This window comes from Triticum aestivum, chromosome 5A, assembly GCF_018294505.1.
Source record: "Triticum aestivum cultivar Chinese Spring chromosome 5A, IWGSC CS RefSeq v2.1, whole genome shotgun sequence".
NCBI lineage: Eukaryota > Viridiplantae > Streptophyta > Magnoliopsida > Poales > Poaceae > Triticum > Triticum aestivum.
The window spans coordinates 679,977,209-680,049,111 of NC_057806.1; the positions used below are offsets into that span (position 1 = coordinate 679,977,209).

Genomic DNA, 71,903 nt, shown 5'->3' on the forward strand with positions numbered 1-71,903 from the left:
GTCCTCTAATTGTTCTTGCAAGTTTTACGTGGCTGAATTAGGGTTCTAGCAAGAACGTTTTCTTACCTACGTGAAATCCACAACGTGATTTGTCAACTTCTATTTACCCTTCATAAGGACCCTTTTCATCGAATCCGCTCCAACTAAAGTGGGAGAGACAGACACCCGCCAGCCACCTTATGCAACTAGTGCATGTTAGTCGGTGGAACCGGTCTCACGTAAGCGTACGTGTAAGGTTGGTCCGGGCCGCTTCATCCCACAATACCGCTGAAGCAAGATAAGACTAGTAGCGGCAAGAAAGTTGAAAAATCTACGCCCACAACAAATTGTGTTCTACTCGCGCAAAGAACTACGCATAGACCTAGCTCATGATGCCACTGTTGGGGAACGTTGCAGAAAACAAAAAATTTCCTATGGTTTCACCAAGATCCATCTATGAGTTCATCTAGCAACGAGTGATCGGATGCATCTACATACCTTTGTAGATCGCGAGCGGAAGCGTTCAAGGAACGGGGATGATGTAGTCGAACACGACGTAATCCAAATCACCGGAGATCCTAGCACCGAACGGACGGCACCTCCGCGTTCAACACACGTACGGTCAGCATAACGTCTCCTTCTTCTTGATCCAGCAAGGGGAGAGGAGAGGTTGAGGAAGATGGCTCCAGCAGCAGCACGACGGCGTGGTGGTGATGGAGCTGCAGTACTCCGGCAGGGCTTCGCTAAGCACTATGGAGGAGGAGGCGGTGTTGGAGAGGGAGAAGGAGGCAACCAAAGGCGTGGATCAAAAATCCCTCCTTCCCCCACTATATATAGGAGGGCCAGGGGGGCGCCGGCCTAGGAGATCCAATCTCCTAGGGGGCGGCGGCCAAGGGAGGTTTCCCTCCCCCCCAAGGCACCTAGGAGGTGCCTTCCCCTCCTAGGACTCTTCCTCCTTGAAACCCTAGGCGCATGGGCCTCTTGGGGCTGGTGCCCTTGGCCCATGTAGGCCAAGGCGCACCCCCTACAGCCCATGTGGCCCCCCGGGACAGGTGGCCCCACCCGGTGGACCCCGGGACCCTTCCGGTGGTCCCGGTACAATACCGATGACCCCGAAACTTGTCTGATGCCTGAAACAGGACTTCCCACATATAAATCTTTACCTCCGGACCATTCCGGAACTCCTCGTGACGTCCGGGATCTCATCCGGGACTCCGAACAACATTCGGGTTACTGCATATACATATCCCTACAACCCTAGCGTCACCGAACCTTAAGTGTGTAGACCCTACGGGTTCGGGAGACATGTAGACATGACCGAGATCGCTCTCCGGTCAATAACCAAAAGCGGGATCTGGATACCCATGTTGGCTCCCACATGCTCCTCGATGATCTCATCGGATGAACCACGATGTCGAGGATTCAAGCAACCCCGTATGCAATTCCCTTTGTCAATCGATATGTTACTTGCCCGAGATTCGATCGTCGGTATCCCAATACCTCGTTCAATCTCGTTACCGGCAAGTCACTTTACTCGTACCGTAATGCATGATCCTGTGACCAGACACTTGGTCACTTTGAGCTCATTATGATGATGCATTACCGAGTGGGCCCAGTGATACCTCTCCGTCATACGGAGTGACAAATCCCAGTCTTGATCCGTGTCAACCCAACAGACACTTTCAGAGTGTCAACCCAACAGACACTTTCAGAGATACCCGTAGTCTACCTTTATAGTCACCCAGTTACGTTGTGACGTTTGGTACACCCAAAGCACTCCTACGGTATCCGGGAGTTACACGATCTCATGGTCTAAGGAAAGGATACTTGACATTGGAAAACTCTAGCAAACGAACTAAACGATCTTGTGCTATGTTTAGGATTGGGTCTTGTCCATCACATCATTCTCCTAATGATGTGATCTCGTTATCAATGACATCCAATGTCCATAGTCAGGAAACCATGACTATCTGTTGATCAACGAGCTAGTCAACTAGAGGCTCACTAGGGACATGTTGGTGTCTATTATTCACACATGTATTACGATTTCCGGATAACACAATTATAGCATGAATAAAGACAATTATCAAGAACAAGGAAATATAATAATAATGCTTTTATTATTGCCTCTAGGGCATATTTCCAACACTTCATAGTGACCGGCAGATATAAATCCCAAGTGACTCAAAGAATAGAGCTATGCTCCCCGGCAACGGGGCCAGAAAATAGTCTTGATAACCCACAAGTATAGGGGATCGCAACAGTTTTCGAGGGTAGAGTATTCAACCCAAATTTATTGATTCGACACAAGGGGAGCCAAAGAATATTCTTAAGTATTAGCAGTTGAGTTGTCAATTCAACCACACCTGGAAACTTAATATCTGCAGCAAAGTGTTTAGTAGCAAAGTAATATAATAGTAGTGGTAACGGTAGCAAAAGTAATATTTTTGGTATTTTGTAGCGATGATAACAATAGCAACGGAAAATTAATAAGCAAAGAACAATATATGGAAAGCTCGTAGGCATTGTATCGGTGATGGAGAATTATGCCGGATGTGGTTCATCATGTAACAGTCATAACATAGGGTGACACAGAACTAGCTCCAATTCATCAATGTAATGTAGGCATGTATTCCGAATATAGTCATACGTGCTTATGAAAAAGAACTTGCATGACATCTTTTGTCCTACCCTCCCGTGGCAGCGGGGTCCTAATGGAAACAAGGGATATTAAGGCCTCCTTTTAATAGAGTACCGGACCAAAGCATTAACACATAGTGAATACATGAACTCCTCAAACTACGGTCATCACCGGTAGTGGTCCCAATTATTGTCACTTCGGGGTTGCCGGATCATAACACATAGTATGTGACTATAGACTTGCAAGATAGGATCAAGAACTCACATATATTCATGAAAACATAATAGGTTCAGATCTGAAATCATGGCACTCGGGCCCTAGTGACAAGCATTAACCATAGCAAAGTCATAGCAACATCAATCTCAGAACATAGTGGATACTAGGGATCAAACCCTGACAAAACTAACTCGATTACATGATAAATCTCATCCAACCCATCACCGTCCAGCAAACCTACAATGGAATTACTCACGCACGACGGTGAGCATCATGAAATTGGTGATGGAGGATGGTTGCTGATGACGACGACGACGGATTCCCCTCTCCGGAGCCCCGAACGTACTCCAGATCAGCCCTCCCGAGAGAGTTTAGGGCTTGGAGGTGGCTCCGTATCGTAAAACGCGATGAATCCTTCTTCTTTATTTTTTTCTCCCCGAACACGAATATATGGAGTTGGAGTTGAGGTCGGTGGAGCTCCAGGGGCCCACGAGGCAGGGGGCGCACCCAGGGGGCAGGCGCGCCCCCACCCTCGTGGCTAGGGTGTGGGCCCCCTGGCATTGATTCTTTGCCAGTATTTTTTTATTATTCCCAAAAATAATCTCCGTGGAGTTTCAGGTCATTCCGAGAACTTTTGTGTCTGCACATAAATAACACCATGGCAATTCTGCTAAAAACAACGTTAGTCCAGATTAGTTCCATTCAAATCCTGCACGTTAGAGTCCAAAACAAGGGCAAAAGTGTTTGGAAAAGTAGATACGACGGAGATGTATCACAGGGCTAGCTCCCAAGACACATCAAGAAACACCAAGCCGTGTGCTGGCAACCCCGTCCCCTCTAGTTTATCCTCCGTCATAGTTTTCGTGGTGCTTAGACGAAGCCCTACGGAGATTGTTCTTCACCAACACCGTCACCACGCCATCATGCTGCCGGAACTCGTCTACTACTTCGCCCATCTTGCTGGATCAAGAAGGTGAGGACGTCACCGAGCTGAACGTGTGCTAAACGCGGAGGTGCCGTACGTTCGGTACTTGATCGGGACGGATCGTGAAGGTGTACGACTACATCAACCGCGTTGATAAACGCTTCCGCTTTGCAATCTTCAAGGGTATGAAGATGCTCTCCCCCTCTCGTTGCTATGCATCTCCTAGAGAGATCTTGCGTGATCGTAGGTAAAAAAATTGAAATACTACGTTCCCCAACATTTTCGTTGCTGGTTAGGATGAGCACCGAGTTGTTCACACGCATTGCAGAGAAACTAGCGAGCCATGACCGGGTTTTTCAGCAAAGAAGGAATGCCGCCGGAGAGCTCGGGCATAGCACCTTTTAGAAGGTGACAGCCGCTTTGCGTATGCTAGCATACGGTATCCCGGCTGATCTAGTTGATGATCACTTGGCTATGGATGAGAGACAAGCCATCATGTGTGTCAAGCGCTTCGCAGTCAGAATTGTCCAAGTGTTTGGCCAGGAGTATTTGAGATCTCCCAATGCTGAAGGCGCTGCAAGGCTAGTGGAGATGAACAAAGCTCGCTGCTTCCCAGGTATGCTTGGCTCAATAGATTGCATGCACTGGAGTTGGAAGAATTGTCCAAAGGCATGGCATGGGCAATTTCACGGCCAAAAAAAGGGTTCCACTATAATCCTTGAAGCGGTGGCTGATCAAGAGACTTGGATTTGGCATGCTTTCTTTGGAATGCCTGGATCTTTGAATGACATCAACGTTGCCACCCGGTTATCACTGATGAATAAGATTGCAAATGGTGATTTGCCACCGGTGCAGTTTGTAGCAAATGGTCGTACATACAACTATGGCTATTATCTTACGGATGGCATCTACCCAAAGTGGCAAACATTTTTGAAGCCGTTGAAAAATCGGAAGGTAAGAAAAATCTTGATTTCCACAATGCTCAGGCGGCGGCTAGAAAAGATGTGGAGAGAGCTTTTGGGATTTTGCAAGCCCAATTTGCTATTGTGAGAGGACCGCCTAGATTTTGGAATCAAAAGATGCTTTGATACATCATGCACGCTTGTGTGATCATGCATAACATGATCATCGAGAATGAGCGTGGCCAAGATGTGGACTACTCAGTATGAGCTCTTGGGACACCCCGTGCGAGGGCGACGGAGGGCTGAAAGGGTGTCCCGTTTTGTTGCCTCCTATCATACCAATCGACGTCCCGCGTCGCATGATGATCTTCAGAAGGATGTCATTGAGGAGTGGTGGGAATAGAATGGGCGACAAAGAACATCATGATTTGTGCGTTTGATGTTGTATTGTTGAACTTTTTGTTGTATTATTAAACTATTAGTTGTATTGAATGATAAACTATTTGTTTGAGTTGTAGTAATGAAATTGAACTATTTATTGTTGATTTATTTTATTTGTGTTTTTTTTTGCTTGTGTTTGAAATGTATATGTTGTTTGTGTGAGAGTCGCGCGCTCTGCATTTTCACGTGGATGCTGGAGCCGGCGCTATCCGCCACGCCAAACCAGGCGATGGGCGCGCGGCAAAGTAATTTTAGCGCGCAGCGTGTTGGGCGATTGTTGAAGATGCTCTGATGCAGGAAACATTTCGGCATGCAACCACAAAGATCGGTGCCTCTCAGAATGAACAAGAACGAGGTGTATGCTCCCGTAATCTTCATTATATCAATCTCGCACCTGATCTGAAGCTGCTACATCTACGTTTGTTTTGTCCGAAGCTAGGGCGCCGTTACGACCGTGCGCATAAAGGCGCACATTTTGTAAAGATATATCTGGTCTTTTATAGTTCAGTCAAACAGATTTCGGCAGAAACATAACCTCGTAAGAATCGGCAAGATAAAACGATATTGTGTTTTATGATTCTTCTGGTTCCGGCGCTCCTGATAATAAAAATGGTTCATAAACCTGTTATTGATGAAATGAATGAATGAATCATGAGTGAAAGCTCTTGTCGTGTAAAAATCTATCTTCGATATCCTTGGTATGCAAAACAGATGCAGCCTTTGAACTAACGTTATTGTCCTTGGAACTTTATTTCTCATTACTCGTAAACGATATGTCGATTATCTGAGGAATAAAGTGCATTTGCTGTTGAAAAAACTGTTGTCCTTGAATCTAAGGTTGGGCTGGCTCAGCTTGGGATGGGCGTGGTTTGTGCCTTCTAAGCCACGATATTATCGGGCCTGCGGCCTGCCCGTGATGAAGGAAACATTTCATCATGCAACCCCAAAGATCGGCGCCTCGCACGTTACAACATTCGTACACCTGACCTGAAGCTGCATCTACGTTTCATTTTTGCCCAAGGTGGCGCGCCGTTACGACCGCGCGACCCGCCGCTGCGATCGAGCTGCATGGATGCTCGATCGGGCCTGCGCGCCCGGTCTACCATACCAAATCTAGTTGATAATCTTGGCAGCTCGCTTGCATTTTGCTGTGTCCTGTCGTCCTAGCTCCCCTGCGCAAACAGAGGAAACTTAGATGCATGAAGGCAAGTTCTACGGCAGTACTCATATCGCAGGGAGCTATGGGTTACCTAGCTGGGTGGCTAAATTCGAGCAAACTCGCCGTCCCGGCAGACACCCACGTCGACGGCCATGGTCCGATCCAGCTTCGTCCCGTTCTTGGGCGACGACACCACCCTGCAGCAGTTCCTCCTCGGAGACTGCACGCACGCACACGAGCTCGATCGGAAAACTATGCCACGAGGGAATGGAATGGAATGAGGGGAATGCGTAGTACATAGACGTACCCGTTTCCAGAGGTCGGGGTCGGGCTTCTTGACGATGACGACGCGGTCGAGCAGGCCGGCGGGGTCGGGGATGCGCCACCGGCATGTGACGTTGGGCGCGGGGGTGTGCCGCTCGTACTCGGTCACGGTCGTCTCGAGCGTGGCGTTGGTGCGGCGCCGGACCCGCCGCATGTAGTACACCTGCGGGCGCTGGCAGTGGTTGCGCGCCACGGGCCGCGTGTTGAAGGAGTAGGCCGTGTAGTCGGCGCGCTTGTACCAGTTGAGGAAGGTGCGCATCGGCGTCTCCATCTCCCGCGGCGACACCACCCCGCGCACCACCACCACCGCGAACCCCCACGACACCGACACCGTCCACTGCTTCTCCCGGTCGTAGCACACGGACTGCTGCGCCACGGCGGCCGGGTCCAGCCGCGCGGGCCCGTCGAAGAGCCGCCGCAGCGCCGCCGTGCGGGACCGCGCCGCGGGGAACACGGGCTGCAGGAAGTCGAAGTGGTGCAGCGTCACGAGCGGCACCACCGGGTGGGAGCCCAGCAGGCCGAGCACGTCCCCCCAGATGTCGCACTGGTGGAAGCCCAGGTGGCGGGTGAGCGGCACGCCCAGCTCCGACATGCAGGCGTGGATGCGGTCATCGCTGCCGTAGAGCGCCGGGTAGCGGTGCATGCAGCCGTCCTGCATGCGCGCCAGCTGCGCGGCGAGCGCGCGGCTGATGGCGAAGCCGCCGCCGCCGAAGGCCATGCCGTAGGAGAAGATGAGGTTCTGGATGTGGCTCTCGGAGGGGTTCCCGATGTAGTATGGCTGCGTGTGGTCGTAGCGGGACAGCACGTCCACCAGGTTGTCCGGGAAGAAGACGGTGTCGTCGTCGCCCATGACGAACCACCGCACGCCGGGGAGCCCCAGCCGGTAGCTCTCGGAGACGATGCGGGAGATGCGCAGCGCGGAGCGGCTGCCGGCGCCGTGCGTGTAGGGGAACTCGGACGTGTCCGCGCTTATCTTGAGGGCGGGGAGGCCCGTGGAGGAGTTCCGGGAGTAGTACTCCGGCACCGGCTTGTCCAGCCACACGAAGCCGCGCATCTTCCCCGGCCGCCACCACACCCGGATGTACTCCCGCCGGCTCTTCCACATGGACGACGACGCGCCGATGCCGAACAGGATGTGCCGCAGCCCCGTCGGCGCGGCGTCCGCGGACGGGCTCGGCTTCCGCACGCGCCGCGCCAACGGCGCCGGCGAACGCTGCATCATATTATTCGACGACGAAAACGAAGAAGCGTTGCGGCCGGCAGCCGCGTCCGCCGCGAGACGAGCGACGGCATTGCTGGCGTCCTCGGCCGGCGGGCAGGAGCCGGAGAAGAGCGGGGAGAGGGCGAGGGCGACGACGTAGACGGCGAGGACGGGGAGGAGCACGTAGAGGAGGAGGCCGTAGAGGAAGAAGGAGGCCTTGGACTTGGGCATGACCTTGCCGCCGGCGCCGGAGGGCATGACCACGATGGTGTACGTCCTTGCAGTGCTCGACCGATGGCACCGATCGGCTCCTAGCTCCTCCTTTCGTCCCGGAGCGAACAATGTCTGTCAGCGCGTCGACGAGTGGCTGGCTGGGAGTGCGCGCAGCGAGCGATCACCGGTGGTGTCGCGGTTTAATATAGCTCAGCATTTCGCGCGCGTTCGTTTGTTTGCCGCCTTGGTTGGTTTGGTTTCAGTCTATGTGTTGGTGGGCAAATGGGAGAGTGGGGATGGCAGGTGGGTGCGCGGCGATCAGGCCGTGGCTGGGATGGAAATGGATCCCGGGCGCGGGGGGCGCCTTGATCCCTTCTCTTGTGCATGTATGGCAACGGCATGGTCAATCACCACTCACCACATCGCATTTGTAGGAGGAGCGGCCATGTGTGTCATTCGGTTTTAGCTGGCCTCGTCTCCTGTCTGTGGAGTACTTCATCTTCGATATAGTACTGTACAGTTTTTTGTTTTTGAGAAAATTATAATTTGTTTTTGAGAAAATTATAATGTGTTAAGAACAAACATGTGGTTAGATGATCAGGAGGGTGGTTGTACCCTGGGCCCATTAGGGATCACGTCAGGTTTGGCACATGTGTGTCTCATAAAAGGCCGGATATTTTTTCGGTGGGAGGCGTTATTTCCATTGATAGGGAGGTTTGTGACGACTTTATCAATTTCAAGACCAGATGACTCAGCCTCTTGTAGATGCTCACAGGAGTTGGATAATCGTGCATATGTTCATAGGGATAAATGTAGGTGCGTGCATATACGATTTGTTTCTCATAAAAAAAATATTGTGTCGCTAAGGTTGTGCTTGTACGCAAATTCTTCCTGTAAATCTTTGCGCCCCCGTAGGACAAATGGGAAGAAAGTCAATCTCCTTTCGCCAAGTGCAACCAGCCTTCCGGTGCCTTCCTCCGGCGGTGAAAACCTCTTGGTCGTCGGTAATGAGGGAGGTCGCCGGATCTTGCGTGTGCGGACCCGTGTAGATGTAGGCTTAGGCCCTAGTACCTCAAGTTTTTGGTCGCTTGATGTTTGGCTCTGGCACCGGCGGCGACAATGCTGAATAAGATTGCTCCAGTTATTTCCTTGTTGTGCGTTGTACTCTATGGTCGGTGATCTTGGTGATGTTTGTTTGCGAGCACGGGTGTGGCCATGTTGGTATCCCCGTAGTGGACTTCCCGTTGCAACGAAGTTCACTCTCGCATCGTCATGGAGCATAGGAGGTTGCTCTTGAGCAGGTGTCGACAGTGGACTACGTTTGCGGCAGTTGGAAGATGGTGGATTCATGGTTGAAAGCCGGCGGATCAGCTTTGCTCCTCCGACGTCGCCGCACATGGGTGCCAATTTGGAGTTTGATGACATATTTGGGGTGTTGCCCTGACCAGATTCGTTCAATAGTCTCAATTTGGGCGAGCTACTTTCGAGATCCAAAAAGCTGTATATCAGTGGCGAGCTTCGGTGAAGAGGTGCCCTGTCCCTTTTTTCTTCGGTGGTCGTTGCAGTGGTGCCAGTGCGGATGACGGACGTTGGCATCAAGCTCAAGGGATCATTTTGTCTTGATTGCAGTTTTTCAACTTGGTTGAGTATCTTTTGGGCTAAACCAAGGGTTCTGTTCTTTTTTTAGCTTTCTCAAGTCGATGTCTATGAGGCTGAGGGAGTCCTGGATTAGGGGGTGTTCGGATAGCCGAACTATACCTTCCGCCGGACTCCTGGGCTATGAAGATACAAGATTGAAGACTCCGTCCCGTGTCCGGAAGGGATTTTCCTTGGCGTGGAAGGCAAGCTTGGCGATACGGATGCTCAGATCTCCTACCATTGTAACCGACTCTATGTAACCCTAACCCTATTCGGTGTCTATATAAACCGGAGGGTTCTAGTCTGTAGGACAACATACACATCAACAATCATACCGTAGGCTAGCTTCTAGGGTTTAGCCTCTCTGATCTCGTGGTAGATCAACTCTTGTACTACCCATACCATCAATATTAATCAAGCAGGACGTAGGGTTTTACCTCCATCGAGAGGGCCCGAACCTGGGTAAAACTTCGTGTCCCCTGCCTCCTGTTACCATCCGGCCTAGACGCACAGTTCGGGACCCCCTACCCGAGATCCGCCGGTTTTGACACCGACATTGGTGCTTTCATTGAGAGTTCCTCTGTGTCGTCGCCGTCAGGCCCGATGGCTCCTACGATCATCAATGGCGATGCAGTCCAGGGTGAGACCTTCCTCCCCGGACAGATCTTCGTCTTTGGCGGCTTTGCACTGCGGGCCGATTCACTTGGCCATCTAGAGCAGATCGAAAGCTACGCCCCTGGCCGTCGGGTCAGATTCGGAAGTTTAAACTACACGGCAGACATCCGCGGGGACTTGATCTTCGACGGATTCGAACCACTGCCGAGCGCGCCGCACTGTCACGACGAGCATGATCTAGCTCTGCCGCCGAACAGAGCCCTGGAGGCCGCACCCGCATCGGCTCCGACCCCTAGTTCGGAGCCTGCCACGTTGATCGAGGATGGGCGGTTGGACGCCACCTCGGGGGCTGCGATCCCAACGGCGGTTGAGCCGAACACCAGCCCCGTACTCTGTAAGACTCGTGACTCTATGGAGCTGGATTCTTCTCCGGACTCCGAATTCTCCGCGCCCCTGCCGAGCGAATCTGATTGGGCGCCGATGATGGAGTTCACGGCCGCGGACGTCTTTCAGCACTCGCCTTTCCGCGATATCCTAAAGTCACTGAAGTCTCTCTCTTTATCAGGAGAACCCTGGTCGGACTACGGTCAGCAAGGTTGGGATTCGGACGATGAAGAAATTCAAAGCCCACCCACCACCCACTTGGTAGCCACTGTCGACGATTTAACCGACATGCTCGACTTCAACTCCGACGACATTGACGGTATGGACACCGATGAAGGAGATGATGAAGAATCAGCGCCTATCGAGCCCTAGAACGCCACCTCGTCATATGACGTATACATGGTGGACGCACCCAAAGATGACGGCGAGGAGCGGAAGGATGCACCGAAGGATTGTTCCCTCGAAAAGCAGTCAAAGCGGCGACGCAAGCGCCGCCCCAAATCCCGCCTCGACAGAAATAGCGATCACACTGATCCAGCGCTGGAGCAGGGCGAACCGCTGCCAGACAACGGCAATCCGGATAATCAAACCGAACAAACAAATCCTATCAATGATAATGGTCCGGACGACATAACGCCGGACAGGCACTCGGAGCAGCAGAATGCCCGTAAAAGGCTCGTTGCCACCGCAAGGAGCCTCAAAAAGCAGAAGCGGAGGCTCAAGGCCGCGCAAAACACGCTCCAATTCAGATGGAGCAAAATACTCAACACTGTAGCAAGGTACGGCGACAATCGCCCCTCCAAGAGCTACCCAAAGCGGAAGCTGCTACCCGAATTCGATGAGGAGGCCTCAGACCCCCCACAACCAAATATCAAAGCAGCCACCTGGTCGGATAGACGACCCCTCTACCACCACAGAACGGCATTCAACGCCGCTCACAATACAACACGCGACCCATGCGAGGGCTCGCACCCAAAGGACGGTGCAACAAGATCCATCTATGGACCACGCAAGCGCGCCCCAGCATACAATGCAACACAACAAACATCCGAACAACGCGGCACACCCAGCTACAGGGGTGCCGCACACCCCCTATGTTTCACCGATGAGGTGCTGGACCATGAATTTCCAGAGGGATTCAAGCCCGTAAACATAGAGGCATACGACGGAACAACAGACCCTGGGGTCTGGATTGAGGACTATATCCTTCATATACATATGGCTCGAGGGGATGATCTCCATGCCATCAAGTACTTACCTCTCAAACTCAAAGGGCCAGCTCGTCACTGGCTCAAAGGCCTCCCCAAAAGCTCCATCGGAAGTTGGGAAGAGCTCGAAGACGCCTTTCGGGCAAACTTTCAAGGGACTTATGTCCGACCTCCGGATGCGGACGACCTGAGCCACATAACTCAACAGCCCGGAGAGTCAGCCCGAAATCTTTGGAATAGGTTTCTTACTAAAAAGAACCAGATTGTCGACTGTCCGGACGCCGAAGCCTTAGCGGCTTTCAAGCACAGCGTCCGCGACGAATGGCTCGCCAGACACCTCGGCCAAAACAAGCCGAGAACGATGGCCGCATTAACAAACCTCATGACCCGCTTTTGCGCGGGTGAGGACAGCTGGCTAGCCAGATGCAGCACCAGCGACCCCAGTACATCTGAAGTTAGAGATGGAAACGGGAAATCACGGCGCAACAGCAATAACAAACGCCAGAATAACAAAGACAGCACGAAGGGCACGGCAGTAAATGCCGGATTCAAAGTCCCTCGACCAAACCAAAAGCCTCCCTCCAAAGGCACCAGGGATGAACTGTCCAGCCTCAACAAAATTCTGGACCAAGTATGTCAGATCCATAGTACCAATAGCAAACCTGCTAATCACACCCACAGAGAATGTTGGGTCTTCAAGCAGTCCGGCAAGCTTAACGCCATACACAAGGGGGAAGATACACCAAGTGAAGACGAGGACGAGCCTCCCAAGCAAGACAAGGGGGAACAAAAGAAATTTCCACCCGAAGTCAAAACAGTAAACGTGTTACACGTGATCAAGAGAAAAAACAATGCGGCACTCCCTGAAAAATATACCCAAGTGCCCGTCACCGCGAAGTCCCGCCACTGGTCGTCTCAACCGATCACCTTCGACCATCATGATTACGCATCAAGTATCCGGCACGCAGGATGGGCTGCACTGGTATTAGACCCAGTAATTGGCGGATACCACTTCACACGAGTCTTGATGGATGGCGGCAGTAGCCTAAACCTAATATATCAGGATACAATCCGCGGGATGGGGTTAGACCCAACACAAATTCGCCACAGCAATACTACCTTTAAAGGAGTAACGCCAGGCCCAGGGGCTCGTTGTACGGGCTCCCTCCTACTACAAGTTATATTCGGCTCCCCCGATAACTTCCGTCGCGAGCATTTAATTTTCCACATCGCTCCGTTTAAAAGTGGCTATCAAGCACTACTCGGACGCGAAGCTTTCGCTCGCTTTAATGCAATACCACACTACGCCTCCCTAACACTCAAGATGCCCGGTCCACGTGGCATCATTTCAGTGCACGGAAGTATCAAGCGATCTCTGCGAGCCGAAGAGAGTGAGGCTGCCTTGGCAGCCGCACACTAAAGGCGCCCGGACCAGCAAAAGCATCCAATAGGTCGTCAAGACCTCAGACACAAATAACCGAGTCCGGCGCCGCTACTCATATCAAATAAACGGTCACACCCCTATCTTTCAAAAGTACAAGGGGCTCAACGCACGCAGACGAGTGGCGATATCTTCTTATCTTGAATTATACATGGTTTCTTTAGAAAACTATCCTTTTGCACGACAACCTTTTTACCTTAATTCCTCTCTTTTACAGATGATCATCGTGCTACACCCGTCCAGGATACGGCACAACGGAGACACAGGCGCAGACGTGCAGCAGGGACCCGACCCAAGGATTCTTTTTAGATTAAGACCCTGCGTAAACCTTTTTTACTGTCTCTTGTTGATACATATCCACCGTTGAGAAGGATGCTGACGTCTTGGCATGTGGCCACGCCAGAACAATGCACGTACCTGGACACAAGGGGCTTCTTACAAAGGCCATTCTTCAGGCCCGGTTTATATCACAAAGACCGAATACCTTAGGGAGTGTTCGGCGTCGCGAGTTTGGCCCTATATGCATCAGCTCCGAATCATTGTCTTTGGTCAAATGTTGGGTTTGCCCGGCTCCTGTGTTTTGGTGCCTTACGTTCCGCTTTACCGGCTAAGGTAGCACCAGGAGAACTACTGCGATTGTGCCCTGGTTCATCCGGACGAGCACCTCAGTAGAGAAAGCCGAAAACTGACTGTCATGATCTAGCGTGAGACTGGTCAACCACTCGATGACCCATGGGAATGTTAGAATTCCTCCGCCTTAACGAAGGGCCGCTTTCCGGCCAGGCATATACGCACCCCGGGATCGGGAGAGTGCGGAGCCACCAGGGGCTATCTAGTAGCCCCACTGTCAAACTCCTATGGCTAAGTGAAAGTGTTAAAGCATTATAGTCCGGTTGCCTCGCTCGCTCCGCTATCACCTCCTTAATAGGACCAAGACGTTGGGTTAAGTGTGAACGCGTGTTTCTGCGAACACCTCCGCATTATATGCGTGGGGGTTGAAGCCGACGACTGCAATCTTTCAGGTTATACACATGTATACGTAAACGGCCGCCCAGGAGGCATCACATTACTTTCAGGCAAAAGTATAAAAGTAGCCTCATAAAAATTTAAAAAGCATTTCGCTTACAATGAGATTACATGTCATTCAAACATAATATTTTTTGAGCACTGGGTCTCTATCAAACGAGCACCCTCAAGAACTTCCTCAAAGTAGTGCTCAACAGCCCTTCGACCTATGGCCGAATCCTGCGCTGCAACAGTGGTAGCATCCATCTCTGCCCAGTATGCTTTAGCACGGGCAAAGGCCATCCGTGCGCCTTCTATGCACGCCGACCTCTTCATCGCATTTATGCGCGGCACCACATCGAGGACCTGCTGTACCAAGCTGAAATAGCTGCTCGGTTTTGACCTTCCGGGCCATAGTTGATCCACAACAGACCTCATGGAGAGTCCGGACAACCTATTTAGTTCGGCCCATTCGACTAATTGGTACGTCAATGAAAGTGGACGCTCGGGAGAAAGGAATTGCTTCCAAAACAGCTGGTCTACTTCACGGTCCGGCTGACTCTGGAAGTACTTGGCCGCATCGGCAGCGCTCGCCGCCAAATCCATATACGCATCCTCCGAACTCCACAGCCGATCCAGAGGGGCATACCGTGGATCTCCGTACTTCCTCTGCAGCATAAAGGACTTCCCGGCTACAATATCCCCGGCTTCCCGCAGTTCCCCCTTCTTTGCCCTCATAGCAGAGCGGAGGTCTTTTCCCGTTAGAGCAGCCTTCTCAAGGTCTGATGCCTTCGCCTGGTTTTCCTTTTCAAGAGCCCGGCAACGGTCTACGGCGGCTTTTAATTCTACGACCATATTGGCCATCTTCTTCCGGCTCTCGCCATGTGCGGCCTTCTCGGCCCGCAACTCCTCGGCCGCCTTCAAAGCAGCCGCATTACCCAATCTTGCTTGTTCCTTGGCTCGGGCAAGTTCCGCCCGCAAGGCTTCAACAGTGGCAGCTCCATCTGCAGTCATAACATGTTAAAAATACTGGCATCATACTCTTCCTATGTGGCGTTTACCAGACAAGGATACTTACCCTGCGCCTCGTCAAGCCTTCTGGTAACAAGCTCGATGTCGGCATCTGCTGCATCCAACTGTTCCAAACGGGCAAACTGGCTAGTCCGGCTGGCCACCGAAGCTTCCATCTCCTGCACATAAAGGCAGTATGGTTATTACCTGGGTGTATGATCCTCCGTTCGTCATCGTTTCCAACGACAACCAGAGTCTCAGGGGCTACTATCTACACAGGGCACACCTAACATGTGCAGGACTATTACACATTCCTTTTTACGTACCTCAAAGCCTGTCAGTAGACTCATAAAAGCTTCATGCAATCCGCTTTCGGTGGACGATATCCTCTCCATCACCATATTCATCAGCACACGGTGATCATCTGAGATGGCCGCTCGCCCCACCAACTCCCTCAGAATGTCCGATCGCACGCTAGACGGCGCCGGACTCTTCTGTCTACCCTCTTCGGGAGCCGGACACTGGGAGCCTAGGGGATCAATTGGATCACCTTCTGGCCCCTCCGCACTCGGAGAGGCCCTCTGCGACGACACTTCAGGGTCGCCCGCTTCTGGAGCGGAGGAGTCCGGAGGAGGCGTCTCGCTCTCCATCATCTCTGGAAGAAGATCCCCTAAAGACGAGCTCATTTGAGAGGGGCTAAGGCCCGAACTGCACAAATATATGCGGTGGTTATTTTCTCAGAAGAAAAAGATGGCATATCTGTACTATTAAAGTTTTCGGGTCACTTACGACTCCCGGGAGAATTGATCCCCCCGCGGACTTTGTGCGGCAGCACCGCCCCCCAAGGGAGGGCCCCCGGTGGAAGATTTCTTCTCCCGTTTGGAAGCTTCGGCTTCCGAATTCCCGGGCCCAGTCCTTTTCCTCTTCCGGTCGTCTTCCTTCGCGGAGACGCTCGCTCCCTCGGTTAAAATAGGCAGCGTTGGGGGCCCGCGTCCGCCCGCATTACCCTCCACAGTATCTTCCTTCAAGGGATCCGGGCAAGGTGCGGTCTGGAGCATCTTTTCCAATACCGGATTCTCCAAACCCTCAGGGAGGGGGGCCGAACACCGAATCAACTTCGCCTTTGTTAGCCAGTCCTGGTCGAAAAAGCAAACTCTCAGAAATAACTTCGTAACAAAGGAAAGATAATATGTTCGGCCGGAAGATTCTTTACCTGTTCGGCGGCGCGGTTACTGCTCAGGCCCACGTCCTCGGTGATTTCCGGACACTCTACTTGAGGTCCGAAGAATGACTTATACATATCCTCGTGCGTCAGGCCGAGAAAATTTTGAATGGCACGCGGACCCTCGGGATTGAACTCCCACAAGCGAAGGGGCCGACGTTTGCAAGGCTGGACTTGACGAACCAGCATAACTTGTATTACCGCGACCAAACTGAGATCTCCATTGAAGAGATCTCGAATGCGGCTTTGCAGTAAAGGCACGTCCTTGGCTGGACCCCAGCTCAGTCCTCTGCTGATCCATGACATCAGTCGTGGTGGAGGGCCCGAGCGAAAAACAGGGGCGGCCGCCCACTTGGCACTTCTAGGAGTCGTGATGTAGAACCACTCCTGTTGCCACAATGCAGATACCTCTGGGATGGAACCTTCGGGCCATGGAGCTCCCGTCATCTTGCGTATTGAGGCGCCTCCACACTCTGCATGTTGCCCTTCGATCACTATCGGCTTTACTTCAAAGGTCTTGAGCCATAAGCCAAAGTGGGGGGTAACCCGGAGGAAGGCCTCACATACGACAACAAAAGTCGTGATATGCAGGAAGGAGTCCGGAGCTAGATCGTGGAAATCTAGCCCATAATAAAACATCAAGCCCCTGACGAAAGGATCCAGTGCAAAACCTAGACCCCGGAGGAAGTGGGGGACGAACACAACGCTCTCGTTGGGTTTGGGAGAGGGGACGGCCTGCCCCCGGGGAGGCAGCCGATGCGATATTTCGGCGGTCAGATACCTGGACTCCCTCAACTTTTTGATGTCTTCTTCCGTGACGGAGGAGGGCATCCATTGGCCTTGAAGGCTGGATCCGGACATGACTGAAGGTTCGGAGCACCTGACCTGAGCTTTGGGCGTTTGAGCTTGAGGCCGGGGAAGGATTCGATTGAGCACGGGAGGGAAAAGTAAAAGCTTTGCCCCTTTATAAAGAGGGTGGATATCAAGCATCCTCCCCGTGTCCGTTTGGACTTGCCTATGATCTAGGAGTCCTAGAAGTGGTTGGGTTACCCACACCCGTATTGATGAGAATCCCGGAATAAAGGGACACGATCTCTGCTTCGACAAGACGTGCCGACAAAACTGCCTCGCATAACACGCTGAGGTGGGATAATGAAATGATTTGGATAAAGGCTCGGCCGTGGCGTGTCGCACCATGGAATACGTCAGCAGATTAGATTTGTGTTAATATTATTATTCTTTCTAGGGCAATATGTGGAAACTTATTTTGCAGAGCCGGACACTATCTTTGTGTTCAAAATCTTCTATGAAGTACTTGGAGGAGGAACCCGCCTTGCAATGCCGAAGACAATCTGCGCGCCGGACTCGTCGTCATTGAAGCCTGGTTCAGGGGCTACTGAGGGAGTCCTGGATTAGGGGGTGTTCGGATAGCCGAACTATACCTTCCGCCGGACTCCTGGGCTATGAAGATACAAGCTTGAAGACTCTGTCCCGTGTCCGGAAGGGATTTTCCTTGGCGTGGAAGGCAAGCTTGGCGATACGGATGCTCAGATCTCCTACCATTGTAACCGACTCTATGTAACCCTAACCATATCCGGTGTCTATATAAACCGGAGGGTTCTAGTCTGTAGGACAACATGCACATCAACAATCATACCATTAGGCTAGCTTCTAGGGTTTAGCCTCTCTAATCTCGTGGTAGATCAACTCTTGTACTACTCATACCATCAATATTAATCAAGCAGGACGTAGGGTTTTACCTCCATCGAGAGGGCCCGAACCTGGGTAAAATTTCGTGTCCCCTGCCTCCTGTTACCATCCGGCCTAGACGCACAGTTCGGGACCCCCTACCCGAGATCCGCCGGTTTTGACACCGAGAGAGGCTCTTACCCTACTTTTTATTATATTATTAAACCCCATATCACATTTATAAAACTACATGTACATCTCTGCATAGATTTGGGCGATTACAAGAGCTGCTATACCTCACATATTTATTTATTATTCTCTTTCTACTTTTCGTTTTATTACATATTTGTATTAATATATTTATATAGAAGTACCCCAATTTTTTTAAATTACTTCTATATAATTTGGTTAAATTATTTTGCTTATGTAATTATGAAAGTCCTTGCACATTCTGGGGAATAATTGTGCGATTAAAAAGTGTACACACATTCTGAAAAACATTCATAAAATTTTATGAAATGTTCAAATATTTATAAAAAACTGCTCTTGTGCTAGCCTTTTTATGTCTTTCACAAAATGATCACGTATTAGAAATGTATGCATTTTCACAAATATTATGCACATTTGGAAACATATTCATGTCATTTTCAAATATATCTACGCATTTTCTTTTCATATTTTAGAAGATAGAACTATTTTATATATTTTTAATGCTTAGGTCTTAGAAAAATTTAATTTAAAAATAATCTTTGAGCACACTATTGTAAAAATGCTCATGGGCTTTTATAACCAGAGAAGTCAAAATATGAAAATAAACAAGGAAGAATATAATAAAAATGAAAAGGGAAATGGAAAAGGAAAAAACAAAAAAGGGAAGAACAAGAAAAATAAATTTTGGAAAACCGAACAAATAGGAAATGAAAAACAAGGAAAAGGAAAAAACTGAAAAAGGAAAATAGTGTTATAGGCTCCACACGTTGCGCTTCGCTAATATCACTGGCTGTGGGCAAATCTAACTTTTTTTTTTAGGGTTGTGGGCAAATGTATCTCAAATCACAAATTAAGTGATGCCCAAGAAGGTGACCTTTGCCGGAGCTTTCCAAGAGAAGGCAACCCCTTACTAACTTACTCCCTCCTATTTCTAGCTTATTGCGACAAGATATCTACCATCACTAGCCGAGCATTATTATGTCCGGCTCATGAGGGTGATATTTTTTTGCTTTAGTTACCCATCTGTTTCGTTCCATTTGTCGTGTTTTCCTTTTTTTTCTCTGTTTTTTATTTTATTTTTATTTTTTATGTTTTCTATCAATTTCTAAGTTACTGATTTTTTTCAATTTTAATGCATATTCATTCTTTAAATTTTGTCATTTTTTAATATTTTATTTTTAATGCATTTGAATTTTAAACGTCACAGCAGTAAAATAAAGAAACATAATTGGTTTAAATTCGTGTATATTCTTTTAAACAGTGGATACTTTTTTTTGGGCAAAGTGGATACTTTATTGAAGTAAGGAAAATTTTCGAAAATTTGTCAAACATTTTTGTAAAATTAATGTAGAATTTTTCGAATTCACTTATATGTTTTTAACAATGATCATGCATTGTTCTCCAAATATTCATACTATTTCTAGAAAAGTTATCAATATTTTTTAAACCAGACGTGTGTTTTCGAGAACATATTGATACATTATCAATACTAGCAAAAGGGTCCGTGCGTTGCAACGGGAGAAAAAATCATAATCTCCAATGATCATGACCACATTTTGTTGCATCATCAAAGGGCTGGCGACGCCCCCTTCACGACACGTTTTCCTGCCCTGTTCTCCATCACGGTTGACCCGCGGATCTCTGTCGCAGTGGCCCTTATTGACTTAGGGCAGCTCGCCTTCTGACGTCCTTTTGGCCCAGATGAGAATGCCGCCTGGCATGACTTGCTCGGCTGCATCGCGTTGCACGAGCCTGAGCTTGATGTGGAAGATGATCGCACCAGGTGGCGTCTAGAGCCCTTTGCTTTGGCGGCCGCTTAGCCGCCCCAGAGAAAGAGAGACGCCATCACTTCCATCACCACCTACCTTCGCGCGATGGCTCTTCAGATGGCGCCACCGCCTCCCCCACCACCACCTGAGCCGGATTAGCTCCCTAGTCATCGTCGCCACCGCCTTGTTTGTTTGTACATCCCTTGTGTTTGTTTTGGGCTTGTTGTGTTGTGTCCACAGCTGAACCAGTGGAGTGAGTTGTGCGTGCATGTTGGATCTTTGCCCACGGTGGCGTTGTGTATGCGTGTTGTTCGGATGTTATCTTGTTAACTTTGTGCTTAGTGGTTGCTTTATTTATAAAGCGGGACGAAAGCCTTTTTCGTAAGATAAGTTATTACTCTCAATTTTATATCGGTGGTTTATTATGCACTCGTCTTAATCGGCATCAGCAATGCTTAAAGACAATTTATTTTCGTTGGCATGTACTCCCTCCATCAAAAAATAAGTGTCTCAAATTTAGTACAACTTTGTAAGTGTCTCAAGCTTAGTATAACTTTGTATTATAGTTGGTACAAAATTAAGACACTTATTTTGAAATGGAGAGACTAGGTTATATCTTTTTGATACGTGTGTCCTAACCTGTGTTTATGTAAGTTTTCTAGTTTTTACGTCTTAATGGCCAGTCAGTATGGTTTCACAAGGGAGATAAACGGAGCTAAATCTAATTTTGTAACAAAATTATCATGATGATTTTATAAATTTTAAGATGATATGTCGGCTTATTCTTTAAAAAATACTTATAGTGGTAGAGTCTGTGTCTGCGTGTTCACATGGATGAGTGTACGCGCATATGTATGAGCGCTTGCGTTTGTACGGTATTTAAAAAACAAAATTATCATGCATCAAATCCGGCAACACGTGCATATAGATTGAATGAACAAACACATGCGTGCACGCTAAACACGTCCGTGTGGTGACTCGATGATTACTTTCCCGTCCATGAACGATCCAAACTTCCTAGTTTAAGGTTGGCTGATTGCTAAGAAAGAAACCAGCAACCTCGCACGCTGGTGTTCCACGCGTGTCTAGCGGGCCCCATGCACCGCTCTGCCTCCATAGGTACCTTATCTTCTTGCCCAATCGTATTCCCTGATCCCCCATCCCGTGTTCCTTCCCTTGCGCCGTCATCTCTCAATCGCTGTTCATTCTTCAACGCACCACGCCTAATAGACTCCCCTCTCTGGGCGACGGGCCATGGAGATGCAGCGATGGGGTAGCGGCCCATGAGCGGCTGTGGTGATGATGGGAGGCTGGTTCTTTTTGGTTTCTTCCTCGCTTGTACCAGTTGTTTTGTCTTCTTCTCTCTAGAGTTGATCTTCCTTGGAGAGGTTTCTTTGTCTTAGCGCAGGTCTTGCCCTCATTCTTGTTTGATTCTTGCAACTCCAGAAGTATGCTTTTTTTTTCTCTCTCCCTCCACAGGGCCCTTCCAAGTTCTCTTCACACATTATCTCTTTGTATCAAGTCTCCAGGCTGCTTGTTGACTTGTTTAGCTCCCCCGTATTTAAATTGGTGAGAATTAGTGCAAAGAAGCGAGGTGGGACTAAGACTGGTCACAATGGGCAAGAACATAGTCTAGTAACTTACACACTTCCCTAGACTATATTACTACTCCCTCCGGTCTTTTTTACTCTGCATATTAGGTTTGTCTGAAGTCAATCTCATCCAACTTTGACCAAGTTTATATAAAAAATATTGACATTTACATAACAACACCAACATCATTAGATTCATCTCGAAATATATTTTCATATTATATTTATTGGATATTATAGATGCTAATAATTTCTAACATAAATTTGGTCAAACTTAGCTAAGTTTGACTTTCGGCAAATCCAATGTGCAGAGTAAAAAGGACCGGACGGAGTACCTCCACAGTGGGTAGGAACATCTATGTAGTGTCATGCAACAATGTATTTATTAGGTTATAGACTCATTGTTTCTTGGAGTGTGTGATGTTCCGATAACTTAGCTAGTTACCACAAGCACCTCTCTCTTCATTAAATATGTGACACATAAGTAAAGTTGTATTGGAGTGTGTGATGTTACTCCTAAGTTCCTCCCCATTGTGACCAGCCTAATTATTTGAGAAGGAACATCAGTTTTCAACCCAAGTGTAATGGGGTTCTGTTGGTTGTGTTCTTGATGGAATAGAAGGTCCTGTCTTCGAATCCCATATGAGCATTTTCTTTTCACCTTTTTTTTATTTTATTAAGCGGATCGTGGAAGCCCACTGGGCATATAGGCCCAGCAAAGCGAGGACCAGGTTGCACGGGAAAGGCCCCAGCGAGGCACAAATTGTACTAACGGGGTTTGAGGTTTGAAATTAGTATCACCTTGGATAGCAAAGTAAAATAATGAAAGTGTAAATTCACGAAAAGAAAGTGTATCGTAACGGTGAATCCACGAAGTCAATCCGTGCTTTATTATTAGGGAGAGATTTTCGAGAACATATCGCTAGCTTCGGCCGAGTTAACTTTTTGTCCGACTGATTACTTCAGAAGTGCTACTGCAAGGGCACGGCTATGTCTCGTCTTTAGCGAGACCGAAGCGGAGCTCGCCTACAGGGAGCCGGTAGTGGGCCAGTCTAGTAACCACGGGTTTCATCATGCTGATCTCACACAAGTATTTATTATTATATTTTTTTTGTTTATATTATAAAATAAACTAGATACATATATTATGGAAAACAATATTATTAAGGTGTTCAACACACATATAAAAAAATCCATGCAGTGTAAAAAATATTTTCTTAACTTTTAGGAAATATCTGTAGCATTCAAAAATGTACGTGATCTTCCAAAAACGTTCATGTGTTTCATACAAAATGTACATGACATGTTTTAACATGTTATACAATGCACAAAATGTTTCTTGCCATTCAAAAGCACCTCGCATTTTTCAAAATTTCCATGCATTTTGAGAATATGTTTGTGATATTAAAAATGTGTATACAATGTAAAAAAATGTGTAGATACTTTTATTAAATGTTCCATATCATTTAGAAATTTTTTAACACGTATTTGAAGCATTGTTTACACTCTATTGCTTGTGAGAATTGAATTGGTCCACATAACTGGTGTACAATAATTCAACCTAAAATTGAAACATCTCATGATTCCAATTTTGTTGTTTGGCTTCTTTTTGAGGGGGAAATTTTGTTATTTGCTTACCAATTGGATTTTCTTGGTGGAATCCATTTTCTACATACCAATCCTAGCTCTAATTAGGACGCATTGTTTTTTATTTGACCAATGAGTTAGGACGTATCAATACAATGATATGCAACAATGCGTATTTGGGATAGTTAGGACGCATTACCGGTTGATTCTCACATTGGATTTATTTTGTACTTGCCCCGTTGGGATATTGTTGTTTGGGATGATTCAGTTTGAAATGTACATAAAGAAAATAGCCCTCTATCTCAAACTATGCAATATGGTGAGTGTCTGTGCTTGTATGTTAGTGTGTTTCTAAAGAAAGTATGCAGTAATGGTTGCTCCTGAACGATCAACTCAAAACTAGAGATGCTACCATTAATTTGATTATTTAGCCAGGCTGATTTATCAAGTTAGGTGGTATTTTTTATGGAAAATAGTTAGTTAGTTAATGATGAAGGGGCGTGTTCAGGACTCGGTAAATAAAAATTCGTTTTATGTGCGCTAAATGGATTTTTTTTTTGAGAAATCTCGCCATATTTATTCATCCAAAACCATGGTCATAGGTACAAGGTTTGGGTCATGAGGATTGCCCAACCACGCATGCCTACCTACGCCTAGGTTACAAGCAAACTTGGCAAAATTATGAGCCTCAAAATTAAAGTTCCTACGCTCGAAAATAAAGGAACTAGAATTGAAACTATTACAACAGCTTAATATTTCATGTACTATAGCCGCATTTGGACCCCCTGTCCCCCTTGTGATATCATTCACCGCTTGTTGGCAATCCGATGCAACACAAATATGTTGAACGGCCAGGTCACCTGCTAGCGATAATGCTTCACGACATGCAAAGGTCTCCAGGATTAAAGGGCCATTGATCCCTCGGAAGACCACAGCCGAAGATCCCAAGTATTGGCCCGTTTGATCTCTGCACAATGTCGCGACTGCTCCTCCACGTTGTGATCTTACAATAGCAGCATCTACATTAATCTTCACAGAACCATTGGGTGGTGGTAGCTAAATGGATATAGTGAAGTACAATAATCACATAAGATACGCGTTAATTGGGGACATGTTGGAATTCATGGGTTGTAGGACTTGGCCCAAACTAATTTTGGCCCATGCGAATATCTGAAAAATGGTGGAAACTAAAATGAGTGGAAGATGTGACATTTTAGTCTCATACCGCCTAGAGAAAAAGATTTGGAGCAACATATAAGGGCACCTCACATGGTCCCCTTTGGATGCGGGAACAAGAAAAAACTATGCTAAATGTACCCACACGCACACACACATGCGCTCACTTGCGTCTCACGTGTAATCACGCGTGACTTGCGACCGCATTGTGGGTTCTTTTATGGGTTGTGTTTTTATCTTTACCACTCGTGTCTATCTAACGCATGATTTAAGGAGGGCGGTTCTTGTCATATAGGAAGTTGTTTTGCCTGGGAGTTATTGATTCGACCCTATGAAAGGGAGGCATCCCTCTAAGAGAGTCACTAATCAAAACACTACCCTTCTGTTCCCTTTTGCGCCCGATGCCATTGAGTTTCGCCGCTCCTCTCCCTGTCGTGCAGCAGGGCGAGGAAACATCATCGGACATGCCCCAACGATCAGCGACCTGCATAGGTAGCCGGGTGCTAACATTTCTGGGAAATGCTCATACGACCGCTTCGCTCTTCTTCATCGACGTTGTCTACATCCACTACTTCCGTGACTTCGTCTTCATCGACTACTTCCTCGACTCACCGTCGTTATCTTCATCAGCACACCATGATAGTTTTCCGTCCATATATATGCCGATTCGATTTCGAGGTTATTATCTATATATGGAATAAGGGTTTACCGCGTTTGTAGATGTCATGCTAATTTTCATTCATTCATATGTATATACCAAGTAAATTCGGAATTATATTAATGGTAGTCATCACATTGTTTCCAACATGAGAACCTTGGATATTTAGTTCCAAGATGAATGACAGCATCGATGAAGGACAACTGTTTTGTTTCTCTCCCGGTGGTGGTGACGCCAGAACTTTGCCGATTACATGAAAGTGACCACCCACCCGACCAAATCATGGCAGGTTTGCACAAAATCCACAATTATGATCCCAACAAACATTTCAAGTATTGTTTTAGTAGGCTTGATGACTGCCTTTTTGCCGTGCCATGGCAAGCAACTGAATACATATATTCACCAGCATCCACGCAGCCTAGGTGCATGCGCTCAGCTGGTTCTTCAACCGTCGACTTTTCATTTGCTTACCTGTACAGATTTCTTTGTGTGAAGTTTGTACTTGGACTGCTACTGCGCACGCATGAAAACGATAGCTATAGGCATGCATCACTGTGTTGAAGAACATTGAGCGTAAGGAGAATGCATGGCCTGACGCTAGCTGCACGTACGTAGATGTGTTTATGGGAGGGGGGTGTGAGGGGTACTGAACTAGCATGCCGTCTGGATACATGCAGTGCAGCTTAGGTTAAGCCTGTGACTTGTGTGAATAAGGACGATAAGGAGACCAACTCTACCCATTCGACCCCTTCAACCTTGACTAAATAGCATAAAACTACTATACTTGAGCTAGGGTTCCACAAAACTATCACTTTTCAAAATTCCCTAAAAGCTACCACAAATTTGATTTCTTATTTTTTTAAACCTACCATGTCGCACTGATGACTATGTCGGTCGGGTTGACCATTAGTTTTGACCGTTCACAGGTGGCCCCTTTTTATAAATAAAGCAACAGCCGATCAAATTACACGGCCGAATGATACAAGATAGTGACTGACGAGGTAGTCATCATACAATGTCGATCCCAAGATAACTGGATCACGCAGAACACACGACTATGCTACCGACAAAGAACATAGGAAGAAGAGTACAACGCCACTCTACGCTCTACAACACATAAGTTCCACGATAACGCCCTCAGGAGGGAGAATGGTGCCAAGCGTCACCGTTGTCGAGTCTAGAGAAGACAAGGGTTTTCATGCGGAATCCTGACACCGAGATGAGCATCACAATGACGTCTTCAGGAAGAAAGCGGCACCCGCGAGCGGTACCGTAGACAGCACCAAAGCGCAGAGCTTTCACTTAACAGCTCCTCTGTGGTAGCATGAAGTCACCAGGACAATTGCAACGTGTCCAGATCCCTAGGTCCGAATCGGGGCGTACCCACTGCCAAAGACAAAGGCCACACCCGAGCCACTCGCCGCTACACCTCTCACCGTCCACACGGCCAAGAGGGAAAGCCACCACCACCGACTTGGTGCCCGCCGGAGAGCCAACCATATGGACCGCCGTACGGAGTCGCTGCCTCAACATCCGTGTCCGAGACACCACACTAGTAGAAAAAGGGCCTGCAGTACTGACCCTTTAGTCCCGGTTCAAACCAGAACCGGGACTAAAGGCCCTCCACGTGGCCGCTGCCTGAAGGTCCACCTTTAGTCCCGGTTGGTAACACCAACCGGTACTAAAGGTAATTTTTCTGATTTTTTTTTGAAATTTTTTTATTTTCAAATTTCTGATTTATTTTAACCTCTAATCTCTAATCACCCCTCTCATCACTGCTCAATTTAATCTCTAATCACCCCCTCATCATTCCAAATCATCTAACTTCCCGGACGGTCACCCATCCTCCCACTCCCCCAGCCTGAGCACGCTTAACTTTCAGGTTTTATTCTCCCTCGTTTCCAAGTCTGCACTCGTTGTTTTCCTGACAATAATAAAATGTTAATCCTATTAACCCTCAGGATTTTAGCTTGAGCATGAAGTCACACATTTCACTGTTTGAGTTTGAAACTATTGTTCTAAAAAACAATAATTATTTAGTAACACTAATATTTCTTGAATAAGTAGTTTGACCATTGTTTGACCACAGTTTGACCAGATTTGACCAAAATTCAAAAAACTGAAATAATTATTTAATAACACTAATATTCTTGAATAATTATTTAGTAACACTAATACTTCTTGAATAAGTAGTTTGACCATAGTTTGACCAGATTTAATGAAAATTTAAAAAAAAACTGAAATTTGAGCATAACTTTTTTCCTTTTAGAATTTGAGAATTCTATAAATTTGCAAACAGGCTGTAGGTGGTCTCCATCGGATGTAACTTTTCGAGTAGATGATTTTTCATATAAAAAACTTTTTAATCCGAGTTCGTATGCAAAAGTTATGCCCATTTTATAAATTCCAGAGAGATTTTGTAAATAAAGTCGAAATTCATATTTGTAAATTTTCCCAACAACTAGACCACATATCACATGGGAAACTTATTATTTTTTTTGACATTTCCATCATTTTCTTTTATTTTTTTCTAAAACTGAAAAGGCAGTCCAGGGGGGGTTGAAAATTGGACCTTTAGTACCGTGCCATGAACCGGTACTAATGCCTCAAAGGCCATTAGTCCCGGTTGGTGCCACCAACCGGGACTAATGGGCATCGCACCCTTTAGTCTCAGTTCAGCATTTTAGCATTTAGTATATTTCAGGCAACTAATAAATAGCAAACCCGGTTTAAAATTAGAACGGTATACCTAGTACCTTTAGTCTCGTCGTGTACGTAGCTATATATGATCGCATGAGTATATATTGTACTAGAACAAATCGAAGTAGCGTCACTAGGGCATAAGCAGAAGAGATCGCTAAGCATATATAACCAATCAATCTCGGGCCAATCATCACCAATTTGATCAATCGACCTACAAAAAATAAGCTGCGAGTCTCCGGTCCCCTAGACAATCATCCGGCCGGCCGATCGATACATCGACAGGTCACCTGCTGCCCGGCCGCTTCCAAACTACGCGTACGATCAGTAGCACCGGCCGGCTACGTACGTACTCACCGCCCCTCTAATTAATGTGCAACATACCATTCCGGCAAGGTCACCCTAGGCCGGGGACGGCAGCCGTGTCGTGCCCCGATCGACCGTGAGGAGAGCTGCGTGCGTATCAGGCAACAAAAAAGATCGACCACCAAAAGCAATGTCGCGCATGCAGAAGCGTGCGTGCAGGTAAACTGGTACAGGTCCACCCCACCACCCCCTGCCGGCGCCGTTGCGGCACCGCAGTCTGCCTCCTCGCCGTGGATGGCATTCGTGCAACCAGTAATTGCCACCGGGCCAGCCGTCGCGCGCAGACGACCGGCAGATCAGCCGGCCAGGTCACGGAGCAGGTGAAACCCGGCGCTCATCCCCCGGTAGTGCTGGTCCTGCACGCCGTGGGACGATCCCTCGGCGGCGCCATCCATGCCGAACTGGATGTTCTGGCCATGGCCGCCGGACGGATGCAAACCCACGCCGTCCATCTGCTCGCCCGGGAACAGGAACCCGCCCGCGCCGTGCTGCGCGGACGACGGCGCGCCAAACGCGATGTTCACGCCGCCGCCGCCGTGCGTGTCGTGCTGCTGCAGCCCCAGCGTGAGCGACACGCCGCCCCCGAAGCCCTGGCCCTGCCCGCCGTACGCGTCGAAGTCAAGGGGGTGGGCGGCGTCCATGACGCCGAAGCTCTCCATCCGCGCCGGAACGCCGGCGATGTTGACGACGGAGGCGAGGGAGCCGGCGTCGTGTCCAACGTGCAGCTGCGCCCGCGTCGGCTTCCGGTCGTCGGCACCCCCGACGCGCTCGCCTTCGTCGGCCGCGGCCGCGCCCTGCTGCTGTCCCTGCGCGTCGGAGGCGTGGCTGCCGCTGCTGCTAGGGTTGTTAGGGTTTATCAGGCCGCCATCGTCCTGCTGCTCGCCCTTCATCTCCTCCACGTACATCTCCTCCACCATGGGCTTCCACAGCCGCACCCGCGCGTTGATGAACCAGTTGGACACCTGCATGCAGCGCGCGCATGTCATTGTAGCGAGAGGTGCAAGTGTAACCAAGAACCAAGAATCTCTGTCCGGCCAGCGCTAGCGGACGCGCCGAGACCCTGACATGGCAACCGATCGAGGTGTGACGATGGAGATGGACCATCCACACGCAGTGCACGGGTAGCTCGTGTGGGTACCTGGCTCCGTGAGAGGCCCGTCTGCCGAGCCAGGATGTGCTTGTCCACGTCGCTCGGATACCTGCAGGGATATACACATTTTGGTACGATCACATGAGCACAAAATGCTACGAAAGCATGCGCTATTAAGAAACAATGAATCAAGTTTATTAGAGCTAATCGGTTAGCACTGATGTTTATGCTTTGTCCACTCAAACACACTTCCATGGTTAATTTACACATCACACACTAAGAGATGCGTCACATATCCAGCTAGCTAACCATGATTAACTAAGCCACCTAGCTAGCCATCCTTTTCTCACAAAAGACTTTTGTGCTTACGTACGTGCGTGCATACAAAATCACTCACGAGCTAGCTAGGTACACGTAGTTCATCAACTAGTAATTAACATGCATGATGAAAACCGGCCAATTAGTTTATGTTTCCAATTGGAATAAGCCAACACCATAGTCAGTAAGGATCGATCGTACACACACACATGACACTGGGTATATGCTTGACAGCTTGAGTATATGTAGCATCCATTGGCTAATAGGCCAACATGGCCATGGAATTTTGAGCAGGTGATGCCAACATAATTGTTGTCCTGGTGAATAGTATGCCATACGATAGAATATAAACTTGATATGAAGAAAACTCTATTAAGAACTACTCCCTCCGTCCCAAAATGTAAGACGTTTTTTGATACTAGTGTAGTGTCAAAAAACGTCTTACATTTTGGAACGGAGGGAGTAATTGATATCCAATCCAATGATTTTCCAGTACTTAACACTATGCAAAATTCAATTTTGCTCAATGTACATTGCATCTATTTACATGGTCTATGATATGCTTAGTTAGTTAAATTTACTATATACTGTACCCTCCGTCCCAAAATAAATGGCATGGTTTTAGTTTAAATTTGAACTAAAACCACGTCACTTATTTTGAGGCAGAGGGAGTAGTTATCTATGTTATTGAAAGAAAATAAAATCACTTTGTTAGTTGATGAAGCAACTGTTGGATTAATGCATGACATGTAAAGATGAAAGTACCACTACTTACGGGTCGAGGGATGGTTTCTCTAATGGAAATCGGAGGGGAAACCCTCTTTTGCTCAAAAAAACTTACGGGTTGAGGAAGTGCTCAAAGAGCCATGCCCGGAGGATGGTGACCGCGCGCTCTGGCAGGCCGCGCTGCGGCCGCCACGAGTGGCTGTCCATCATCATGCCGCCATTCTGGTGCATCGCCTTCTGCTGCCGGATGCACTGGTCCAGCACCTTGAGCCGCGGCGTGTCGCCCCGTGTCATCCCCGGCGGCGACACGTCCTTCTCCCCGAGCGCCTTCCGCACTGCCTGCAGCTGCGCGACGATCCCGTCCCTCAAGCTTCGGAAGTGCCGTGAGATGGTCCGTGCCGCTACCGCCGTGTACCCCGATGCCGCCCGCTCCCCCGCCACCGCCTCGAACCCGCCCGCCAGCCCTCTCATCTGCTCGCAGTACCTCCTGTACCGCCGGTCCACCTGCGATACACCAATGCAGTAAATTAAGATGGGAAATGTAACATTGAATTACACGGTAACAATGAACTGCCGATGCGGTAACTTGTCCGAATCAGTTAACCAATGCAGTAAATTGGTTAGTTAAGATGGGCGATGTAACAGTGAATTAGAGGGTAACGGTTAACTGCCAGTGCTGTGCCGTGACTTGTGCGATGGAGCTGCATGCTAGCTAGAACTCAGCTGCAACCACTGGAGCTAGCTCTTTCCGTGGCAGTGGCAGTGGCAGTGCAGTGTGGTAAACAGTAAGAAATGCTTGCATTGAATTCACCGAGGGAGATGGGCAAAGTGGTGGTGCTGCACTACAGCGGTATGCAGAGAAAGCTTGCAGCCGCAGAGTCATGGCAGGCAGGCAGGGTGTGGGTGTGGGGGAGAGTGGGAGACGAGGCCGTTGCATGGCCATGACCGGCGGGGCTATCTATCTAGCAGGGGACCCGGGCTATGCGAGGCAAGGGAATAGAGGTTTCCGAAAGCGAAGGGTGTGGCCCAAGAATAGCTCCCCATGGCTGCCCTAGCCGCAGGTGCACCCTTCCGGCAACCATGATGGAACTCCTGCTACGACGACCTTTCCTGCAATCCCAGATTCCCTTTTACTTCGATCTCATGCAGCACTGCAGTGCGCTGCACTGCCTGCTAATTAGTAATCAATCAAGCAACTGCTTGTGTGGTGGAGCCATGGAGCTGTGCTTGGATGATTGGATATTTGGATTGCTATAGCTCGATCGAAGCTCGCTGCTCACCTCCTCCAGCATGACGTAGAGCCTGTCCTTGAGCCTCTTGAGCTCCAGCGCCTCCATGGCCTGGATCTGCGGCGACGGGGTCCAGCCCGACGTCGACGACGAGGAGGCCTCACCGCCGGCGCCGTCTTCTTGCTGCTGCGTCTGCGCCGGCTTGGCGCGCTTGGGGGTGATGTCCACGGGGAGGCTGCAGTAGCCCTGCAGGAGCTGCTGCGCCGGGAGGAGGAACCGGGAGCTGCGCAGGGGCCGCGCCGCGCCGTGCCCGTGCGCGTAGGTCGCCGCGTCGTGCTCGTGCGGCATCATCCACGCCGCCGCGGACGCCTCGTGCTGCTGCTGCTGGAGATGGTGATGGTGCTGCTGCTGGTGCAGCTGCGCGACTTCCTCCGGCCGGCACGGCGACAGGGACAGCGGCGCCTGGCTCGGCTGGTGATGCTGATGATGTTGCTGCTGCTGCTGCTCGAGGAAGAAGCGCATGGTGGAGCCATCGTGGCCGTCTCCTCCTCCGTCGCAGTGAACATCCGCAGAGACGGACGTCGCGCCGGACATGGCGGCAGCGTGCAGGCCGCGCATGCCGAGCAGCTCCATCCCGGACTGCAAGCCGTACAGCTCCGGCGCACCCTCGTCCATCGCGGGCATGAGCGACGTCGCCGCCGCGTCGGCCGCCGAGAAGTAGTCGGCGAAGCCCAGGCTCGGATCGTGCGCCATCCTCCCGAGTTACACGCCACCAAAAGGTCCACCCAGCTCGATGGAACGACTGAAGCAAATTACACCACCAACCCAATCAGCAGAGCAAGAGCAAACGAGACAAAAGGGCAGGAACACCAATCGAAAGAGATGAGCTCACTTTGCGCAAAGCAACTAGTAGCTAGAGATACATGTAGCTCGGACGACCAAATCTTTCCAGAGAACAATAACAGAAGGGCACGCGAATTGATTAGTCACTCCTATCGCCACTGATCTATCAAGCTAGCCAATCAACAAGGCTATCTTAGCTAGGACTGAGCACAAATACTGCTACTACACATCTATAGCAAGGTAGACGAAGAGGAGGAAAGCAACGAGGTCAAAAAAAGATGCGTTGCAGGTAGCAATCCAATCCAACTACGAAATGGCTTCACACACGACACGGACTGCACGATCTGCGAACGATACACAGTGTGCATGCATCAGCGGACAGAAAAACCAACTCCCTCCTGCATGTACGTGCGCTGCTGTGCTGCCACATGGGATCGTGCACACGTCGGCTGGAGTTTCATCGTGTGTATAGCATCGCTCATCCAACTATCCAAGACAAGAGACAATCCCGGGCCCTTTACCAAATCACACTAGCAGACTATACCTCACAGGCTCTCGCAAGAATCTCGCTTTGGTCTGGAGGTGAGAAAAAACAGGATGAAAAGCCAGCAGCAGATTGGGGAGGACGCGCGCAGTGGTCTTAAAGAAGCCAACCAGAGCAAAGATCTCATGGGGAAAAAGCAAGCGAGCGAGAGAGAGAGAGGAAACGGGAAAAAGGTGTGGGGCGGGGCACGGAAAGCATACATGGCTATGGCTCCCTTCGTCGTCGTCGGCTGGACCGGCCGGGGTTTGGGTGTGTGGTGGTGGTCTGGTGGTTGCCCCGTCAAGCTTTCGCCTCGCCCTGCCGCTCGCTAGCTGCTGCTTCCTCTTCTACTTGCTTCTTCTGATATGATATGAGATTCTCTCTCGGTCTCGGCCTCGGCCTCTCTCTGCTGCCACTGCTGCCGTATCTCAAAAATATCTGGATGTATGTATTTGCTAGTGTGCAAACGTACGTGCTAGCTACCAGGTTTTGGCAGATGGAAATAATCTTCTTTTGTGTGTGTGTGGATGGATGTGAGATTAGTTAGACCGGCCTCTTTCGGTGCACAGTGTATGTATACGTGTGGCTCAAACTCCTCCAATCGACCAAGTGCACAGGAGATAGTACTAGCTAGCCAGGACTCGGGTGATCTAGGGTTATTTTTTGTACTTCCTCCGATTTGAATTAACTGTCGCAGACTCATTTTACATTGTCTATACAGTCTTGCTAAGTCTCAGTCGATGCTATATCCATGAGATCTTACATTAAGATTCGTGTAAAAAAAAATCAGTTTTTTTTTCTCTCTTGCATGTTGTATCACTTAACTAAGACTTGGTTAAATCTCAGTCAACTGAGACCTAGCCACACCCTTGTCTATACAGGCTGCTTCAGTTAATTCGGACAGGAGGGAGTAACATATGTGAGGGTAATCATGTCTGCTCATGCTGGTAATTATGCCGATTACTCTTCTTGCCATAGGTCACATGTTCTTTATTTTCCTGCCTACGTTCGTGTAATGGGGACTTGTTTCCTTTGTCTAATGGACTTCCTTTTGGACAACGTATGCTTTCTTCTAGTGGACTACATGTTGCTATGAGGATGGGGGCACTTTTTGCATACATAAATAGCTAGCTCTAGGATGTGATCCATGTGTTGAAGTTGATCGATGTCCCCGCAGAGGGGGATGCAGCAGATGATTCTACATTTCTACACATGGAAAATGATGGTTCCTTTCATGTATAGGAAGTATATGTGGTTTTTGCATGTCCCCGATGAAACAACTAAAAGGGGTGGAAATGTACTACTACTTCCTAAACTATATTAATTGACGTGATGGAGAGTATCATATACTAGTATCATGCATATGATACCAGTTAATGATAGTAGTGTATGATATTACCTCATTAATGCATAGTATATACTACCTCCTTTTCTGTTTATAGGGCTCAATTCAAAAATCTCATCAACCAAGGTAGATGGTGAGTGGTGGAATAATTTTTGTAGTTTGCAAAAACACTCAATTAATGCACTCGTTTTTCTTAAAAAAATATGTTTACCAATGCATTTGCATGCAATGATTTAATACACCTTGAAATCTGAATACGTGGTAGGGATGAAGGAAATATGCCCTAGAGGCAATAATAAAGTTATTATTTATTTCCTTATATCATGATAAATGTTTATTATTCATGCTAGAATTGTATTAACCGGAAACATAATACATGTGTGAATACATAGACAAACAGAGTGTCACTAGTATGCCTCTACTTGACTAGCTCATTAATCAAAGATGGTTATGTTTCCTAACCATAGACAAAATAGTTGTTATTTGATTAATGGGATCACATCATTAGTTGAATGATCTGATTGACATGACCCATTCCATTAGCTTAGCACCCGATCGTTTAGTATGTTGCTATTGCTTTCTTCATGACTTATACATGTTCCTATGACTATGAGATTATGCAACTCCCGTTTACCGGAGGAACACTTTGGGTGCTACCAAACGTCAAAACGTAACTGGGTGATTATAAAGGAGTACTACAAGTGTCTCCAAAGGTAGATGTTGGGTTGGCGTATTTCGAGATTAGGATTTGTCACTTCGATTGTCGGAGAGGTATCTCTGGGCCCTCTCGGTAATGCACATCACATAAGCCTTGCAAGCATTACAACTAATATGTTAGTTGTGAGATGATGTATTACGGAATGAGTAAAGAGACTTGCCGGTAACGAGATTGAACTAGGTATTGGATACCGACGATCGAATCTCGGGCAAGTAACATACCGATGACAAAGGGAACAACGTATGTTGTTATGCGGTCTGACCGATAAAGATCTTCGTACAATATGTAGGAGCCAGTATGGGCATCCAGGTCCCGCTATTGGTTATTGACCGGAGATGTGTCTCAGTCATGTCTATATTGTTCTCGAACCGTAGGGTCCGCACGCTTAAAGTTACGATGACAGTTATTATGAGTTTATGCATTTTTGATGTACCGAAGTCTGTTCGGAGTCCCGGATGTGATCACGGACATGACGAGGAGTCTCGAAATGGTCGAGACGTAAAGATTGATATATTGGAAGCCTATATTTGGACATCGGAATCGTTCCGGGTGAAATCGGCATTTTCCCGGAGTACCGGGGGGTTACCGGAACCCCCCCGGGGGTCTATTGGGCCTACATGGGCCTTGAGGGAGAAGAGAGAAGGAGGCAAGAGGTGGCCGCGCGCCCCTCCCGTTCCTAGTCCGAATAGGACAAGGGAAGGGGGGCGGCGCCCCCCCCCTTCCTTCCTCTCTTCCACCTCTTTCCCCTCTCTCCTTGTCCAACTAGGAGTCCTACTCCCGGTGGGAGTAGGACTCCCCCTTGGCGCGCCCACCTTGGCCGACCACCCCCTCTCCCTGGCTCCTTTATATACTGAGGCAAGGGGCACCCTATAACACACAAGTTGATCTTCGTGATCGTTCCTTAGCCGTGTGCGGTGCCCCCTGCCACCATATTCCACCTCGGTCATATCGTTGTAGTGCTTAGGCGAAGCCCTGCATCGGTAGAACATCATCATCGTCACCACGCCATTGTGCTGACGGAACTCATCCCCGAAGCTTTGCTGGATCGGAGCCCGGGGAGCGTCATCGAGCTGCACGTGTGCTAAGAACTCGGAGGTGCCGGAGTAACGGTGCTTAGATCGGTCGGATCGGGAAGAAGACGTACGACTAGTTCCTCTACGTTGTGTCAACACTTCCATTGCGATCTACAAGGGTACGTAGATCATACTCTCCCCTCTCGTTGCTATGCATCACCATGATCTTGCGTGTGCGTAGGAAAATTTTGAAATTACTACATTACCCAACAAGGGAACCACCAAACTGAGACTTATAAAATGAGAAATCTAAAATTTGGAGATAAGCCCTATAAACTGAAAAGGATGGAGTAATATTTTATTTATTCCCATGCATTACACATAGTAGCATAGCATTTATTATGCTACAGTATCATCATATGATATTCAACCTCCTCTTTTTTCATTTAATTCTATGTCACATCATCAAAATTGCCTACTACCTCCTTTTCGGTTTATAGGGCTTATCTCAAAATTTTAGTTTTTCCATTTTATAAGGCTCAATTTGGTTGTTCCCCATCACAAGTTCAGATTCTAAGGTGCATTAAATCATTGCATGCAACTATTAAGAGAAAATTAACCAATGCATGTACTTTATGCATGCATGCATTGCAATTAATGCATCGGTAAACATAATTTTTTAAGAAAAACAAGAGCATTTTGGATGCTTTTGCAAACTACAAAAAGTATGCAATCAGTCACCATCTATCTTGGTTGGTGAGATTTTTGAATTAAACACTATAAACCGAAAAAGAGGGAGTAGTTAGCATGCATGATACTAGTTATGATACTGCCATTACGACCAGCCTTAGTGCAACTTCATATTAATTGTCACGCACGGTGTACTAAGTGTGCAACAATTAATATGGATTGAAGGAGTGCAAAATATAGTGGTGTCGGAAATGCATGTTGGGGCTCGAGCATCATGGTGCTCATTTTTTTGCAAAATTCGAAGATCATATTTAAAGTTTCAAAAAGATCCAAAAAAATTCTCATGAACCTAGGGATGTATACTACATCTTTGTAAATTTTCATGATGAAAGCTACAAAAAAAAAATAATGTATTTCTAGCACGTGCACCATTCATTATAAAAGTCCATAATGTATTTTTTGCATCTCACAAAAAAGAGTATTTCATCATGAAATTTTTCATTATGTATAATACATTCCCGTAAAATTTCATGTTGAAATATGAAATTTTACAGGCATGTATTATACATCTGTATGTTCATGTGTATTTTAAAAAAAATCAGAAACTTCAAAATACATATCATTTTCGAATTTTTCAAATAACATTATGTTGACTACAAAATTTGCAGATGCTTTGAAATTGTCTATTTGCCATAACTTTTTTCGCTGATCTCCACTTCACCGATTGATTGAAGGCTGGTAGGAGAAGCTTAGCTGAAATGTTTATAGGCTACAAAAATGATTGACTGTTTATTTTGATCCCCACAAAATATTCCTTAAGTAGGTCCTGGCGCCAAGTGGGGAAAGAGTGGTCCACACCTTTCAACTAATTGCAATTAAAACAGCCTACTGAAAAGACCACTGGGACCGTGCCTATCGGTGGGACCAATTGCATGCGACTTTCTTGGTTTCTTTTTTTCCCATACGCTTCTATTTTCTGCCTTTCTTTTTAGAAAACTTCATATTTTTTTTCTTACTTCGTATGGAGTACCTTAGGACTAATCATTTATCCATATTTACATTAGCTAATTGCGCATATGTAACATGGCATATAATCCATATACTGGATTGTTGGTGATGTTACAAAATGGACGTCAATAACTGCCACATGTGTGACAGGAAAAAAGCCGCACCACACGTCTCTAAGGATCCGGCTTGCCTGCTCCCTCTCCATGCTCCCATCCGTGCTCCCATCTCATCCTACGGTTGTCTTTTTTTTTTCTTTCTAATCTAATCATCTCCCTCTGATTTTAAGAGGGTGGGGTCGGACCTTATTTTGCTCCAATCAAATTAAGCCACGTATGCAGGAGCACGAATGGGAGCATGGGAAGGAAGCAGTCAAGTCTCGTCCACGTCTCTAATGCAAATAGATTGCCACGTCATCGCATGCATGCATGCGAGAATCTTTTCGGATTTTCAGTTTTTAAAATGTTTTATCTCTTAAATGAAGAATCCGATTGAAGATCCATTTTCACCATTAAATCCCTCACGACGAGATCTTCAAAACTAGATCTCATATCGATATACTTCGGCGAATTTTTTTTTGGGTTAAAAGTTGTCATGTCTATTGCACATGAATTGCCATGATATTTACACTGAAGTTGCCATGATATGTTTCAACTATTTTCTTTTACATTTAGAAGTAAATTTTAACATATTATAAAATGGAGAATTAAGAAACTAGACTTATCATGCACCATAAACTAAGATTGCCATGATACATGCACTTAAAATTGCCATGGTTCAAAAAAAATATTTTCATAGTCAAAATACTGGAATTTCCATCATCAAAAAACTAAAATTGCCATGATCTACAAACTAAAATTGTCACATGGCAACTTTAGTTTAAGCACTATGGCAACTATAGTGTAAACATCATGGCAACTTCTGGGCAAAAAAAAAATCGTCGAAACATATCAACATGGGGTCTAGTTTTGAAGATCTCGTTGAGACGTATTTAATGGTGAAAACAGATTTTTAGTTCGCTTTTTTATTTAGGAGATAAAACATTTTTAAGCCGAAAACCAAAAAGATTTCTGCTGATGTCGTCTATTCATACGTGGCAAAATGAGTGGTGATGGAGGCGTGTGGGCGATATGCAAACGCCCACACGTGTGGGCGTTAGTTTTTTCGTACAGAATTAGCGAGTTTTTACAGGACTTTTGGTGTCAATTAACAAAGAAAATATTGTTTAAATAAAAGAAGTCAATAAGACGCGAGAAGTGGGGGAGGGGGGGTCACTAGCACAAAAAATAATAACCATTGGTGATCGTCTATAGATGGGTTAGAGTCGACCGTCATTGGTAATACTTACACTATAGGGGCAGCCGGAAACTAACATTCATAAAAAGAATATGCGTGCTTCGCTCCTCATGCTTCCAACGCACCCAACACTAGGGTTTCTGTGGCCTCCAGCCGCGCAGCCATCAGCCTACCTCGTCTCTTGTGCCCTTAGGGCCATGGGGGCGAGGTGGACCTTGATCCTTGCCGGCCGCAAAAGGCTCTATTATTAGGTATTTTTCTTGAGTTTTGATAGGGTTTGTGTCCTCGGGAAGGTGAGGCGGTGGCAGCTTCTTAAAGCTGGAATAAGGTTCTCCCCGCTTACCTCCGTCCTGGTGGTGCTTCTAGCGTCGTCGAAGGGTGTGTGGAGGTTTGTCTCTGTCGGATCTTGCAGGATTTAGCCGGCATTTGTCTCTGGTGGATCCGATCTTAGCTCGTCTATGTTCGTGTGTCTATAGGTTGAATCCTTTCGATCTACGGCTTTCTTCATCAGCGGCGGTTGTTGTTCTGGTGCGCTGGCCCTATGAGACCTTAGCATGATGACTTCCCGACTGTCTACTATAACAAGGTATGTCCGGCTCCGATGACGGAAGGGCAATGACGGCGGCACACCTTCGGCTCGCTCCAATGTTTATAGTCGTCGCTAGGTGGTCTACGGACCTGGATGTAATTTTTACTGCTAGTGTTCTTTGTACTACCTTGACAGTGGATGTGTAGATCAGAAGTTTTTTTCACAAAAGGAAGAGAACTGACATCAATGACTCTAATATATATTCTGCTAACGAAACATGCCTTCATTGATGTGCCATTACAATTGCGAAACATTGGACTCTAATACATACTCTACCTTGTAATATTTCGGATAAGTGCCCATTACTACGGATTTTTTTGACCGAAGACCAATCAACCTCACCCTAAAATATATGCCCCCTACCGACTCTCTCTCTCTCTCTCTCTCTCTCTCTCTCTCTCTCTCTCTTAACATAGCTGCCACACCCCTTCCCATCCGCTATTCTCTCCCTCTACCCCTCTCTGTCTATCTCTCTTACATTTGTATTGTTTGTATCGTGGCTCCCCTACCCCTCACTCAGTGGCATTGCTCTTGGTGGCCTCCCTTCCTTCATGTTGTAACGGCTGATGATTGTAGCCGCAACATTAAGGTTGAGCCATGGTTGATACCACTGTATGTAGTGCCATTGGAAAAACCATATCTACACTTATGTTGAGACAAACGTAGTGTCTCTAGCAACACAAAACAATCTCCCTACGGTCTATTCCACTTCTAATGCTTGCTCGCCAACATTACTTTCCATGTATTCCTCCCTGCTGTTGGAGCATCCTTTGTCCTCTACTAGAAGGTCGCCTTGTCAACATCTTTGATGTCGCGGCCACGACCCATTCTCCATTGTGTCCACAAACTGAATTGCAAGCTAGCTAGGCACTGATCTGTAGGGGAAGTACCAAAACAGTTGTTCATGTGTCATGCTACAATCCTCTCACCTTTCGATCTATGATTTGGATTGATTTTCATTTTTATTATTTTGTCTCATTTCAACCATTTGCTTCAGACATCTCTGCTACTCTTGTGACGGGGAGCTCCTTCTCACACACGGTGTAGTGTCCATGAGCATGGTGTAGAATCCTTTTATATTACATCAAGTTATTTAGGGTCGTTTGTTTTTTCAACCAATGGTCCAGATTAGGCAATAATGCAGAAGAATTCTAGTAGTATGTTCAGGCCTCGAGGGCCCTTTGGGTAGTTAATTGTCATAAATCGTTCAACTGTTTCCACCAAAATCAAGCTTAAGAGAGTAGATTGCCATTCGTTTATCCTTAGGAGTTGTTGGCCTGCTACTACAAATTCTCAATCGGTTTTGCTTATGAGCATATCGATCTCCGCAAGACATCAATCGATGATCCCAAAATAATCAAAAGGTCAAGCTAGACAAATCGTTAATACATTTCGAGCTAGGCGAGGCAGATCACTAGCCCATTGGAGTTCTTCTCACATTAGCAATCAATATTTTTGTCAAGAGGCAAGGGTGTACGGCTAGCGGAGGCAGGCCAACGGTGGACGAAGGGAGGCAGCATGGGGATGGTGGAGAGGCACTCCAGTGTGCGACGGAGGACCTGGTGGTGGTCGGTGGCTAGCCGCACACGTCCTGGAGGAGGGAGGCCTACATATGCGCCCATGATAATTTGAATTCACGTGAAAGGATAAATCCACCCACACTGGTCTAGTGGAAAATAATCAAGTTGGCTTCGTGCCAAACTCTGAGCAAACCATATTAACCATTGAATCAACTTAATACTACACATTAAATCCAATAATCTGATGTACCGCAAACTCTCTTTGTCTAGGAGTTGAAACAAGGGCCATGATATCGTGTACATGTACATTTCGCACACCATCACCCACATACATTAGATTTGACCCCTCTGAGGTCCACCTGTGGAAGTGAAGTGAATAGTTGGGCTCCTCCATGACGGTGAAGTGGACCATGGTCGCTACAGGTGTAATGTGAGCAGGTAACCCCCGTCCAGGTTTCTTGGTCCCTTCCATATTTTACGTTAAATTTTAACCATAGACTCAAAAAAAATATACCATTGGATTTTTATTTGAACATAGTTTCTCATAATATTATTTTTGTTATGTATAATTTATATTTTACTAGCTAAAATCATGGTCAAAATAGGATCCTAAATACGAGGGAAGTAATAAACCAGGATGGAGGTAATAGTTGACATCGTCATCACCAACAACTAGACACTTACGGGATACAATCCCGTCACATGTAACGGATGTCTTGTCGGGATTCTCTGTTTTTTTTTAAGAAGAACCGTTTTTCTAATACAAGGGCAAGTATATATGATTGTCCTCGTAAAATTAGTTCTTTATGATCTTGGATAAAAAACAGATTAAGGTCCACCTCCAATCTTCTCAATCTCCAGTAGTTTAGTCGATCTACCCCGTCACTCTCTCCCGAAACCTTTTGCCCGTAGTGCCATCAAATCATATCATATCATATCACGCCATTCCTCTCTGAGGCTCATACAAAAACTCTGCTTTCCGGTAGCCTACGTGACCTCCCTGGCCCGACCCTCCATCGAATTCACGTCATCCTCTCGTCAGCATTCCCCTTTCCCTCTCTCTCTAACAATATGATTTTTTTTTAAACAAACATGATGATTTTTAGAAGAACACGGTGAAATTTTTATCTGGCGGTCACTGTACATACCGTTAGCCCTCTGTCTTGCTGCACATGTCCTCTTGTGCTTGTACGTACGCTCTGGCCCTGCCCTTGCCTTGTTGTCTACACTGGGTTTCGTTGTCCCGAACGAACAGTTGGTGCGACAGGTGCCCAAGAACGTACTGTACGCACGTACAGTGCGCGGCCTCTACCACTCACTGTGCATGTACTTCGACGTGAAAGGAAAGGATGGCACGCACTGTGCTCGTGGATATATGCGGGCGTACCTGTACCACAGCCACGTTGCCTGGAACACGACGGATTGTCTTTGCTACAGTAGCCACCACCACTAGCCGACTAGTACTGTACTTCCTTTCTTCCACGGTACTAGAGGAGTACCTACTGGCAAGGCGATCCCGTGAGCGCACGTACGTACGTACACGGTATGCCAAGTCACGGTGATCAGTAGTATTTCTACGGTGGTATTCCAGCAGGGAGGAGTCTTCGGTCTCCCACCATTTTTCTCGTAAATCATCGGCACTTATAGCCGGGCGTCTCAAATCTGTCTTTAAAATTCGACTCAAACAAGCACCTAAAACGGGTTCCAAACACCCGGATTGACCGGCACCTCTCATATTCAGTCTAAATGTAGGGCGAATATAAGGTATTTGGACACGTCCGCAACATCGGACTGACAATGGATCACATACGGAATCATCCCGAAACCCAATAGTCATTTTTCATTGCTACATGGGGCCGCTCCGACGGCCGTGTAATGCCCTAGCCCAGCTATTTAAGCCAACTGTCGGCACTGAAACTTTACCCATCTACATTTTCCCTCTCCCGTCCATTGCCGCCGCCACTTTCCGCTCACCGTCCACCACTTCCCGCTAGCAGCCATGCACCTACGCCGCCGGGCAACGTATGTAACGCCGGAACGCCGACTGCAGCTCTTGAGCAGGTCCTGGCAAGGCAAGAAGCTCGTATCGCCGCGGCGCTATCTTCGGATGTGGTAGATCCGAAGGAGAAGGATGGGGAGAGGGAGCTGAAGTAGGCAGAGCAGGACGTGAGGGATGCCGGGGTCACGGATCTGCAAGCGGAGCAGCATGTGATCCTTGATTACCTTCGGTCGAAATCGGCGGCGGAGGCCAAGCAGTGGCGGAGCCGGCACCCGGCGACCCTGGGCAGTTGTCCGGGCTCGCTAGGACGCGCCAGCTACGATGGCCTCTTAGATCTAGGAAAAAATCATCCACGCGATCATGTTTTACCCGGCCAGCTGGGCTGGCTCACGCCTTCTAACGTGCTAGTAGTGTTACTCAGATGAGAAGTAGGCCCACTGACTTACCGGCCTAGCAAGCAGCCCGTTTCGCTGTTGTTTACACCAAAAGACTAGAAGGACCAATAAAAAAACTAGCAGGACTGTGATCTTTTCTCAAAAAAAAAAAAGGACCACGGTTGCTCCATCGCTCCACCTCGCCACGATCTGCCTCTTCGGCTGTTCGACAGACTTATTTGTGGGTTGAAATTTTGAGGTCAGAGCGCGTGGGGTGTTTGACAGACTTGGGGTTTAAATTTTGAGTACTTCGCTATAAATTAAATTTGTATGACTACTATATATGTTCACAATATCACTTCATTATTAATGTAGATTGTGGTTTGGGATTTTGGTACTATTTTATATGTTGCATATCTGAATCAAGGTTTTTTTACCGGTCGGAATTTTTAGAACCCGACCGGATATTTTGTCGGACCCAGAATTTTTTGTTACACGCTCACATAGTGTGGAATAGAAGCCACATGCATAATTTAACACAACATAGCTCCTAGCATGGTGGAAGTGTTTTCGATGTCACAAGATCGACTATGTCTTGCAAGGCTGATTTTTAATTTTAATAGTGTTTAAAGAAATTACGGCCACAGTGGGTTAGGGAGGACTCAAACCCATGCATTAGGGAAAGGGTTGACGATGGAAGTGTTTGAACTGAAAATTCATTTAAATGCTTTAAAGTGAAAAGGCTGAATTTTGAGTTTTTTTTTACTTAAAAAATGGTTCTTCTAGTGCCTACCGGAATAAATTGGTATCAGGCAAAAAAAAAAGACTTGATCCGAATACCCGATTAACTTTTATATTAGATACTCGGGATAAAACTTGCCCAGGCTTCACAAAATTTCTGGCTCCGCCCCTGGGGCCAAGTGACATCGTCTGCAGGAGGCAGAGGGCACAGACGCCGCAGGCGTCGACGAGATGCTCACGCATATGGATGAGGAGGAGGAGCCCGAGCCCTCCGACGCGCCCAACAAGCCGGCACCCGGCACGGACGTCGTGGACATCTCCGACGACGAAACTCAAACTCAACGTAGTATGCAGGAATTCTTTTGCATAGTTTTGTATAGGTTTGAGGAATGAAATATGAGGTACTTCATGATGCATTGAAGAAAGTACGAGGTGTGACCGGCCGTCTGCGGGCGTTTGAGGCACCGGATTTCCCCAGTGCGGCCGTAGATGTCTCACGCGGCTGAATTTTCAACTGGCATTATTGCCGCTGGACTGCGCGCTGGTCTACGCAGCGAGCCAACAATCGGTAGTGTCCAACGAGACGGGAGGAGAGTCGATGTCGATCAGTCGATCGATGGAAGCACGCACGCACGGCCTGGAATGGGCACCGAAGCTTTGCCGCCTGCCTATGATTGTGTTCCCGGATCATGCATGAACCGGAGAGTGCGATGCGAAGTGGAGCGCGCGGGCCGGGTCGCACGTTCACGCGCGCCCGCGCGTCGTTTTCCCGCCAATTAACCGGGCTCGGAGGAACCCGCCGCGACTCCCAGCGCGCACAAGCTATCGCGTTGCGCGTTGGAACGGAGCCCATCGGCCGGAGATTCGGCTGAAATGTATGCACGAATGCTGCTGCTTGCTGTGGCAAGCAAAGTCGTCGTAATTAAGCCGGACGCCGCCGTCGTCGGAGTGGACGGGCCGTCGCTGGCTTGGCTAGCTGCCGCAACTTGATCAAAGCTGTCGCCGCGATCTGTGTCTCGACTCCATGGCTGTACTACGTGTCTTGGAGACCTGGTCGATCAGATCAGGGCGACTGGACAATCAGCGCCGGTTTTACTGCTGCTACAGCGACGTACGGCGGCAGGCCATCACCTCATCATCTGTGTGTCTGTCCATCCCTGAGATTCGCGCTTGATGGCTTGATCCATGACCGCGTGACCTTTCTGCACAACGAGCCCACGGCGGCTGCACCTCCACGTCGGCGCCGCGCCGACGGCGAAGGCTGGGTGCATCCATGACCGGTCGCCCAAGCCCGTCCTGACATGATCCACTGCAGCTCCACAGCTCCCGTTCCACGCACTTGCCAGCTGAAACAGCGAACGTGCACGTGAAAAACGAACCCTAGGAACCAACTCAACTGCTGCTACCCCTAAAATTATCTCACGATACGATGAAACACGCTGTTCACCGCGTGCCACTCGAACCGCACGGCCGGCCCGATCGATCCAGTTTCTGTGGTGCACGTTTGGGTATGTCGACTATAAGATTGCGTTAAGCGTATGCCTAGCAGGGACGCGTTGCGTGTTATATATATAGGCCACAATGCGGCTAGGGTTTACAAGATTTAGTTGGTTAGGTTGTTGGATTGATCTCCAAGTTAACTATACAAGATAGAGATCAATTCAACATCCTACCAACCGAGTTACATGAGATAAACATACCGCACCGGCCCTACAGTGTATATACGGTTTATACTTGCACCATAATACGCATACAAGTATTCTAACACTCCCCCTCAATCATAACTTTACCAAGTTAAGATTGTTCTTAAACTCTTCTAGTTTTCGCCAAGATAAGGCTTTAGTGAAGCCATCTGCAACTTGATCATTGGTGGGAATGAAACGAATATCAAGTAGCTTCTGAGCTACTCTTTCTCGCACAAAATGATAATCCACTTCAATGTGCTTTGTTCTTGCATGAAACACTGGATTTGCTGAAAGATAAGTTGCACCAATATTATCACACCACAAACGTGCAACTGGAGAATGACTTACACGAAGCTCGTTTAGTAAGGTTTGAATCCATATTAACTCTGCCGTAGCATTAGCCAAGGCTTTATATTCAGCTTCTGTACTTGATCTTGATACAGTAGCTTGTTTCCGTGCACTCCATGAGATGAGATTTGGTCCAAAGAAAACAGCAAAGCCCCCTGTTGATCTTCTATCATCAGGACAACCTGCCCAATCTGCATCAGAAAATGCACTCACCAAAGTTGATGTTGACCTTGTGACCTTCAAACCTGTACTCATAGTGCCTCTTAGATATCTCAGGATCCTCTTTACTGCTGTCCAGTGTGCAAGAGTAGGAGTATGCAAGAACTGACATACTTTATTAATAGGAAAAGATATATCAGGTCTTGTAAGCGTTAGATATTGCAAGGCACCTACAACACTTCTATAGTTTGTAGATTCTTCAGCACTTAGTGGCTCACCTTCTTCTTTTGACAATTTTTCAGAAGTTGAGAGAGGCATATTCGAAACCTTGCAATTCATCATACCTGCTCGTTTTAACACATCTGACACATACTTTTCTTGAGTTAAGACTATGCCATCTTTAACCTTCTTTACTTCTATTCCCAAGAAGTAGTGCAAATCACCAAGATCTTTTAGAGCAAAATCTCTTCTTAGATCTTCAAGCAATGCCTTAATTGCATCCTGTGATGAGCTTGCAACAATAATGTCATCAACATATACTAACATGAAAATGGTGATTTTCCCTTTCCTATAGAAGAACAGAGATGTGTCAGCTCTGGATGGTCGAAAACCAAGCCTTTGGAGTTTCTCACTCAGCCTAGAGTACCATGCTCTGGGTGCTTGTTTCAAACCATATAGAGCCTTATCAAGCCTGCAAACATAATTATGTTTATCTTTTACCTCATACCCAGGTGGTTGCTTCATATACACTTCCTCCTCTAGAACGCCATGAAGAAACGCATTCTGCACATCCAATTGATGAAGATGCCAGTTGTTTGATACTGCAATAGAGAGAACAAGTCTGACAGTAGCTGCTTTTACAACTGGACTGAAGGTATCTTCATAATCTATCCCATACCTTTGCTTAAAGCCCTTTGCAACTAATCTTGCTTTGTATCTATCTATTTCTCCATTTGCTCTTCTTTTGATTCTATAGACCCATTTACAATCAATTATATTTCTGCCTTTGGCTGGAGGAACTAAATGCCATGTTCTGTTTTTCATAAGAGCATTGTATTCCTCATCCATTGCATTTTTCCAGTTTTTATGTTCTAAAGCTTCTGACAAATTATGTGGTTCTCCAGTAGTGGTAAGACCAACAAACCGCACCTTATCATACCTGACCGTACCATCCGTACGTATTTTTGGTGTCAAAATACCATGTTGCGACCTTGTTGTCCTCTGTGTTGGTGCAGGAATAACCGCAGAACCATCAGCCGCAGAAGATCCATTCATCCTCGTACCAGGAGCCGGAGCAGCCGATCCAGACGCATCCGATCCGATGCGGATGCTGTCAGCCGCATGCACCGCATCTGATTGGCCAGCGCGAGGGACGAGGCGGATGCTGCCTCCTGTCCGCGAAGCACCCGCCTGGTCGGCCCGACCGCGTGCAGGAGACCGCGCCACCTGGCGGTTCGGGACGGGCGCGCTCGTCTGGTCAAGCGCGGAGTGCGCTTCCGGGCCCTCGCCTGTGGGCCCCCGGCTGGACGCGTGGGACGCCGCGGGCGACTCGTCTCCTCCCGAGGCAGATACGCCGCCGCTGCTGTTGGCAGGCGCGCCAGACGAGGGAGAATCAGCCCCGGGATCGCCGCCGTCAGAGTCTGCAGCACCTGAATCTGCATGGTGTTCCGCGCCTGGCTGCTGCATAAAATCATGAAGAACAACCGGATTTCCACCAAAATTAACTGCAGAATTTTTATGAAAATCACCCGATGGATCAGCTGTTTGTTCGTCCCCATGATCAAGAGGGTCAGAGGGGATGGTTTCAGGAAGGAGAAGAACTTCGGAGCGAAGAGGGGTTCCGGCGTTTGGATTTAATGCAGCAAAAGGAAAAACTGATTCATCAAAGATGACATCACGGGAAATATACACCCGTCCTGCTTGTATATCAAGGCATTTAAAACCCTTGTGAAGATTGCTGTAGCCAAGAAAAACGCACTGCTTGGAGCGGAATTCTAGCTTTCTAGAGTTGAAAGGACGGAGATTTGGCCAGCAAGCACAGCCGAAAGTGCGGAGAGCATGATAATTTGGCTTTTCATGGAACAATTTTTCTAAGGGAGTTTCAAGATTGATCACCTTACTAGGAGTGCGGTTAATGAGATAAGTGGCAGCGAGGAACGCTTCATCCCAAAATTTCAAGGGCATGCAAGCATGAGCCAAAAGTGAGAGACCTACATCTACAATGTGGCGATGTTTTCTCTCAGCTGACCCATTCTGTTGATGGGCGTGAGGACATGACACATGGTGTGTGATGCCTATCTGACGGAAAAAGGAGTTTAGGCGCTCATACTCGCCTCCCCAGTCCGTTTGCATAGTGATGATTTTTCGGTCAAAGAGACGTTCAACAAGTGCTTGAAACTCATGAAAAACTTTGAACACTTCGGATTTGTGTTTGAGAATGTAAATCCAAGTGAACTTACTGAAATCATCTATGAAACTCACATAATAGTTTTTCTTATTGATTGAATCTCGGGCAGGCCCCCATACATCAGAGAAAACTAGCTCTAAAGGAGCATTGGAAATACTACTAGAATTTGGATAGGGTAGTTGATGGCTCTTGCCTTGTTGGCAAGCATCACATACACCCTGATTATTCAACTCTTTGCTAGAAAAGGAAATATTATTGTGCTTGAGAACATGCTGAACGATTGCCGAAGATGGATGACCTAAACGATTGTGCCACCGTGATGATGAGATCTTGGTGGCGCCAAGTGCATGCCTGCCCGAGCTTACGGGAGCTGATGATAGGGGATAGAGCCCGTTTCTACACCTGCCGCGGAGGAGGGTTTTCCTCGTTGCCTTGTCCTTAACACAGAAAAAATGAGGATGAGTTTCAAGAAAAACGTGATTGTCATAAGATAGCCGATGAGCAGAGATCAAGTTCTTGGTGGCATTTGGTACATGTAGGATATTTTTAAGATGGAGATTACGGGAAGGGGTACGAACATAAGCATGACCTATATGAGCAATTTTCATACCTGCGCCATTGGGCATGTTTACTTGATCATGCCCGTTGTACTTGTCCCGAACGGTGAGCTTGTCGAGCTCGCTGGTGATGTGATCTGATGCTCCAGAGTCCACATACCAGTTGGTATCCACTCCATAGGAGGACTGAGAGTTGGCGTGGTTGGTGTTGACGGCCGCCACGCTCTTCTCCTTGTTGAAGGAGATGTCGAAGCGGCGGTAGCACTCCATGGCGGTGTGGTTCGGCTTGGTGCAGATTTGACAGAAGACTTCCGGAAGATCATTGCGACCTCCCCCTCCATTGCCGCGGCCACCACCGCGGCCTTGGCCACGGCCACCACCTCCGTTTCCTCGGCCGCCTCCATAGCGACCACCATTGCCACCGCGGCCACCACCGCGGTTGGGTCCGCCACGTCCGCCGCGTGAGACGGCGTTGGCGGAGGAGTGGGACGACTGGCCGCCGCCCTCAAACATAGCCAGCCTGCTTTCAAAGTTAATGAGCTGCGAATAAAGCTCGCTCACCTTGATGGGTTCAGTTCGGGCGCAGATGGTGGAGACGAACGACATGTAGTCGAAGTCGAGCCCCGCCAGGATGTAGGACACCATGTCATCGTCAGTGAGAGGCTTTCCTGCAGATGCCATCTCGTCACCGAGCGCTTTCATGCGCCCGATGTATTCGGCCACCGTCGAGTTGCCCTTCTTCGTCATGGAGAGGGCGATTCTGGTGTTGACGATGTGCGCCTGAGTCTGGGAGATAAAGATCTCCGTGATGGCGGCCCAAGCTTCGGCCGCCGTGTTGCAGTGTGCAACCTGGATCATCACCGGTGCGGAGATTGAATTAAAGATGAAACTCAGCACCTGGGAGTCGCGAGCCCTGTCGATGTCGTACGCCGGATTGGGCACATCGGTGGGCTTGCCTTCCTTGTCCGTGAGCTTCCGGGCCGGCAGCTCCCTCTCAGGGTCGAGGTAGGAGACGAGCTGCGCGCCCCGGATAGCTGCCATGGCCTGCGCGCGCCACACCAGGAAGTTGGAGCGGTGAAGACGATCGGCGATCGGGATGAGGGCTGGTGTGGCGACGGCAGAGCTTGAGGAGGCCATGGGTGTGTGATGTGCTAGAGAAAGAGGCTCTGAATACCATATAAGATTGCGTTAAGCGTATGCCTAGCAGGGACGCGTTGCGTGTTATATATATAGGCCACAATGCGGCTAGGGTTTACAAGATTTAGTTGGTTAGGTTGTTGGATTGATCTCCAAGTTAACTATACAAGATAGAGATCAATTCAACATTCTACCAACCGAGTTACATGAGATAAACATACCGCACCGGCCCTACAACGTATATACGGTTTATACTTGCACCATAATACGCATACAAGTATTCTAACATCGACGACGGGCGAGGCGTCGCCGTCCGTCCGTCGGCGAGGCCGCGGCGGCAGGGGCAGCGGCCCAGTTCACCCGGCGCAGGAGCAGCGAAAGCGGCCGCACATGCCGGCCCCCATGACGCGTGCGCCGTGCACGGGGAGCACGCGACGGGACGCTCCTTTCGCGCGTGTACTACTGCATCCTGGATGGATGGATGCATGGATGGACGCTCGGATTTGATTGGGGAGGATGTGCTTGTACTGTGCCCCGGCTTGATGATCGTCAACTGCTGCCTCAGCCACAAGAGTGGACAGCAGCCAATGGGGGAGCGGTTGGTGGTGGTCTGGTGCGTGCGGACGCACTTTGGTGGTCACGCTCCTCCGACATGTCTGCCTGCCGACGGGATATTTGATGCTCTATTCTTTGTTTCTATCTTCGTAGATTTTAGCTAGGAGAGATCACTTTATTGCGTATTAGCATGGCGTACTTCTCATGTTTTGAACGGAGTCTGGAGCCAAACAAATTTCTCCTCACGCCCCTTATCAGGAATCCATGCATCCCTTATCGGTTTATGGATTGCTAAGCACAGTGTAGAGATGAAAAAACTTCATTATTTCTAAAACATGTCAATCCAATGACGACTTTTGTGGATCCACCCATATAGGTGGGTTGGTGGCGTCTAGTGTTGTAAAGATAAGAGCTTGAATACTCCTAGTAAATTATATCAAAAAAACATGACAAGTGTCGGGACTACTATACGGAAACTGACTAAACAATGTTAGCTCGATGACCCTTGGGGGTGAACGTTCAGTGGCATCGGATACCCGCCCTGATTGGGGTCAGATGTGGAAGAGGGGGAAGTAGAGATGAAGAATGAAGAAGAGAGGAGATTTTATTGCGGAGCCATCCTAGAACTTGCGGTCGCCAGACATAAACACTATACCACTGGGCTTTAGGCTTCTTTTGGTTCATAGGATAGGATTATCATAGGAATAGGAATCTTATAGGAAATGAGATGACATGTATCTCAAATCCTATGAGTAGGAATAGGAAACAAGATGTCATTTGGTTGACACCAAAGGAATTTTTCCATTGAGTCTAGGCTCTTTTTTATTTTCCTATGAAATGTGGAGGATAGGAACCAATCCTATGTAGGAATAGGAATTCATTCCTATGAACCAAAGGGCTCTAAAGGAAAAAATCCCATAAGAATCCTATCCTCTAGAATTCCTATGAAATTCCTCTAAACCAAACCAAAGGAGGAGAGATGGAGTTGATTGGGGAACTGTCATGCATGCTGCCAGTGGCGGCAGATTGAGGTCATTGGCGGTAATACAAGTAGGAAGGGGCGAGTCTATAAGATGATGATCGAGTGAGAGAAGAGGGAGCCAATCAAACAAGGAAGGGGCCTTGGGGCGTTGTTTGCACCCAAATTAGTCAATGAAAAGATTGGTCATGACCCTGAGTTTGTATGAAGTACAGTTAAATCCATACAGGTTCTGGTGTTTAAAAGGGGACATTAAAGTATACTCGTCAAACATGCGGGAGCATTTCTTTATTGTTGGTTGAATTGAAATTGCTTCCTTTCATATTTGTGTGAAATTTCTTCCTGGAGCATCAGTGTGAATTATCTTCTTGTGCATTCAATATTGTCTTAGTCATTGACCTTTCTCCTTGCCAATTTTTTTAAACCCCACCCATATATTAATTAACTAACAAGATTCTTACAATCGATCATTACATAGTTTGCCACGCAGCGCGGAACACTATTACAAGAAGCACCATCAGGCGTGCTATCAAAACTAAATTTCGCAACCTTATGCGCCACCCTGTTAGCCTGACCTTTCTCCTCGCCGTTTTTTTGACTTGTTGATCAAATGGCCAACACCCAACGTAAAATCCTTTCCATTCTCCCATACATCTCCTTTGAGTACGATGGAGTGATTGCACATACTGAAAAGGTTAAGGCAAATGATATTTGGATAAACCGTATGATTCAGTCTCGGATTATGATAGTTACAAAATAAAGTTTGAGGACATAACACATGAAGTTACTCTTAATTGAAGTTAGGCTGGTGGGAGTGATTCTTTCTTCATCTATACAGAGTTTCAGGGGTGTATTTTTCATGCTTTCGTGCCAGGACAGTTCCTTTCTTCATACGCTAGTATGTCATATCAGCTAGCTTGTATGCTTTTTAGAGAAGTTAGCCTGTTTTTTGAGGATAGATAGAAAGCTAGGCTTATCTGGTGTTCTGCATCTACATTATGTACTCTCTATTTTTCCAGAAAAAATAGTTATGGGATCCTATGGTCGAAACCTTATTTTTCTAAAGAGGATCGAAACTATGATTGATTGACACGGAATGATATGTATCACTCACTGCGAGTGTTTAGACTCCGATCACCCACTATCATAGGAACATGGACCGGCCCTTTAGGAACTAAAGTGAAGCAAGCCATGAACCAATGGAGAGGTGACGACTAGTTTTAGGAATTGTCTTGAAGGTTCGTGACCAATTTTGGAATGATCTACAAGGTTCCTGAACTGGGCTTTTTTGCTTCTACTGGTTTTTCTGTTATTATGTGTTCTTTTTCCTCTTCCTTTTTTTTGAAATCACAAACTAAAACAACCAAAAATATCTAAATATATTTAAATCAAAATATTTATTCATTTAAAAAACAAGATTCCATTTTTTTCAAGATTTCTCCATAAATGTTTTCGTGTTTTTATAAAAGTGTTTGGAAATTTACAATGTTCAGAATTTATAAATTGGCTCCCAGTAGCAAGAAATATTCATAATTTTTCAAAATTGTTCGCAAATTTCAAACGTTGCTGGAACTTTTTACAAATAATATGTTCATTTTTAAAATTGTTGACTGATGATTTTTTTATTTCAAAAAACTTTTTTGAATTCGGGAACTTTTTCAAAATTCTGAACATCTTTTATCAACAATTTTTTAATTTGAAGAAAAAAAATAATTCACGATTTTTTCCAAATTCGTGGTCAATTTTAAAATTTATAAACCTTTTTCTGAATATTTTTTATATTTGAGAGAAAAATTGAATTTTTAATATTTTTAAATAACTCCTGCACACTTTTAAAATTGTCGAATATTTAATTGGATTCATAAACTATTTATAGTTTTCATGGACTTTTTTTGTTCTTCATGAAATAAAATCTGATGAAAATACACAAAAGCCCTATAGATTTATGCTTGAGAGATACAGATTTATTTTTTGTTGTTCGGGAAAACATGCCTGATGAAAAAACACAAAGGCCATGCATATACTCCCTCCATTCCACAATGTAGTGTTTCCTCTATCCACGTGCTTCAACTTTGACCGTAAATTTAACTACCAAGACCGATTGCGGCGGGAGCAAAAATTATATCAGTGAATTCGTATTCGAAAGAAGTTTTCAATTATATAATTTTTTCTCCCGCCGCAGTTGGTCTCGTTGATTAAATTTATGGTCAAAGTTGGACCTCGGGAAGCGCGGACGCACTATATTTTGGAATGGAGGGAGTACTTGTTTGAGCGATACAATTTTTTCTGTTGTTGTTCGTGAAAAAAAAACCAGATGAAAAAACACAATTCTTTTTGTTTGAGCGATATATACACGCTATGATATCTAGAGCTAGCACCATAATGGGTTGTCCCATAGCCAAGCATTCTAGGCGAGGGGAGTGATGGCAATACAAGCATTTTTGTTGTATACATTAACCCTTTTTAATGTCCGATGATCTTATTTAATTATACGATAAATATTTTTTAACATACATTGAACAGTTTTTCAATATAGAGTTACATTTTTTTATAAAACACATATTGAACAATCTCATCAAATATTTTGTCTTCAATTTTACTAGGTTTTTACAATCTAGCTCCTAAAAAACAACATTCGGTTTTTTTGGTGAGGAACTTACTAACAACTGAAGAGAGAAAACCCCGGTCATGGGTAGATTGGGCTGGCCCATTTGCCCTTTATTCAGCGAAGTCTTCTCTATTTGTCGCGTGCAGGCGGCGAATAGGATGAGCCACTTCTCGGTTGCCCACACTGTCTGGTAGGAATGTCCCGAAGGGATACCCGTCAGTTAGTTGCTCCCCATTCCTATGATCTCAAACTTGAGAGCACACGTTTGGATAGGCGGGCCATTCAGGCTTGCCTCAGCTCCTCCTCGGTTTTTTCCTTCGCACGCGTCATCTCCGCTTGGGTTTCTATATCTTTTTGGTAATCTATATATATATATATATATATATATATAGTAAGTTGAAATAATCTGAACCAAATCGGTGTACTTTCTTTTCTTTCTTGTACTCATCCCCTTAAAAAATAACATGAATTAATTTATGAAAAAATGCATCTGACATTGGACGGAAGGATCACGTTAATTATGAAAAGTATACTTTTTTTCTTCTAATTTCGAGTAGTACAACATGTAATATTGAATTACTAAAATATGTTTGCCTTTGTTGCAATGACGGCCCCTGAGGAGCACATCATCCAGATGGGTTCGCTAAAGAAAAAGAACACTATCCAGATCGGTTTAGCAGCCATCCTCTCGTGATATGCTGGCCTTTTCCCATGCTGAAAAGTATCCCAGATTTCCAGAAGCAACAAATCAAAGTCCTCTTTCTTTTCTCAATTTTTTTTCTTCAAAGTCTTCCATTTCCCATTTGTCAAGGTCTAGATCGTTGGGCAAATCGGAAAGCTCCTCTCAAGTCACTTTTACCAACTATTGTCCCGTGCGTCATTACTTGACTCGCTGGCCTGAAGTTTCTACGGCAGGAAAAACGTGTTTGAAACTTCTTCCCGGCGCCCAGATTAATTTTACCAGTCCGCCAAATTTCGTTCTTTTGACAATTCACAGTTTCGGTCAGAGTGTCAGACATGGTGACGTCCAGTGATTGAAACTAAAACAGAGAGAAGAAGAAGATGATGAAAAAACAGCAATCGCATCTGCCGCACGGCTCATCCCTTTTGCAGGAGGCCGAAGCACAAATGTCCCACCATATTTACAGCTGAGCTCCACACTATGTCCACTTGGGAGAGAGGGACGTTGGTGCGGGTAACATATACACATGGCGCGTCGTGTGGATCGATCGATCAATCGGAGTGTAGACAAACTACTGCTCGAGCCAAAAAATTGAGACCGGGGGAGGAAGCAGAGACCCCTGCCGTCGCCTCTCCAGAATCCATTCCCATCCGACCGGACGATGGATGGGTGTCATACGATGCATTGCTTCAGCGACTTGGGCGTGTGGGTTCCCTTTAACCTTACCTACACAATTGACAAACAACCCGAGTTAATTTACTAGTAACCCGACAAGTAACGAGACAGTAACAAAACAGCTGTAACTTTTGTTCGCTTTCACGACAGCTAACATTTGACGAAGTCGAGGAGATTCTTCCGCTACGAAGATCACGCCAAAAGAGCCATCGGTCGAGCTGTGCTTCCGACGGAAGCAAAGAAGGTTCATCAGGCGGCCACACTGCGCGACAGTGACACGCCGGGTTTTTGGTTGCGGTTGTGAGGTCATTTTTAGCCCATTGTGCATGCACAGATGGCCGCAGCGACCATCCATCCAGATATCTCTACAAGTCGGCCCGCACTGTCCAGATCAGTCGACCATGGGACCGTCCACGTGTGGCGAAACGTGTCTCAGCAGCTGCTGGACCGTGTCTCCGTCCGGTTTTCGTGCGGATTTTGAGCAGGGTTGGCGCTGTTTGAATTTGACTCTCTCCGTCCGTCCGTCCGTCCTTGGAGCACCCGGAGTCAGCTAGCTAGGAGCAACCACACTACTCACTAATCAAAATTTGATGGTACAGCTAAGCTAATGTGGTGCAGCACTGACCAGTTGGGTTAATCTATGCGCCCGGTAGCAGGCGCAAGTAGACTAATTCAGAATTTCAGGCTCCCATCCGCCCGTTGCACGAGCTGTCGTGTTGCTCGGTACAGTTGCGCCGGCTGGGGAAAGTAGTAGAGTAGATTCCGCGGCGCGCCTCGGATTACACTACACACTACGCTGGCGCGTTTTGCACACAAAGTGTCAAAGTTGGATCAGCTGTCAGGCCGAAAGCGCTGGGATGAATGGATGAATTATACTACTATACACCCAAAGAAGCGCCTGGATTGTGCTGCGGAATCTTGAAAATTAAAATTCTTTCCTGCGAGCTTGCATGGCGTATTGCAAAGCTCCAGTTTATCTGAATTTTAGTTGTTTGTTTGTTTGGCGTGTGTGACGGTGGCTGCTACTGACACACTGATCATGGCGATGGTGTTTAATGCGATCGAAGATTGGCATGGAGGGGGTGAGGGGACTCACTGCTTCGATGTCGATTCTGTAGACGACGTGCAGCCGGCGCTTCTCCCGGCTACTGGCCCGGTATGCCATGGCGAGGTGCGCGGCGGCGAGCGCGAGCGACATGAGGAACATGGCCTCCACGGCGAGGAGCTGGCCCTTGCCGTGCAGCTCGAGGCCGGCGGCGCCGTCGGCCGGCACGCCGAAGACGGCGACGGCCTTGGCGAGGACGTAGAAGAGGGAGCCGACGCTGCAGGCCGCCGCCACCCACAGGTAGGCCGCGCCTCCGCCGCACGCCGTGTAGGCGCCTGCACGAAATCGGCCGAACGATTAGTAAACTCACAGAGGAACAAAATCTGGAGTCGATTCGAGATGAGGAAATTGACAGCGCGGAGGGGCGGGGCGGGGCGCTCACAGAGGATGAGGAGGGAGCGGGCGGCGGAGACGGCGGGGAGGTCGACGAGGGAGGAGCGGAAGTGGAAGCCCCTGGCCTGGTCGAGGAGGGTGTGTGCGGAGGAGGCGCGGAGGAAGTTGGAGAGGAGCGCGGGCGGGAGGAGCAGGTCGAGGAGGACGACGAGGAGCGGCGGCGCGCAGACGAGGAGCAGCGAGGCGAGCATGGAGACGAGGAAGAAGGCGGTCTTGGCCCACCGCCAGGGCCGCGCCCACAGCCCCTCCCCGTGCGCCAGCGGCAGCGGCAGCGGCAGCTTCTTCTCCATGCCGGCCGATCGGTCAGGCGCCGTGCTGCGCTAGTAGTGGCAGATCGAATCCGGCCGGGCAGCAGTCGACGGTGGATGACGGTCTGGTGGGAGTGGTGACGACGAATCGGGGCGCGGCGGGTGTGAGGGGGCAGTGGGTTCGGTCGGAGCCGAGGTTTTAAGCGGGGAGGGGGGGACGGCGGGGCGGAGGAGCTTTTCTTGTGCGTGCGTGGGTGCTGGGGTCGGGGATGGATGATGGTTGTGGGAGGCGTAGCGCAGGGCCTATTGCTACTCCTACTCCACGGCAGCAGCCTCGGGCCCGGGGCGCGCCGGGAGCCGCCACGGGTGGCGACGCGTCAGCAGATGCGTCCGCGTCTCAGCGCGCCTGGAGAAGCTTCCGGTTAATTACGGGGGACGAGGGCAGGTTGCGTGATGAACGATTATCTGTCTCAGATATTTCTCTTTCAAAAAAGGAGAGATAAAACTGTCCCGGATATGGGCTCGAGGGCTATGAGATTTGCAATGCCTCTCCTTTCAAATTACGAGTAACTTTTGGCTTTGATTTTCACTGGAACGCCGCGTCATCATCCGTCCTCAACTTTGCCAACACACCAAGCATATTATTATGGGTCTGTCTAGGACACATCTAGATGTGACATAACTATGTCACATCTCTGTTTGTGGTCTATTTTTTTTATCCTAATTTTTTTTATTTCTTATTGCTACATTATATATTTGTAGGAGTTTAGATGTGACATCCTTAAAAAACATCTAGATGTGAATTAGACAAACTGTATTATTATTCGGCAGATAAATCACACCGGTCGTGTCTGTTTGCCAAGTGTCAAATCGACCATAAAAGACAGAGAATGACACGCTCCAGACGCGTGGAAAGACAAAACCTATGTTTCCGAAAGAGAAAAACATGATAAAAACACAAGTGTGGTGTCATGTTTTGACGACGATAACAACAGTGTACGTGAATCTTCTTTGGCTCAGGGGCAGCGCACCACATGGGCGCCATGTGGTACGACATCCCTCGGCCGAACCCCCATCGAATCCACGTGACCGAGGCCGCGCACATTCGGGCAAATGGACCGGCCATGTGATGCGTGGAGCTGCAGCAGCATAGGCGCATAGCCAACCGTTAACTGCCGGCCAATCATCTCATAAACAAAGCGTGTGTGAGTGCTGACCGGTCTTCCCTGGCGCGCTGCCGAGAGAGATTCATCCGCCGTGGCCGTGGATTAGTACGAGCGGCCAGAGAGTAGAACTACTTTTCCTCCTTTATTCCAGTCCAAAATTTGACGAGGGTCTTCAGTTCTAGGAGTTGACCGGAGCACTTGGGGAGCAGCATCTGCCGTGGATACACACTCGTACGTTTTTTTTTTGTTTTTTTTTAAAGGAGGTTATACGGCCATATACGCACTCGTACGTGCATGAGGCAGATTGATGGAGGTGTTTCCCCGGGTGTTGTGCAGAGATTGATCGGTCGAAACGCAGCAACTAGGGAGGAGTACTTTCTTTTCTTGCTCACAGTTGCTTGTGCCTTCGTTTTCTCCCTCGTAATAATGAACCGGCTTCTCTCCGTTGACCTGACAGCTGATTTGAGAGGATCCGGTTGAGGACGTCACCCCGATTGTCCCCTCCTGCCCCTTTGACTATCCACCACCACAAGGGAGAAGCGCACGAGGAATACAAGTTTCCTCGCGCTGATGATCACGCCACACCAGAGTTTTTTTTTTATGGAATGTCGATTCAACGGGCGCGATCAGTCCTCTGTCATCCATCCGTTTGACGTGAGACTTTCGTACCGTGTTTTAATTTATTTATTTTCAAAACGGAGGCAAAGATTGTGTTTTAATTAAGCAGAAGAGAATTGTGTTTTAACTTTAAAAACTACTGGTTGCACTCTCTCACTGTAGTTGGTCTTCGCTTCACGCATCGCCTCTCCTCCTTTCAATTTCCCTGGTCAGGAATTTCGGGCCAGATCCATGAATTCACATGCAACCAGGTGCGTCCTTGAATCCCCTCTCAAAACTTAAAAAAGGTGTGTCTTTGAATCTACGACTAATCAACGATGAATCATGCACGCCGTGAACGCATGTGAAACGGATAAAGAGCGCACAGGCAGGCAAGTGCTCTCACCGGTCACCGGTCACCACTGCCGCTGCGGTTGCACATGCCCGATTTGGAGTTGGAGTTGGTGTTGGTGTTGGTGCGTGCGTGCGTCCGGTCTAGATGGATCGCCATGATGTCTCGTGCATGGTCCAGCGTGAGTTGCAAGTGTGCGAGTGACATCAGTGCGATGCAGGGGCGGCCGGAGTAGTTTAACTTTAACGGGCAGCCGTTGGAGGGTTAGGTCACGATGTACGCCGGCCCGCGCGATTTCCTGGTAAGCCCGACCTCACCGTCGACGGCGACCCTCGACCGGGAGGGATCAGTTCTGACTTTGTGACGGGGAGCGGAAGGGAACGTGCCGCGGCGAGGAAGAGGACGACTCTCGACTTGCTGGGGAAGGAAGGCAGGCAGGCAACTTGGTTTGTCCTTTTTTTTTGCGGGTGAACTTGGTTTGTCCTTGGGCAGGAAGCAAAGCATTCGCTCCGTCCGTCGCTCTTGCCGCGCAATTCGTATCGTACTACGTGCGGTTTGCGCGTTCCGCGTCGTCGTGTCGCGTCGGTTCTGCTGATAGCACAGGGGAGGGGAGGCGCATGGTCTGAACCGAACCCAGGTTGGGTTGCTCACGCGGTGCGGAGACGGGCGAGCGTGCCGTCCGAGTGACTGACCAAAAACTTTCTCATCAAGAAGAAGGAAGAAGAAAAGAAACGTGACGAAACGACACGTCGTCCACGGCGCGTTACGTGCTACAGCAGGTTGTTCTCTTCTGATGACAACAAGCACAGGGATGGGCGAAGTGTCTTCCACTGAAACCGGGAGCTGCGAGCAGCACGTAGCAGTCTTTTTTTAGCTGTACGTAGCAGTCTGGGAGGAATCCATGGAGTCAGCTTGCGTGCAGCTTTCTTTTCTAGTAAAAAAAAAGGAGCTAATACCACTATTGATACATAAACTTGTACCCGAAGGAACATAATCATACATACAAAAACTAAAAAAACCCCAAAGAAGTGGTCCTTAAACTTATCTAACACAACGTTTTAATACAATTCTGTTAAATCTGACGCACAACGTTTGTTTGAAACGCCCAATGCTTTACCAAGACAACATGCATTACTTAATTTGGAAAATAGAAACATCTTTTTTTCCTGTAAATGATATTTTGGGGGTGTACTTTAGTGAGGTACTACTAATTTTCTCGTGCTTGAAACAGTTTAATGAAACTCTGATTCACAAAGAAAAAAACAGTTTACTAAAACTGTTGTTGAAATTGTCATGTAGTCTGACAAACAATTTAGTGACATTGTTAAACTCTGAGAATTGTCTGCAACTACTGCTGTGATCTGGTAGATAAATGAAAGATGATCTGTTGTTGGGGGAATAAGTCATTATGAAACGTTAAACTCCAAGTTAGCTGATTCACCTCTTTTCAGCCTTAACAGAGAATTATTGCATTGAATAACCAATGGACAAAATTCATGGTTCAACAATACCAACAATTCTTGTTTTTATACTTTAGTTGTATTCATTCAGATGTGAAATATATGTCGTTGCAAATTTATAGTATCAAAGAATGTTACTCTCCCTTGTGATATACATGGTCAATTTTCATTATTCAAGTTTAACCTGTGAATAATAATTTCTTCTATATACTTTTCCACTAACTAATAATCGCTAATCAACCCTAAAAAACCCGCAAATCTTTAGAGATAGATCTTAACACCAAATCAATGAAATCAATTTTATGTCACATAATTAAACCATATACTTGTAGGTTTAATTTTATTGAAAATGAAATAAATTTTATAATCAAATAATATTAGTTATTGGCCAAGGTTTGGATTTCTCTATCAAAGCATGCTTTATAATATCGAAGGCAGATGGATCATTATTCTATTGCACATTATGGGGGAAGATGTTAGCAATGAGTCATCTAAGACAATCATCTAAATATGCATAATTCTTTTTTGGAAATAAACTAGATAAGAAGGATAACTATTTAGAAGAGGTTGCTTGCGCATGTTGCAGGCCACTGTTCTAGTTAATCTAACATAATGTACGAGATTAATTCTTGTTTAATGGTGTACAATTTTTTTTTAAATCCTAAATTGAGCAAATAACACTGGAAAAACTGTTTAATTCTTACTTTTAGTAAATCACACTGACTAATAACTGGTGCTGGTTGTCATGGCCATTGGTCATATCTACAATTCTTAAAAAGTTGCTCCCCACTTCTCTCTATTCTCTTACCATGCACACTGTCCACGTCATCAAGATGCCATGTCAGCTTCAGTTGCAAACACCTATCAATCGATCAATAGCTATCTCTCTCTCAACAGCCCGTCTCGGCCTCTCGGTCTTCCCTTCATCAGGAAAAATAAAAATTCTCCTGCGAGTCTGCCTACAACTACATACAGCGACGGATCTACTCCTCTCCCATCGAGAAAATTACCAATTCCCCCTGCCTCGCTCTGATCCCAGCCAATCTTCATGTGAAGGTTGCTCCTCCCGCACGGTTGCTAGCCGGCGATCCCCATCCAATCTCGGCTTGAATCCCCCTCCTCTCGCATGGTCACCGGTCTCCATCGCCTTCGACACCTCCCTGGGCGCTAGGGCGCTGACCCTGCCGCCGTTCCATTGCCACGCACACCGGGTCGTCGAGGAGCAAGTTGATTCAATCCATGCGTATGTTGTTCCTATGCTCAGACCTACTAAGGCATGTCCTATGGAGTTTGGACAAGCTCTCGACCAACGTCCGTCTGGATGTTGGTGTTGGGGAACGTAGCAGAAATTCAAAATTTTCTACGCATCACCAAGATCAATCTATGGAGTAATCTAGCAAGGAGGGGAAGGAGAGTGCATCTACATACCCTTGTAGATCGCTAAGCGGAAGCGTTCAAGTGAACGGGGTTGATGGAGTCGTACTCGTCGTGATTCAAATCACCGATGATCCTAGTGTCGAACGGACGGCACCTCCGTGTTCAACACACGTACAGCCCGGTGACGTCTCCTACGCCTTGATCCAGCAAGGGGAGAAGGAGAGGTAGGGGAAGACTCCATCCAGCAGCAGCACGACGGCGTGGTGGTGGTGGAGGAGCGCGGGACTCCAGCAGGGCTTCGCCAAGCACTACGAGAGACGAGGAGGAAGAGGGGTAGGGCTGCGCCAATAGGGAGATTGAATCGTGTCTTGGGCTGCCCCTTTGCTCAAGTATATATAGGGGAAGGGGATGGGCTGCGCCCCCACCTAGGCTTCCCTCCCTAGGGGTGGCAGCAGCCCCCAGATCCCATCTGGGAGGCGGCCAAGGGGGAGAGAGAGGGGGCGCACCTAGGGTGGGCTTTAGGGCCCATCTGCGCCTAGGGTTTGCCCCCTCTCCTCTTGAGGACGCCTTGGGCCTTGGTGGGAGGCGCCCCAGCCCACCTAGGGGCTGGTCCCTTCCCACTATTGGCCCATGTAAGCCTCCGGGGCTGGTGGCCCCACTTGGTGGACCCCCGGACCCCTCTGGTGGTCCCGGTACACTACCGGTGATGCCCGGAACACTTTCGATGGCCAAAACCATACTTCCTATATATCAATCTTTACCTCCGGACCATTCCGGAACTCCTCGTGACGTCCGGGATCTCATCCGGGACTCCGAACAACATTCGGTAACCGCGTACATACTTTCCCTATAACCCTAGCGTCATCGAACCTTAAGTGTGTAGACCCTACGGGTTCGGGAACCATGCAGACATGACCGAGACAACTCTCCGGCCAATAACCAACAGCGGGATCTGGATACCCATGTTGGCTCCCACATGTTCCACGATGATCTCATCGGATGAACCACGATGTCAAGGATTCAATCAATCCCGTATACAATTCCCTTTGTCCATCGGTATGATACTTGCCCGAGATTCGATCGTCGGTATCCCGATACCTTGTTCAATCTCGTTACCGGCAAGTCTCTTTACTCGTTCCGTAACACATCATCCCGTGATCAACTCCTTGATCACATTGTGCACATTATGATGATGTCCTACCGAGTGGGCCCAGAGATACCTCTCCGTTTACACGGAGTGACAAATCCCAGTCTCGATTCGTGCCAACCCAACAGACACTTTCGGAGATACCTGTAGTGTACCTTTATAGCCACCCAGTTACGTTGTGACGTTTGGCACACCCAAAGCACTCCTACGGTATCCGGGAGTTGCACAATCTCATGGTCTAAGGAAATGATACTTGACATTAGAAAAGCTTTAGCAAACGAACTACACGATCTTTGTGCTAGGCTTAGGATTGGGTCTTGTCCATCACATCATTCTCCTAATGATGTGATCCCGTTATCAACGACATCCAATGTCCATGGTCAGGAAACCGTAACCATCTATTGATCAACGAGCTAGTCAACTAGAGGCTTACTAGGGACATGGTGTTGTCTATGTATCCACACATGTATCTGAGTTTCCTATCAATACAATTCTAGCATGGATAATAAACGATTATCATGAACAATGAAATATAATAATAATAACTAATTTATTATTGCCTCTAGGGCATATTTCCAACAGTCTCCCACTTGCACTAGAGTCAATAATCTAGTTCACATCGCCATGTGATTAACACTCACAGGTCACATCGCCATGTGACCAACATCCAAGAGTCTACTAGACTCAATGATCTAGTTCACATCACTATGTGATAAACACTCAAAGAGTTCTGGGTTTGATCATGTTATGCTTGTGAGAGAGGTTGTAGTCAACGGGTCTTGCCATATTCAGATCCCTATGTATTTCGCAAAACTTTAGTCATATCGTAGATGCTGCTACCACGTTCCACTTGGAGCTATTCCAAATTATTGCTCCATTATACGTATCCGGTATCTCTACTCAGAGCTATCCGGATAGGTGTTAAGCTTGCATCGACGTAACTCTTTACGTCGAACTCTTTATCACCTCCATAACCGAGAAACATTTCCTTATTCCTCTAAGGACAATTTTGACCGCTATCTGGTGATCCAGTCCTAGATCACCTTTGTACCCTCTTGCCAGACATGTGGCAAGGCACACATCAGGTGCGGTACTCAGCATGGCATACCGTATAGAGCCTATGACAAGAGCATAGGGGACGACCTTCGTCCTTCCTCTTTCTTCTGCCGTGGTCAAGCTTTGAGTCTTACTCAACTTCACACCTTACAACTCAGGTAAGAACCCCTTCTTTGACTGATCTATTTTGAACTCCTTCAAAAACATGTCAAGGTGTGCGTTCTTTGAAAGTATCATCAGGCGTTTTGATCTATCTCTATAGATCTTGATGCCCAATATGTAAGCAGCTTTATCTAGGTCTTCCTTTGAAAATCACTCTTCAAACAACTGTTTATGCTTTTCAGAAATTCTACATCATTTCGAATCAACAATATGTCATCCACATATACTTATCAGAAATGTTGTAGTGCTCCCACTCACTTTCTTGTAAATACAAGTTTCTAGCAAACATTGTATAAACCTAAAAGCTTTGATCACTCCATCAAAGCATATATTCCGATTCCGAGATGCTTGCTCTAGTCCATAGAAGGATCGCTGGAGCCAGCATACCTTTTAGCATCCTTAGGATCGACAAAACCCTTTATTGTATCACATACAACTTTTCTTACGAAAAACTGGTAAGAAAACTTGTTTTGACATCCATCTGTAAGATTTCATAATCGAAAAATACAGCTAATGCTATCATAATTCCGACGGACTCAAGCATCGCTACGGGTGAGAAATTCTCATCGTAGTCAACTCCTTGAACTTGTGAAAAGACTCTTTCCCACAAGTCGAGCTTCATAGACGGTAACATTACCGCCCACGTCTGTCTTCTTCTTAAAGATCCATTTATCTCAATGGCTTGCCGATCATCGGGCAAGTCCACCAAAGTCCATACTTTGTTCTGATATATGAATCCTATCTCGGATTTCATGGCTTCTAACCATTTGTCGGAATACGGGTCCACCATCGCTTCTCCATAGTTCGTAGGTTCATTGTTGTCCAACAACATGACATCTAAGACAGGATCACCGTACCACTCAGAAGTAGTACATATCCCTGTCGACCTACGAGGTTCAATAGCAAGTTGATCTGAAGCTTCATGATCACTATCATTAACTTCCTATTCAACAGACGTAGGTGCCACAGAAAACGTCTTTCTGTGTTACATCACTCTCTGGTTGAAGTAAAGGTTCGACAACCTCATCAAGTTATATCTTCCTCCCACTCAATTCTTTCGAGAGAAACTCCTTCTCGAGAAAGGACACGTTCTTAGCGACAAACAATTTGCCCTCAGATCTGAGATAGAAGGTATACCCAACTATCACCTTTGGGTATCCTATGAAGATGTGTTTGTCCGCTTTGGGTTCGAGCTTCTCCGGCTGAAGCCTTATGCATTACAGCCCCAAACATTAAGAAACGACAACTTTGGTTTCTTGCCAAACCAATGTTCATACGACATCGTCTCAACGGACTTAGATGGTGTCCTATCTAAAGTGAATGCAGTTGTCTCTAACGCATAACCTCAAAATGAAAACGGTAGATTGGTATGAGACATCATAGATCGCACCATATCTCATAGGGTTCGATTACGACGTCCGGACACACCATTACCTTATGGTGTTCCAGGTGGCTTCAACTGTGAAACAATTCCACAATGTCTTAAGTGATTGCCAAACTCATAACTCAGAAAATCCCCTTTTGATCAGATCGTAGGAACATGATCTTTTTGTTATGATGATTCTTAACTTCACTCTGAAATCGCTTGAACTTTTCAAACGTTTCAGACTTGTGCTTCATTAAGTAAATATACCTATATCTACTCAAATCATCAGTGAAGATGAGAAAATAGCGATATCCACCGCACGCTTCAATTCTCATTGGATCACACGCATCAGCATGTATGATTTCCAACAAGTCACTTGCCCGTTTCATTGTACCTGAAAACGGGGTCTTAGTCATCCTGCCCATGAGGCATGGCTCGCATGTGTCAAGCGATTCAAAATCAAGTGACTCCAAACATCCATCGACATGGAGTTTCTTCATGCATCTTTATGCCAATATGACCTAAGCGGCAGTGCCACAAGAAAGTGGTACTATCATTATTAACTCTACATCTTTTGGCGTGAACATGTGTATTACCACGATCGAGATTCAATGAACCATTCACATAGGGTGCATGACCATGAAAGGTATTATTCATGTAAACAGAATAACCATTATTCTCTATATTAAATGAATAACCGTATTGCAATGAACATGATCTAATCATATTCATGCTCAACGTAGACACCTGATAACATTTATCTAGGTTCAATACTAATCCCGAAGGCAGATGGAGCGTGCGATGGTGATCTCATCAACTTTGGAAACACTTCCAACACACATCGTCACCTCGCCCTCAGCCAGTCTCCGTTTAGTCCGTAGCTTTTGCTTCAAGTCACCAATAATAGTAACTGAACCGATATCCAATACCCAAGTGCTACCAGGAGTACTAGTGAGGTACACATTAATGACACGTATAAACTTTGAAGTTGCCAGCCTTATTATCTACCATGCATTTGGGGTAATTCCGCTACCAGTGACCGTTCCCCTTACAATAGAAGCATTTAGTCTCGGGTTTGGGTTCAACCTTGGGTTCCTTCACTGGAGTGGCAACTGGTTTGCCATCCATGAAGTTTCCCTTCTAGCCCTTGCCCTTCTTGAAACTAGTGGTCTTGTTAAACCATCAACACTTGATGCTCCTTCTTGATTTCTACCTATTGCGGTCTTAAGCACCGCGAACAGCTCTGGGATCAACTCCATCCCTTGCATGTCATAGTTCATCACGAAGATCTAGTAGCTTAGTGATAGTGGCTAGAGAACTCTATCAATCACTATCTTATCTGGAAGTTTAACTCCCACTTGATTTAAGTGATTGTAGCACCCAGACATTCTGAGCACATGCTCACTAGCTGAGCTATTCTCCTCCATCTTGTTGGCAAAAGAACTTGTCAGAGGTCTCACACCTCTCAACACGGGCATGAGCCTGAAATCCCAATTTCAGCTCTTGGAACATCCCATATGTCTTATGGCGTTCAAAACGTCATTGGAATCCCGATTCTAAGCCATAAAGTATGGTGCACTAAACTATCAAGTAGTCATCAGGATGTGTCTGTCAGGTGTTCACAACATCCACAGACGACATTGTAGGGGTTTGCACATCGAGCGGTGCATCAAAGACGTAAGCCTTCTGTGTAGCAGTGAGGACACTCCTCGGACTATGGACCTAGTCCGCATCATTGCTTACAATATCTTTCAACTTAATATTTCTCTAGGAACGTATTGAAACAGGGAGCTACAACGTGAGCTATTTATCTACAACATATTTGCGGAGACAATTCAGACTATGTTCATGATAATTGAGTTCATCTAATGAACTCCCACTCAGATAGACATCCCTCTAGTCATCTAAGTGAAACATGATCCGAGTCAACTAGGCCGTGTCCGATCATCACGTGAGACGGACTAGTCAACATCGTGTTGGGGAAACGTAGTAATTTCAAAAAAATTCCCACGCACACGCAAGATCATGGTGATGCATAGCAACGAGAGGGGAGAGTGTGATCTACGTACCCTTGTAGATAGACAACGAAGCGTTAGCACAACGTGGTTGATGTAGTCGTACGTCTTCACGGCCCGACCGATCAAGCACCCAAACTACGGCGCCTCCGAGTTCTAGCACACGTTCAGCTCGATGACGATCCCCGGACTCCGATCCAGCAAAGTGTCGGGGAAGAGTTCCGTCAGCACGACGGCGTGGTGACGATCTTGATGTACTACTGTCGCAGGGCTTCGCCTAAGCACCGCTACAATATTATCGAGGACTATGGTGGAAGGGGGCACCGCACACGGCTAAGAATATGATCACGTGGATCAACTTGTGTCACTAGGGGTGCCCCTTGCCTCCGTATATAAAGGATCAAAGGGGGGGTGCGGCCGACCAGGAGAGGGCGCGCCTGGAGGAGTCCTACTCCCTCCGGGAGTAGGATTCCCCCCTTTCCTAGTTGGAATAGGATTCGGGAGGGGGAAAAGAGGAGAGAGAGAAGGAAGGGGGGGCGCCGCCCCCCTCTCCTTGTCCTATTCGGACTAGGGGGGAGGGGCGCGCGGCCCAGCCCTGGCCACCTCTCCTCTCTTCCACTAAAGCCCACTAAGGCCCATATACCTTCTGGGGGGTTCCGGTAACCTCCCGGTACTCCGGTAAAATCCCGATTTCACCCGAAACACTTCCGATATCCAAACATAGGCTTCCAATATATCAATCTTTATGTCTCGACCATTTCGAGACTCCTCGTCATGTCTATGATCACATCCGGGACTCCGAACAAACTTCGGTACATCAAAATGCATAAACTCATAATATAACTGTCATCAAAACCTTAAGCATGCGGACCCTACGGGTTCGAGAACAATGTAGACATGACCGAGACACGTCTTTGTCACCTCCATATACGAGAAGCATATCCTTAGTCCTTTTCAGGTATTTCAGGATGTTCTTGACCGCTGTCCAGTGATCCACTCCTGGATTACTTTGGTACATCCCTGCTAGACTTATAGCAAGGCACACATCAGGTCTGGTACACAGCATTGCATACATGATAGATCCTATCGCTGATGCATAGGGAACATCTTTCATATTCTCTCTATCTTCTGCAGTGGTCGGGCATTGAGTCTTACTCAATTTCACACCTTGTAACACAGGCAAGAATCCTTTCTTTGCTTGATCCATTTTGAACTTCTTCAAAATTTTGTCAAGGTATGTTGTTTGTGAAAGTCCAATTAAGCGTCTTGATCTATCTCTATAGATCTTAATGCCTAATATGTAAGCAGCTTCACCGAGGTCTTTCATTGAAAAACTCTTATTCAAGTATCCCTTTATGCTATCCAGAAATTCTATATCATTTCCAATTAATAATATGTCATCCACATATAATATCAGAAATGCTACAGAGCTCCCACTCACTTTCTTGTAAATACAGGCTTCTCCAAAAGTCTGTATAAAACCAAATGCTTTGATCACACTATCAAAACGTTTATTCCAACTCCGAGAGGCTTGCACCATTCCATAAATGGATCACTAGAGCTTGCAGACTTTGTTAGCTCCCTTTGGATCGACAAAACCTTCTGGTTGCATCATATACAACTCTTCTTCCAGAAATCCATTCAGGAATGCAGTTTTGACATCCATTTGCCAAATTTCATAATCATAAAATGCGGCAATTGCTAACATGATTCGGACAGACTTAAGCATAGCTACGGGTGAGAAGGTCTCATCGTAGTCAATCCCTTGAACTTGCCGAAAACCTTTTGCGACAAGTCGAGCTTTGTAGACAGTAATATTACCGTCAGCGTCAGTCTTCTTCTTGAAGATCCATTTATTCTCAATTGATTGCCGATCATTGGGCAAGTCAACCAAAGTCCAGACTTTGTTCTCATACATGGATCCCATCTCAGATTTCATGGATTCAAGCCATTTTGCGGAATCTGGGTTCACCATCGCTTCTTCATAGTTCGTAGGTTCATCATGATCTAATAGCATGACTTCCAGAACAGGATTACCGTACCACTCTGGCACAGATCTCACTCTGGTTGATCTACGGGGTTCAGTAGTATCTTGTTATGAAGTTTCATGATCATTATCATTAGCTTCCTCACTAATTGGTGTAGGTGTCACAGAAACAGGTTTCTGTGATGTATTACTTTCCAATAAGGGAGTAGGTACAGTTACCTCGTCAAGTTCTACTTTCCTCCCACTCACTTCTTTCGAGAGAAACTCCTTCTCTAGAAAGTTTCTGAATTTTGCAACAAAAGTCTTGCCTTCGGATCTATGATAGAAGGTGTATCCAATAGTTTCCTTTGGATATCCTATGAAGAAACATTTCTCCGATTTGGGTTCGAGCTTATCAGGTTGAAGCTTTTTCACATAAGCATCGCAACCCCAAACTTTCAGAAACGACAACTTTGGTTTCTTGCCAAACCATAGTTCATAAGGCGTCGTCTCAACGGATTTTGATGGTGCCCTATTTAACGTGAATGCGGACGTCTCTAGAGCATATCCCCAAAATGATAGCGGTAAATCAGTAAGAGACATCATAGATCGCACCATATCTAGTAAAGTACGATTACGACGCTCGGACACACCATTACGCTGTGGTGTTCCGGGTGGCGTGAGTTGCGAAACTATTCCACATTGTTTCAAATGTACACCAAACTCGTAAATCAAATATTCTCCTCCATGATCAGATCGTAGGAATTTTATTTTCTTGTTACGATGATTTTCAACTTCACTCTGAAATTCTTTCAACTTTTCAGACGTCTCAGACTTGTGTTTCATTAAGTAGATATACCCATATCTGCTTAAGTCATCTGTGAAGGTGAGAAAATAACGATATACGCCACGAGCCTCAACATTCATCGGACCACATACATCTGTATGTATAATTTCTAACAAATCTGTTGCTCTCTCCATAGTACCGGAGAACGGTGTTTTTGTCATCTTACCCATAAGGCACGGTTCGCAAGTACCAAGTGATTCATAATCAAGTGGTTCCAAAAGCCCATCAGTATGGAGTTTCTTCATGTGCTTTATACCGATATGACCTAAACGGCAGTGCCACAAATAAGTTGCACTATCATTATCAACTCTGCATCTTTTGGTTTCAATACTATGAATATGTATGTCACTACTATCGAGAATAGACCACTCTTTAAGGGTGCATGACCATAAAAGATATTACTCATGTAAATAGAACAACCATTATTCTCTGATTTAAATGAATAACCGTCTCGCATCAAACAAGATCCAGATATAATGTTCATGCTTAACGCTGGCACCAAATAACAATTATTTAGGTCTAATATTAATCCCGAAGGTAATGTAGAGGTAGCGTGCCGACTG

General features: G+C 47.0%; 3 protein-coding genes and 1 pseudogene across 5 annotated transcripts; all 4 read right to left on the reverse strand.

Moving 5' to 3' along the window:
* Window positions 1-5,756: 5,756 nt before the first annotated feature.
* Window positions 5,757-8,396, reverse strand: LOC123108373 (uncharacterized). Its single transcript, XM_044530177.1, has 3 exons — window positions 6,571-8,396; window positions 6,355-6,483; window positions 5,757-6,276 (listed from the first exon to the last, which is right to left on the reverse strand). The coding sequence occupies exons 1-2, from the start codon at window positions 8,044-8,046 to the stop codon at window positions 6,367-6,369; spliced, it is 1,593 nt and encodes a 530-aa protein (XP_044386112.1). The 5' UTR covers window positions 8,047-8,396; the 3' UTR covers window positions 5,757-6,276; window positions 6,355-6,366.
* A 19,973-nt stretch (window positions 8,397-28,369) lies between these two features.
* LOC123105934 (homeobox protein BEL1 homolog) lies at window positions 28,370-33,442 on the reverse strand. Of its 3 annotated transcripts, none has more exons than XM_044528117.1 (5): window positions 33,223-33,442; window positions 31,687-32,437; window positions 30,522-30,910; window positions 29,411-29,471; window positions 28,370-29,234 (listed from the first exon to the last, which is right to left on the reverse strand). In XM_044528117.1, exons 2-5 carry the CDS (start codon window positions 32,386-32,388, stop codon window positions 28,569-28,571), a joined length of 1,818 nt encoding a protein of 605 aa, XP_044384052.1. In that variant the 5' UTR covers window positions 32,389-32,437; window positions 33,223-33,442; the 3' UTR covers window positions 28,370-28,568. The 3 variants fall into 3 exon arrangements, with proteins under 3 accessions (XP_044384052.1, XP_044384053.1, XP_044384051.1); XM_044528118.1 differs by lacking the exon at window positions 33,223-33,442 and adding an exon at window positions 33,023-33,212; XM_044528116.1 differs by lacking the exon at window positions 33,223-33,442 and adding an exon at window positions 32,528-33,212.
* A 16,529-nt stretch (window positions 33,443-49,971) lies between these two features.
* LOC123109297 (uncharacterized) lies at window positions 49,972-50,110 on the reverse strand (annotated as a pseudogene).
* Window positions 50,111-55,507: 5,397 nt separating this feature from the next.
* LOC123105936 (uncharacterized) lies at window positions 55,508-58,069 on the reverse strand. Its single transcript, XM_044528119.1, has 3 exons — window positions 57,571-58,069; window positions 57,180-57,463; window positions 55,508-56,134 (listed from the first exon to the last, which is right to left on the reverse strand). The coding sequence occupies exons 1-3, from the start codon at window positions 57,869-57,871 to the stop codon at window positions 56,081-56,083; spliced, it is 639 nt and encodes a 212-aa protein (XP_044384054.1). The 5' UTR covers window positions 57,872-58,069; the 3' UTR covers window positions 55,508-56,080.
* Window positions 58,070-71,903: the final 13,834 nt, after the last annotated feature.

Coding starts and splice junctions, on each gene's coding strand:
- LOC123105934 (XM_044528117.1), bottom strand. CDS start 32,388: ATGGCGCACGATCCGAGCCTGGGCTTCGCCGACTACTTCTCGGCGGCC. Junction 30,911..31,686: donor TCTACGTCATGCTGGAGGAG/GTGAGCAGCGAG, acceptor GGTGTATCGCAG/GTGGACCGGCGGTACAGGAG. Junction 29,472..30,521: donor TTTGAGCACTTCCTCAACCC/GTAAGTTTTTTT, acceptor ATATCCCTGCAG/GTATCCGAGCGACGTGGACA.
- LOC123108373 (XM_044530177.1), bottom strand. CDS start 8,046: ATGCCCTCCGGCGCCGGCGGCAAGGTCATGCCCAAGTCCAAGGCCTCC. Junction 6,484..6,570: donor ACCCCGACCTCTGGAAACGG/GTACGTCTATGT, acceptor GCGTGCGTGCAG/TCTCCGAGGAGGAACTGCTG.
- LOC123105936 (XM_044528119.1), bottom strand. CDS start 57,871: ATGGAGAAGAAGCTGCCGCTGCCGCTGCCGCTGGCGCACGGGGAGGGG. Junction 57,464..57,570: donor CCGCTCCCTCCTCATCCTCT/GTGAGCGCCCCG, acceptor GATTTCGTGCAG/GCGCCTACACGGCGTGCGGC. Junction 56,135..57,179: donor ACAGAATCGACATCGAAGCA/GTGAGTCCCCTC, acceptor TCAATTGTGTAG/GTAAGGTTAAAGGGAACCCA.